General features: G+C 33.6%; 8 protein-coding genes, 3 long non-coding RNA genes and 1 pseudogene across 18 annotated transcripts; 9 read left to right on the top strand and 3 right to left on the bottom strand.

Annotated features, from left to right (window-relative positions):
• Positions 1–575, top strand: part of LOC107930219 (uncharacterized) — a 727-nt pseudogene extending 152 nt beyond the window's left edge.
• Positions 576–1691: 1116 nt separating this feature from the next.
• LOC107930234 (actin-depolymerizing factor 7) lies at positions 1692–2766 on the top strand. The gene is made up of 3 exons (XM_016861823.2): positions 1692–1905; positions 2017–2276; positions 2376–2766. Exons 1-3 carry the CDS (start codon positions 1903–1905, stop codon positions 2524–2526), a joined length of 414 nt encoding a protein of 137 aa, XP_016717312.1. The 5' UTR covers positions 1692–1902; the 3' UTR covers positions 2527–2766.
• A 2613-nt stretch (positions 2767–5379) lies between these two features.
• On the top strand, positions 5380–5991 carry LOC107930235 (late embryogenesis abundant protein At1g64065). Its single transcript, XM_016861824.2, has one exon. The coding sequence runs from the start codon at positions 5380–5382 to the stop codon at positions 5989–5991; it is 612 nt and encodes a 203-aa protein (XP_016717313.2).
• Positions 5992–6307: 316 nt separating this feature from the next.
• On the top strand, positions 6308–8581 carry LOC107930218 (receptor-like protein EIX1). The gene is made up of 3 exons (XM_016861812.2): positions 6308–6365; positions 6702–8061; positions 8260–8581. Exons 1-3 carry the CDS (start codon positions 6308–6310, stop codon positions 8579–8581), a joined length of 1740 nt encoding a protein of 579 aa, XP_016717301.2.
• An 8060-nt stretch (positions 8582–16641) lies between these two features.
• Positions 16642–25094, top strand: LOC107930177 (transmembrane ascorbate ferrireductase 1). Its single transcript, XM_016861760.2, has 4 exons — positions 16642–16915; positions 23669–23717; positions 24284–24483; positions 24679–25094. Exons 1-4 carry the CDS (start codon positions 16772–16774, stop codon positions 24976–24978), a joined length of 693 nt encoding a protein of 230 aa, XP_016717249.2. The 5' UTR covers positions 16642–16771; the 3' UTR covers positions 24979–25094.
• Positions 25095–33935: 8841 nt separating this feature from the next.
• Positions 33936–37026, top strand: LOC107930253 (uncharacterized). Of its 7 annotated transcripts, none has more exons than XR_005901317.1 (5): positions 33995–34475; positions 34548–34678; positions 34766–34875; positions 35624–36489; positions 36728–37026. XR_005901317.1 is itself a non-coding variant. In XM_041076968.1 (5 exons), the coding sequence occupies exons 2-5, from the start codon at positions 34558–34560 to the stop codon at positions 36801–36803; spliced, it is 393 nt and encodes a 130-aa protein (XP_040932902.1). In that variant the 5' UTR covers positions 34008–34475; positions 34548–34557; the 3' UTR covers positions 36804–37026. The 7 variants fall into 7 exon arrangements, 2 of the variants coding, with proteins under 2 accessions (XP_016717337.2, XP_040932902.1); XM_041076968.1 differs by having other exon boundaries at positions 34008–34475; positions 36404–36489; XM_016861848.2 differs by having other exon boundaries at positions 33936–34678; positions 36404–36489.
• Positions 37027–38122: 1096 nt separating this feature from the next.
• Positions 38123–39899, top strand: LOC107930262 (remorin). The gene is made up of 5 exons (XM_016861867.2): positions 38123–38746; positions 38852–38902; positions 38978–39065; positions 39251–39329; positions 39493–39899. The coding sequence occupies exons 1-5, from the start codon at positions 38599–38601 to the stop codon at positions 39688–39690; spliced, it is 564 nt and encodes a 187-aa protein (XP_016717356.1). The 5' UTR covers positions 38123–38598; the 3' UTR covers positions 39691–39899.
• A 1943-nt stretch (positions 39900–41842) lies between these two features.
• LOC107930261 (pre-mRNA cleavage factor Im 25 kDa subunit 2) lies at positions 41843–45460 on the bottom strand. Its single transcript, XM_016861866.2, has 7 exons — positions 45101–45460; positions 44453–44498; positions 43260–43353; positions 43058–43131; positions 42834–42920; positions 42652–42762; positions 41843–42264 (listed from the first exon to the last, which is right to left on the bottom strand). The coding sequence occupies exons 1-7, from the start codon at positions 45217–45219 to the stop codon at positions 42193–42195; spliced, it is 603 nt and encodes a 200-aa protein (XP_016717355.2). The 5' UTR covers positions 45220–45460; the 3' UTR covers positions 41843–42192.
• A 3693-nt stretch (positions 45461–49153) lies between these two features.
• On the bottom strand, positions 49154–51507 carry LOC121206254 (uncharacterized). The gene is made up of 3 exons (XR_005901313.1): positions 51455–51507; positions 50900–50982; positions 49154–49457 (listed from the first exon to the last, which is right to left on the bottom strand). It is a non-coding gene; the product is annotated as an uncharacterized lncRNA (long non-coding RNA).
• A 3922-nt stretch (positions 51508–55429) lies between these two features.
• Positions 55430–57827, bottom strand: LOC107930209 (uncharacterized). The gene is made up of 3 exons (XR_001692991.2): positions 57775–57827; positions 57220–57302; positions 55430–55777 (listed from the first exon to the last, which is right to left on the bottom strand). It is a non-coding gene; the product is annotated as an uncharacterized lncRNA (long non-coding RNA).
• Positions 57828–62702: 4875 nt separating this feature from the next.
• LOC107930233 (uncharacterized) lies at positions 62703–67436 on the top strand. Its single transcript, XR_001692993.2, has 2 exons — positions 62703–63371; positions 67142–67436. It is a non-coding gene; the product is annotated as an uncharacterized lncRNA (long non-coding RNA).
• LOC107921274 (beta-adaptin-like protein C) lies at positions 63465–66011 on the top strand. Of its 2 annotated transcripts, XR_005901312.1 has the most exons (4): positions 63465–63824; positions 63934–64290; positions 64752–64828; positions 65242–66011. XR_005901312.1 is itself a non-coding variant. In XM_016851147.2 (3 exons), the coding sequence occupies exons 2-3, from the start codon at positions 64764–64766 to the stop codon at positions 65462–65464; spliced, it is 288 nt and encodes a 95-aa protein (XP_016706636.2). In that variant the 5' UTR covers positions 63910–64290; positions 64752–64763; the 3' UTR covers positions 65465–66011. The 2 variants fall into 2 exon arrangements, 1 of the variants encoding a protein (XP_016706636.2); XM_016851147.2 differs by lacking the exon at positions 63465–63824 and having other exon boundaries at positions 63910–64290.
• Positions 67437–70641: the final 3205 nt, after the last annotated feature.

Raw genomic sequence — 70641 nt, 5'->3', positions numbered from 1 at the left:
TGTATAATTTTGGTTGCAAGGGAAATAACATGTGAACCACTTGACGAAGACACCTGCACGTACCCGGTATCATCGGCCGGTAAACGCTGCGTGCTAGAGAAGCACGTCAAGAGGAGCGGCAAGGATGAATTCACATGCCAGACATCGGAGATCGAAGACGATAAGATCAGCAACTGGATTGAGATCGACCAGTATGTCAAAGCATGCGGGCTTGGCAGAAAATGCTTCGGCATCTTATCCGATTCCCTCCTTAAGTCTCGCTTCACCCAAATGTTTGCTCCCCTCAGTGCTACAATAGCTGACCCAACGTCGCCGACTTTTACTTCAATCTCGCCGCGGGAGAAGGTAACGTCTTTTAACAGTACTAGAAGAGCATGCAAGAGCAATAATTAAATTAAATTTAAAAACTAATACTTGATATCTTGGCAGGTGTTTTCCTTCCGAAATTATGTGAGGCACCAGGAGCAAATACACAAAGAGGACTGGCTGAGATCCGAAGCTCTGGTATTGTTGCACCAGGACCCGCCAGTGGTGTGAAGTTCTTGGGCGTTGCCCCAACAATGCCGCCACTCTAAATTTTGGTTGACTGGTAAGTTTACAATAATAAAGAAAGTTCCATTGGGTAGGGGCTAGGTTTTAGAAACCGGGCTCAAATGCATGAACCATCTTATTAAAATTTTGGAATGAGCCATGACCCATGAGCTTGGACCTCGGTGTTGGTGTGTGCAATCTATATATGATAAACTGCAACTTCATAGATATATAGATTAGTTTGCTAGAGATATGTATGCTATGAAGATGTGTGGTTGACCATACCCCATTTATTTATATGCTTAATGGGTATGAAAAATGAAACTATGTGAAATACAAATATTTATAGAGTCATTTCAACATGGTTGATTAGAATTTATTTTTAACTATTTCTAAATTTTGATGTTAGGTAAATTAAAATTTAATATTTCATAAAAAATAATCCTACAACAATAAGGTTATTTGATTTTAATGTGGGCGTTGGATTCAATAATTGGATTTGACGGAAAAAATTAATTTCTCTTTTGATCCTTTTCCTTTCTTTTTGTTACACAAACTCTAAAGTTATAAATTTTTTATTATTATTATGTATAACTTTAATAAGTAGAGAGATTTATATATGAAAAACTTTTAATATAATATGTTTATCAAATAATCGAATAAATAAATATAGTTTAATTGCTTTGGAAGTAAATAACGTTAATTACCTTAAATTAACCGCTTGATATTTATGATAAAATCTTAAACTCGTCCTTGATACACCTATGCAATATTAATCCATTTATTATGTAAGAGTTAATCCAATGAGACATCTAAATAAACTATTAATATTTTTTTCAAACCCTTAAAATTTATCTCATTAAACTGGTATTAAATAACCCTTGCATATTGTGAGTGATTAATTCTTACTATAATTTATTAGTGATCTTAATCAAGGCTGAAACATGAAATGCAAGGCCGAAGTATACAAATTTGTGTGATGAAATCTGATAATAAGGGATAAAATGTCAAAAGAAGTTTTACTCAAAATAGGCAACAAAAATCCTGGCCATGCAACCAGAAATGAACGTGCGTTTTCCTGAAAATCAACACGTAAAGAACAACTATTGTTGCGGACATGGTTAGCCTTTAAAGCTTGGAGAGTTGTTTACCATTGTTTTGCCCTCAAATTTCTCTTCACCACCGTATTCCTCTCGCCTCATAATATCTCCCCTCAACTAAGGATCTCTTCCCACTTTATCCCCTACTTCATTTCTCTCTGTCTTCTTCTTCTTCTTCTTCTTCTTCTTCTTCTTCTTCTTCTTTTCCTTCTTCTTCCTCTCCTCCTCCTCCTGCTCCTCCTTACATAACTCAATTCCTTTGGACGAAAAAATGGTGAGTTCTTCTTACATGCCATGTTAGAAATGTTGTTTAATTTAGAATTTAGAGATGCTGGTCGGAAATCTTTCATTGATTCATATATTTCTTGGTCATATGTCGGATTAGGCGAACGCGGCATCTGGAATGGCCGTTGATGATGAATGTAAGCTGAAATTCTTGGAGCTAAAAGCGAAGAGAAACTATAGGTTCATTGTTTTCAAGATTCAAGAGCAGCAGGTGGTGGTTGAGAAAGTTGGAAGCCCTCAAGAAACCTATGAAGATTTCACTGCGGCTCTACCTGCCGATGAATGTCGCTATGCCGTCTTTGATTTCGATTTCACCACTGATGAGAACTGTCAGAAAAGCAAAATTTTCTTCATTGCATGGTATATATGCCAACCCCAAATCAGTCTACCTTTATTTCATTCATTTAACATATATTCCAAGAAAAACTCTCCAAATTCCTTCATTTTTCTTTTTAACAGGTCACCAGATACATCAAGAGTGAGAAGTAAGATGGTGTATGCAAGCTCAAAAGATAGATTCAAGAGAGAATTGGATGGCATTCAAGTTGAGTTGCAGGCAACAGACCCTAGTGAAATGAGCTTTGACATTATAAAAGCCCGGGCAATCTGAACACGCAAAGCTATTCTTGCGTTTTACTTTCTTCTCCAACATTCACCCTCTCTTTATGCATATGACTACCATTTGTAAGCATTGCTTAATTGCATTTATGCTAAATTTATACTTTTTCAATCATTTCTATTTATACTTTTTCTTCTTTTGTCAAACTTTTTTCTTTTTCTTTTTGAAGTGTGGGTTTTACAATGGACTCTTGTAGTTTTAATGTAATATTATCCATACATTTATGCTAAATTTATACTTTTTCGATCATTTCTATTTGGTCTTAGTTAGGCATATTATTATTCTATTAATTTCTTTGAAATATATGATGTTTATATAATTATTATAAAATAATATTAGTTGTTTATAAAAGATAGAATCAAATTTAAATATTATGTATAAAATTAAAGTTAAAATGTATAATATTTAACATAAAATTAAAATTCATTTGTAATTTTAAGATTTATCCTCTTAAAAATATAAAATTTTGTAGTTAGTAGAGAGTAGAGTAATATTCATAGGGATTAATAATAATTTTATTTCTCCAATAAAAACAAATAAAATAAATAGTAAACGGAATAATTTGCAATTAAAATGAAAAATTACCAAACGAAAAATCGCAAAGAAAATATGAAAAATCAATGCAATGAAAATCTAGTCAAAAGTGAAGTTGTAGTTTTGATTCACAATTTAATCGTCAATGTAAAATTTTTTTCATATACTCTTGATAAATTAATTTTAGTTATTAACAAAGCTACTAGCACTTAACCTCTACTTTCTTCTCAATAACTAAGATGAAACTTGTTGGTTATTTTCCTTATTAACAAATAACATTGTAACGAACCAAATAAAATTTAGTCCATCAATAACATTAAAATTAAAGACTCGTTTCTAATTAACAAGACAATATAAATTGTGAATTATGCTATTCGTAAAAAAATATATATATATATATATAATTAAATAATTATGAATACATAAACTCTTATTTACAAGACAAATATTTTAAGCTATCAATACGAATTTCATATCTAGTAAATTTGAAATTTTCATAATTAAAGCAAAAGATATTTAAATATCAAATAATATAATAGATATGACCAAAAATTAATTACAACTCATAAATTAGTAAAATTAAATCCTAAAAATTATTTTGATTAGAAAGAAGGGTTTAGAAATTAGATATGTTCATCGATTAAATTGAATCGGATTTAAGCCGAGTTAATGTATGATATTAGAAAACTTTATGTTTGTCAAGCCTAACACTATATATGGGTCTCAAAATTTTTCTAAACTCATTTATATTTCTAAATGGCCAACTCAAATTAATTTTAGCCCTCCCAATATTATTTCTTAAATTTTTAAAAAATACTATTGATATGTTGTTTGTTTTATTAAATTTTAAACATAAACAAATTGACATATTATTTAAATTTACATTATAATATTATATATTGAATTTAATTCAATATAAATTAAATCATATATAAAATAAAACAGTATATTATAAAGTATAAAATAGACTAGGTTGGAGCCCTAAATGTTGGAGTCCAAATCTAACCCCGAGTTTAACAAACCTAATTTTTTTGGCCAAGTAAAATTTTCAAGCCTTATACTTTTGTCTAAACCCTCTTATACATACAATTTTATTTTTTTTTAAATAAATAATTTTTGTTGATGTATCAAACTTGATATAAGAAATGTAAGGAATGAAGAGGTAATGGCAAGGAAGAGTGAGTTGGGTATCGGGATGGCATTAAGGAATAAGAAATTTATATTATTAACATATTGCCAAATTTCAGATCAAATACCTGGTATGTAGAATTATTTTTTCAGTTAGAAAAGAGTAAAAAAAATCAAATCTGTAATAAAACATTTATGCTATTCTATTTGTTAAAAAGAAAAACATTAATTTTCAAAAATTATAACAATTAAGCATTAGTGATATACAATTAACGATTAAAATAAAATAAAACATATATGTAACAAATAAATTGTTAATGAAAAAAGAAATACAGTCAACTGGCTCAGTACTGTAAACTTAACTGCAGAAATTTGAATATGCCATAAAACCCTAAAAATAAAAAGGCCAACAAGGTTATTTTAGATGGATTGCTGAATGGGAAAGTGTATGATAAAAACGTTATATTAATTAAAAATTGGGAATTAAGAGAATTAATTTTGGAAGCGTTGAAAATTATGTACGGAATTTTAAAGGTAATTGGTAATCGTGTTTATATTTATAATATAAATCAATGTAAAATAAGAAAAAAAAAATTGACCTTATTAGTATTTGGCTAGATGTATAAAGAAGTTAGAATTTACTTTTGCAAAGATTACGCTTAAAAAATCGTCAAAAGGAAAAAAAAATACACATGTCACTTATAGGTTATCACAAATGGCAAACAAAGAACTAAGCCAACAAAGTAAACTTTTCTTTTTTGTTACAAAACTTAGAAATATAAATTTTAACAAAAATACACCGAAGGAACTGTAGTGAGTTTAGAATTTTATTTTTGGAATTTTATGTAAATATATAATCTAGAATATTTGGTGTGACAAAATAGAAGCAATTGCTGTTTGACAATAGATACTACTCTTTTTCCTTATTACAGCAACTGAAGACGGTGAAGGGTTTGATGGTCTGGATTCTGGTTTCTAACTTTTCCACCTGTTTTATACAATGTTATACTAACAACTGGATATTCTACTTGTATATTATATTGGAATTAATTGTTATAAGCCCTGAATATGGACGCCCATGGGAACTTGGCTATTGCATATATACACACCCACACGTACATGGAGTTACCTACCTCTCCTTTAAAATTCCATTATTGAAGCTTTTCCTTTGAGAATACAGCAATGGCGAGGCAAAGTTACGAACAGAGAAAGACAGGAACGGAGTCAGCTGCAGAGGCATCCAAGGAGCTGAAGCGAAAGAAACGCATGAAATTGGTGGTATACGTAGCAGCTTTCGCCATTTTCCAGACTATTGTCATCTTGATTTTTTCACTTACAGTGATGCGTATCAGAAACCCCAAGTTCAGGCTCACCTCTGTCACCGTCGAGGATCTCACGGCAGCCCCTAGCCCTGTTTCCTTCAACATGAAACTCAGCGCCCAAGTTGTCGTCAAGAACTCAAACTTCGGCCACTTCAAATTCGACAACACCACCATTTGGTTCGATTATGGGGGAGTTGGAGTTGGGGAGGCATTTGTTGCAGAAGGAAGAAGCAAGGCAAGATCCACGAAGAAGATGAATGTGACCGTGGAGTTGAACTCAAACAATATACCCAATAATTCAAGCTTGGAAAGTGAGATTAAAGCAGGGTTTGTGGCACTGACAGGCCATTCCAAATTGAGTGGGAAAGTGCAGTTGATGAAATTGATCAAGAAAAAGAAATCTGCAGAAATGAACTGCGCCATGCTAGTCAACTTAGTGACCAGAGCTGTCCAAGATATCAACTGCCAATGAAGTCGAGCTTTGCAACATCTTTAGTTAACTACAGTACTTTTACAGCGTTGAGGCTTATTTATATATCATACTATATAAATAAACTTGTTATTCTTTACTTTTTTTCTTTTATCTGTATCCATTTGTGGATTTATTGAATACTTATATTTATAAGATTGTTTAGTATATGTGGATGTCTATAATGTTGATTAGTGTCATAGCTTGCGTCCTTGACATAGCTGCCTATCCGTTGCACTGGAAATACTCTAATCACATATGGGCAATTTTTAATTTCTAATGCGCAACTACCAAACAATTGCAAGCATCATGGAACACGATGGCGAAGACCCTAGCGTTGATTTCTTGGTGGAAGTCAAACCGACCAATTGGATGCAGTATGCAAGTCAATTGTGGAGTTGGTATTGCTCCCCTATTTCAGTCAACTTCCAAAAGAATGCCTCCTTTTCTCAAGTTAATAGCGGTCTTGGCCTGGCGTACATGCATGGTGCAGTTTCCTGAGTTTCTTTCTCTTTCACTCTGCCTGCAATAATCCATTTGAACCTCTTCTCAAATATGATCCGTAAACTTTTGAATCCTGTTCTCCTTATGCTTAGCTTGTGGTTGTGTTCATGCCCAAATTCAAGCTTCAGTTGCATAGAAAGTGAGAGAAACACTTCTGAAGCTGAAACAAAGTTTTAAAGACCCTTACCATCGCCTATCTTCATGGAAAGGCAACAACTGCTGCATATGGAGGGGAATAAGTTGTGATGAAACCAATGGCCATGTTGTCAAGCTTAATCTCAGAGCACCCTGGGCCTCACTGCTTAGAGAGGAGAGGAAATCCTTAGTTGCTTCTGTTCTAAATTCTTGTTTGCTCCAGTTCACATACTTGGAGCACCTGGACTTGAGTGGAAATAATTTTCAATATAGCCCCATCCCGCAAATTTTTGGTTCCATGAAACAGCTGAGATACCTTAACATCTCCAATTCTCGATTCAATGATCAAGGACCACCATGGGCCTTGACGGTCCACGATGTGCAATGGATTTCTAACCTTTCATCTTTGCAGCACCTTGGCATGGCAGGAATATGCCTCGGTGAGACACCAAGCTTGTTTCAGGTACTCAACAGGTTTCCTTCCTTCTTGTCCTTGCATTTGTCACAATGTGGGCTAAATAATTCTCATTTGTCTTGGCATCCCATAAATTCTTCATTTCATGGCGTTCGGCATCTAGATCTTGGACAAAACGATTTTCCAGGCACAGTTCCTAGTATGATTCAAAACATGACATCTCTAAGATTCCTTGATCTTAGTTTCAACCTTTTTATTACATCTTCAATCCACAACAGCTTTGGCAATTTTAAGAACCTTTTGCATCTCAATATTGTAGCTAATGCATTCAGTGGCATTGAGAAAGCGTTGTTACTGATGTTCGGAAATATGTGTTACTTGAGATCATTAGATATATCATACAACCAATTACCAGGCGAGCAAATTGGAAAGTACCGAAATTTATCTAGATGTTTTGGGCATGATTTAGAGGCTTTAAATTTAGACTATGCTCGGATTAGTGGTTATGTACCTAATTGGCTGGGGATGCTCGGAAACCTCAAACACGTTCATCTTTCTCACAATCAGTTGAATGGAACCGTTCCGGAAAGTCTCGGGCAACTTTCGAACCTTGAGACTTTAGATCTTTCATACGATTCGTTGGAAGCTGCCATTTGCGAAGTCCACTTCGCTTCACTATCGAAGTTGAAAACGTTGTCTATTGGCTCCACTGGTTTAACTATCAAGATTAAATCCGACTGGATACCTCCTTTTCAATTGGAATACATTGAAATGGAGTCTTGCAAATTTGGAACACAAATTCCTCAATGGCTTCAAACGCAATCGAAAGCAACTACACTGCTTCTTTCGAATGCTAGTATCTGGGGTACCTTGCCGAAATGGATGAAGGACATGAACCTCAATGAACTGGACCTCACCCACAGCCAGATCAAAGGGACCCTTCCAAGATTTCCATCCAACTTGAAGTTGATAGATCTCTCCGGTAACTCGATCTCCGGTGTCCCTCCGGGAAAGGATGGGTGATATGCTGCCTCATTTGAGCTCTCTGATTCTTTTAAACAATCTTATCAAGGGTTCAATTCCAAACTCGTTGTGCCATATTAAAACTATGGTAGTTGTTGAACTCTCGAATAATAACTTGGCTGGGAATATTCCTGATTGTTGGAGACACCATCAAGATATAGAAGTTGTAGACCAATCATCTAACAATCTCTCAGGTGTAGCTCCCACGCCATGGGGCATCTCTGTTGGCTAACATGGTTGGACTTGAGCAACAATAAACTCAGCGGACAGCTATCATTGGCCTTAAAGAATTGCACATCTCTTAGATTTTTAGATGTAGGCGAGAATGCATTATCTGGAAATGTACCTAAGTGGATTGGGGACACCTTTGGGTACCTAAGAATTCTCAGACTACGGGGAAACAAGTTCAACGGTAGCATCCCTTGGCAACTCTGCCAACTCTCAACTGATCTGAGATCCTGGATCTTGCTGAAAACAATCTACAAGGAAGGATACCTCGTTGCTTTGACAACTTAACTGCCATGGTCTTTCCGCAGACTGTGTATTTAGAAAGCTATAAAACCATGCTATGGTGGGAAAAGGAGCACTTAAATGAGGTGATCAAATGAAGATACCTGGAATACACAAAAACACTGCAATTTTTGGTTAGTATAGACCTCTCAATGAATAACTTGGAAGGAGTAATCCCAGAAGAGCTTACACACCTCACCAGCTTAACTGCTCTCAACTTGTCTCAAAACCAGTTGTCAGGGAAGATCCCTGGGAAGATAGGGGAACTTGAGTCCCTGGAATCTCTCGACTTGTTTGTCAATCAACTTTCTGGCATGATCCCAGATAGTCTGTCATCTATAACTAAACTAAGCGCCCTCAGCTTGTCCTACAGCAACTTCTCCAGCAAAATTCCCAAAGGCAATCAACTCCAAACTCTTGATGATCCCTCCATTTATGCCGGTAACGCCTTGTTTGCAGAAATGCTCGGATGATGAGCCTCATCAAGACAACAACAAAGACAATAACCGTGCTGAGAAGATGTGGTTTTAAATTGTCATAATGTCGGGCTTTGTTGTGCGGAAGCGTGTGAAAGAGTAAAATTATTGTACTAAAAAATCACACTAAGTTCAATTCCCAGGAAAGAGAGGTGGATCACGAGGATCACTTAAGTACCAAGTCTTTCCTAGCCAGAATATCCCTCTATCGTAATTTAATAGCACAATAAATCACTACAATCAAATTCACAAAATATGAACAATAAATAGTAAAGAACACCAGAATTTTAACGAGGTTCGGCAAATCTTGCCTACGTCCTCGGGCACTACCAAATATATTTCACTCCAAAAATACAAGTGAAACTTTACAAATAGGGAGAGAGAACAATGCCTTAAGTAGAGAATGGCAAATGTGGGATGATGAGAATGAGCAATGGTTGGCCTATTTATAGTTGAGATTCAAGGGCCACCTTGCAAAGTCACTATTCACTTAGGGACCAAAAATTGCTATTTTCCCATGCCCAACACTAAATAAATATTTGGTGCCCATAACTTTGACCTTTCCAAAGTATGGGTAGGTATGGGAAAGGTATGGGCAAAGTATGGGGTATATTCTAATAATCTCCACCTTGAAGATTTGATTAGGATAATCTTATCTTCACACAATTCTTTCTGCTTTTGACAACAATACTTGATAGTGCCTTCTTCGACTGTTAAACTTGCAGGATATTGATCAAGTTCAAACAATGTTCGAACTTGGTTGCTGTTACCACCTTGGTCATCATATCTGCGGGATTATCTGCAGTCTTGATCTTCTGAAGACAAATTTTCCCCTCTTCAATAATTTCTCGCACAAAATGGAATCGTACGTCGATATGTTTTGTACGTGCATGATAGACTTGATTCTTTGCTAAATGAATAGCACTTTGACTATCACAATACACGTTAATATGCTCCTGAACCAACCCCAAGGTTTTAGTCATACCTTGTAACCAAATAGCCTCCTTTACAGCCTCTGTTACAGCCATGTACTCGGCTTCTGTGGTTGACAACGCAACTGTAGACTGTAGTGTAGACTTCCAACTTATTGGTCCTCCAGCAAGTGTAAACACATAACCGGTGGTTGATCTTCGCTTGTCCAAATCACCGGCATAGTCAGAATCAACGTACCCAATAACACCTTTACCAAGTGTATTATCCTGTTTGAACAGTAATCCAACATCCACGGTCTTCTGAATATACCGTAGAATCCATTTCACAGCTTGCCAATGTCCTTTTCCAGGATTATGCATATACCTGCTCACTATACTAACTGCCTGTGAAATGTCGGGTCTTGTACACACCATTGCATACATCAAGCTACCCACTGCATTAGAATACGGAACTTGCAACATGTATTCTCGTTCCGTATTCGTCGAAGGAGATAGTTGTGCAGAAAGCTTGAAATGAGAAGCCAACGGGGTACTTACAGGTTTGGTCTGCTCGTTCATGCCAAACTGCTGTAGTACTTTCTTCAAATACTTCTTCTGAGACAAGCTAACTCTGCCATGAGCTCTATCTCTACATATTTCCATGCCAAGAATCTTCTTAGCTTCACCTAGATCTTTCATCTCAAACTCGAGATTGAGTTGAGTCTTCAATCTCTCAATCTCAACTTTGCTCTTAGATGCTATCAGCATATCATCAACATATAAGAGCAAGTATATGAAAGTTCCTTCTTGTAGCTTCTGAAAATATACGCAATGATCAAATTTACTTCTTGTGTACCTTTGCCCTTTCATGAACTGATCAAATCGCTTGTACCACTGCCTCGGAGATTGTTTCAATCCATAAAGCGACTTTGTCAGTTTGCAAACCCAATTTTCTTTATCAGCAACATTGAATCCATCAGGCTGAGTCATATAGATTTCCTCTTCCAAATCACCGTGTAAAAATGCTGTCTTCACATCAAGCTGAACTAGTTCAAGATCATATTGCGCAACCAAGGCTAGCAAAATCCGAATAGACGAATGCTTCACAACTGGAGAAAACACTTCATTGTAGTCTATTCCTTCTTTCTGAGCGTAACCCTTTGCTACCAATCTAGCCTTGTATCGAATTTCATTTTTACCAGGAAATCCTTCCTTCTTTGCATATACCCATTTGCATCCAATTGCCTTCTTTCCCTTGGGCAGTCTCACCAACTCCCAAGTCCTATTTTTATGAAGAGACTGCATTTCTTCATTCATAGCTTGCTTCCACTTTACACCATCAGAGTTACTTATTGCTTCTGTGTAAGTGGAAGGAACATCATCATCTGCAATTGGAAGTGCATAGGCCACCATATCGTCAAAGCGAGCAGGCTTACGAATCTCTCTTCTTGGCCTCCTATATGCAATTGAATCTTGTTGCTGTAGAAGTTCTTGGGTCGAAACTTCTTCATCATTTGTTCTTTCAATATTAGCTGGATCATCATTAACCTTTTCAAACTCCACCTGCTGCAAAGTACTACTGGTTTTGTCATCCTTTTGTGAATCCTCGTTCTTCATCATGGTTGATTCATCAAAAGTTACATCTCTACTGAAAACAATCTTCCTTGTATCAGGACACCAGAGACGGTATCCTTTTACACCACCAGTATACCCATGAATAATGCTTTCTTTGCTCTTGGGTCTAACTTAGATTCTTTTACATGATAATATGCAGTGGAACCAAAAACATGTAAAGAATCATAATCAGTAGCAGGTTTACCAGTCCACATCTCCATAGGAGTTTTTCCATTTATTGCAGCTGATGGCATTCGGTTAATTAGATGGCACGCATATGTAACTGCCTCAGCCCAAAATTCCTTGCCCAATCCAGCATTGGACAACATACATCGAACTTTCTCCAGTATAGTCCGATTCATGCGTTCTGCCACCCCATTCTACTGTGGTGTATCTCGAACAGTGAAGTGTCGCACAATGCCCTCATCTTGACATACTTGTAGAAATGGATCATTTTTGTACTCAGTACCATTATCTGATCGAAGTCGTTTGACCTTTCGACCAGTCTGAGTCTCCACCATCTTCTTCCATTTCAGAAATGCATCCAAAACTTCACTTTTTCTTTTCATTAGATACACCCATACTTTTCTTGAATAATCATCAAGAAAAGTGACAAAATAGTGCATACCTCCCAAAGAAGCCACTTTGGTAGGTCCCCACACATCACTGTGAACGTAGTCCAGAATTCCTTTCGTATTGTGAATTGCTGGACCAAATTTTACTCTCTTCTGCTTGCCCAGAACACAATGTTCACAGAATTCCATTTTGCAAGAATTTGCACCTTTCAATAAGCCTTGCTTCACCAATGTCTGCAAAGCTTTTTCACCAGCATGTCCCAATCGCATATGCCATAACCTGGTAGCCTCTGAATCTGCATCTTTCGCAGAAGCTGTTGATGTTGATCCAATAACTGTACTTCCATTTAAATAGTACAAGTTATTTCTTCTAGTGCCTTTCATCACCGTCAATACCCCAGCTACTACCTTTAGTAATCCATCTCTCAAAGTGATTGTGAGCCCTTTAGATTCTAGGGCCCTTAATGAGATGAGATTTTTTTTCAAGCTGGGTACATAGCGAACATCTGTCAGAACTTGGATTGAGCCGTCATGGTTCTTCAATTTGATTGTACCTACACCCATTGTCTTACAGGCACTATCATTGCCCATAAAAACAACTCCACCTTCTAGTTCTTCAAGACTAGAAAACCAGTCCTTATTAGGACACATATGGTAAGTACATCCCGAATCCAATATCCACTCATCCGTTTGACATGCCATTGCCATGCCAACCAAGCTAAAGTCTGACTCCTCATCATGCTCCGCTACACATGCATTAGAAATAGACTTGCCCTTTTGTAACTTAGGACAATTCTTTTTCCAATGCCCTTTCTCACGACAAAAGGCACATTCATCTTTGGCGGGTCTCCCTTTGGACTTTCCCCTTCTACCAGGTTTGCTGCTGTGTGAACGACCTCTTACTGTTAAGACTTCTGCGGTTGTATCTCTGTGATCTCTTTTATCTTTCTTTCGAGTCTCAGATCTATACAACGCACTACAGACTGCATCAAATGTGATCGTGTCCTTCCCATGAAGCAATGTGGTGGTAAGATGATCATATTCATCAGGAAGGGAATTCAACAATAATAATGCCTTGTCTTCATCTTCAAATTTCTCATCCAAATTTAGCAAGTCTGCTAAAATTTTATTGAATGAGTTCACATGGTCATTCATCGACATACCGGGTGCATACGTGAATCGATAAAGTTTCTTTTTCATATAAAGCCTATTTTCAAGACTTTTCGTTAGAAACTTTTCTTCCAGTGTATCCCATAACTTCTTCGCTGATGTCTCCCTCATGACAGAGTACTTCTGCTCTTTGGCCAAACATAGGCGGATTGTACCACACGCCTGTCTATTGATCTTGGCCCACTCCTTGTCATCCATCTTGTCAGGTTTTTCTTCAAGGGCTATATCTAGCTCTTGCTGACATAAGACATCCAGGATCTCACATTGCCACATACCAAAATTATTGGTACCGTCAAATTTCTCTACTTCAAATTTTGCATTTGTCACAGTAGTCCTTGCTGATGACGATGCTGCTGCCATTTTTCTTCTCAATCCCAACTACTGTATACGGGAACAGTACCGTATACGTGAATAGTGCCGTATACGTGAATAGTACCGTAAACGGTCGTATTCTCCAAGTACGAACCTTGCTCTGATACCAATTGTTGTGCGGAAGCGTGTGAAAGAGTAAAATTATTGTACTAAAAAATCACACTAAGTTCAATTCCCAGGAAAGAGAGGTGGATCACGAGGATCACTTAAGTACCAAGTCTTTCCTAGCCAGAATATCCCTCTATCGTAATTTAATAGCACAATAAATCACTACAATCAAATTCACAAAATATGAACAATAAATAGTAAAGAACACCAGAATTTTAACGAGGTTCGGCAAATCTTGCCTACGTCCTCGGGCACTACCAAATATATTTCACTCCAAAAATACAAGTGAAACTTTACAAATAGGGAGAGAGAACAATGCCTTAAGTAGAGAATGGCAAATGTGGGATGATGAGAATGAGCAATGGTTGGCCTATTTATAGTTGAGATTCAAGGGCCACCTTGCAAAGTCACTATTCACTTAGGGACCAAAAATTGCTATTTTCCCATGCCCAACACTAAATAAATATTTGGTGCCCATAACTTTGACCTTTCCAAAGTATGGGTAGGTATGGGAAAGGTATGGGCAAAGTATGGGGTATATTCTAATAGGCTTTGCAACTGGCTTCTGGGGAGTTGTTGGAGTTTTAATATTCAACCAGAGTTGGCGACATGCTTATTTGAGGTTGGTAGACAGGTGTAAAGATGGGCAACTTTTGCTTGTTGTAATAAAGATGGCAAGTTTCAGAAACAAGATGTGCATACTTGATTGAAAATGGAGACCCTTGTCAGGAATCGTATATCTATAAAAGTAGTAATTACATTTATTCAAGTTTCAATACTTTCACTTTGTTATTTTTAATCATTTTGGTACTCTATTCCGTTTGATGTTATGTTATGATAAATGAGTGCACTTAGTTTTCAAATACATGATATTAATATTTTCCCATTTGTCATAATGAAATTGTTTTTTAAACTCCAAATATATAGACTAAAAAATTAAGTGAAAAGAAATGTAACTGAAATTTGAATAAAGTCAATAGATATAGATATAAATTATAATAATATTAAAATTTTATAAGTAAATTAATTATTTTTTTTATAAAATATATAAATTCCCCTTTTTAATACCTAAAATATCCCTGCTACCTAAAATACTCCTATTGATTTTCTATAAATTGACTTCACCTTTAATTGGATGCAATTCTGGACTATGTAAGCCTATCCACCAGTTAGGCTTGCCTTTTGACCCAACTAATCCAACTCACATGATTGGGCTTTGGAAAGAGATCCAGTTTAAATTAAAATTAAGTCATACAATTTAATTTACATTTAACTATAAAAATATTTGGTAAGTGGATGAATAATCATCAGCTTCCGGAAGAAATCAAAGAATTTTTTGAAAATTCTACGAGATCCATTTGTTCTTTTTTTCTTTAATAGATGGTCAAAACTTCATCTGGTTCGAATCCTACTAAAAGGTCCATTAGAGATCAGAAATTGTTAAAGAAAGAGTAAGATGATTCTTTTGTCCCTTCCAGGCGATCGGAAAATAAAGAAATAGTTAGTATATTTAAAATAATTATGTATTTACAAAATACCGTCTCAATTTATCCTATTTCATCAGATTCGGGATGTGATAAGTGGATGATCTGAGTTTTGAGTACTAAATTCGAGATCCATCTTACACAATTATATATGTGGGTCTTTGAGTTTCACCATACGTGGTTGTCATTTGTGAGTTTTAGTCTAATCCAGTTAGTTCAGTTTGTTGACTTTAGTCTCGATTGTGCAAGTTCTTAATCCATTTGTAATTGTTTGATTTACTTTGTGATTACTCAAATCGTCCATTTTATAATAGTTTGATACTTGTGACCACTCGAATATGTATTTTTATTATACTTGTAACACTTTTAAAAAGAAATTATAAAAGTATTGTACTTTTTTACTTATTTGAATAGGGAAATTAACCGATGAGCCCAATCCAATTCAAACGTAAATAATAAAATTTTATTTAATTATCAAAATAATTTTAATATTTTGATTAAAAATAATCATTTTTAAAATTTTTATAAAATAAATTGCGAATCAATCCAATCACCAACTTTACATACACCTTTAAATGCATATCTTAATAATTATAATTATAATTTAAATAAGTTATAATTAAAATTAAAATTAAATATGAGAAAAATCAATCAAATTAAGCTAAATCAGAATAGTTTATAAAAAATGTACACATAATAAAATAAAAAATAATCCAGGTATAACTTAAAAAGATATAAAAAAAATTGCATCTTTACAGGCAAGGGAAATGTAATATTGTAATAAGTTAATGGGCAGTGCAACAAAATGAAAAGGCCGCATCAAGTCATAAATTTCTAGTATCCTAAGGTATATGTTTTCACATTTTTAAAGTTGCAAATTCAACTTTTTATCCTTATTGAATTACATATTCTAATAAGAGAGATAATAATTAATTAATTAATCCGGTCACGTGATATGTTTTTTAAGAGTTTAGAAATGGAAGTTACGTTTTTGTCTTCTTTTTTTTTTTTTAAAGAATAATAATTCTATAGTGTCAATGATAAAGAAAATTTAACTTAAAATTATATTTGAATTTAAACACCATATAATAATATAATAATTTGAGTGTTCATTATTTTAAATATAATTTATGTTTAAATCGCATTAATATTAAAATTATGTTTGAACATGAATATTCAAATAAAATGAGTGAAGCATTTTTTTCTATTTTATCATAAACGACGATGATAACTAGTCAAATCTTAATTTTTTTAATCATAAGTTCATAATAAATTGGGAGGCTTGAAATTCGAGAAGCAAGCAGCCGAGCCGAAGAAGCGACGCCAATGCCATAGAGCAAATAAAAGGCCACCAATGATTGAGACCAACGTGTACATCTACTGATCACCATCCAACGGTCCTTATCTACCCGGAACAAATGGGGAAGAGTCTTAAAATTTCCGTCTTTAAAACATAAACAGGAGAGGAGACAGAGAGTGAGGGAAGATGGGGATAGAAGTCAAATCATGGGAATTGGCGTTTGTTCCACACGCGCTCGCCAGTGCGGGTGCTGTTATGGTGTTGGTTTGGTGCATATACTTGAGAGGTGGGTTAGCTTGGGAGTCTTCCAACAAAAGTCTCATCTTCAATGTAAGTCTTTTTAAAAACAATGGTTTACTTTGTTATGAACTCCATCATGGGTTCCAGTGGAATCTTGTTTGGTGTTTTGAGATTCAAATCATTTTGTTCTCGAAATGAATTGAGACTAGATTTCTGTGCCATTAAAAGTCTCCTCATCCTCTTCTCGTACAGGATTTTCTGAACCTCACCCTATTTCTTGTAATTAAATATATAATATAATACAGAAATATTAGTAAAAAGACAAGGCGCTCCATTCATTTCATTATATATATATATTTCAAAAGTTGTAATAAAGTTTAAAGCAGTGATTGAAAAGAGGGAAGCTGCTCCTTTAACCATCACCAAACAAGAGAAGATGGAAGCTTTTGTTAAATTTGGATTTTGTGGAGGTGCAATGTGCAAATGCCAAACTCTATGGGAATTTAATTTGTTTTGAATTCAACATCTATTTCTCATGAATATCACCTGCCTACCTACCCACGTTTTTCACCAACATTAAGAAACATCACTTGCCATGTGCCTCCCCAAAATGGATACTGTTTATAGGAGGTGTAGTTCCAATAGGGTCGGAAGTGTGTAAATTATTGTACTAAAAAATCACACAAAGTTCAATTCCCAGGGAAGAGAGGTGGATCACAAGGATCTCTTAAATACCAAGTCTTTCCTTAGTCAGAATATTCCTTCTAACGTAATTTAATAGCACAATTAAATACTACTATTATACCCTCAAATATTGAAAGAAAAATAGGACAAAAAGAACACAAGAGTTTTAACGAGGTTCGGTAAATTATACCTACGTCCTCGGGCTACTAAAACCAGATGATAACTTTACTATCTCCAAAATATTACAAACAAATAGAATTCCTTAAGAATTCTCAAATGGGAGAAGAGAGAAAACTAAGAGAGAAAGATTGGTTGGGATGAATTGAAATGAGAAATGAGAAGACCTATTTATAGTTGAGGTTCAAGGACCAAACAATAAATAGCCCATTATCTCAAGGACCAAAAAAAAATTATCCCATGCCACTTTTCCAAAGTTGGTGGTTGTCATTATTGATTGTCTTCCATTAATGTTAATGGCAACCATTATTAATTGTCTTCCATTAATGTTAACAATCTCCACCTTGAAGATTTGATTAGGATAATCACATCTTCACACACTTCCTTCAACTCCCCAAATTCGATAAAGCTATCTTTTGTAGTGCCTACAAATGCGCTCTCGAGCGCCATACACCTGAAGGTGCTCAAATTCTCAGGATGTTAATCAAGTTCAAACAATGATTAAACTTGATTGTTGTTACCACATTGATCATCATATCTGCGGGATTATCTGCTGTCGGAATCTTCTGAAGTAGAATTTTTCCTTTTTCAAAGACTTCCCGCACAAAGTGATATCTTACGTCGATATGCTTGGTTCTTGAATGATAGACTTGATTTTTCGCTAAATGAATAGCGCTCTGACTGTCACAATATAAACTTATGTGACTTTGAACAACTCCTAAGTCTTTCAACAATCCATTAAGCCAAATAGCCTCCTTAACAGCTTCTGTAACTGCATATATTCTGCCTCTGTAGTAGACACAGCTACTGTAGACTGTAAGGTAGACTTCCAACTCACTGGGGCTTTCGCAAGAGTAAACAAATACCCCGTAGTTGAACGACGTTTATCTAAATCACCAGCAAAGTCGGAATCAACATATCCAACTACAAACTGACCAAGTGCTTCATCTTGTTCAAAAATTAAACCAACATCTACGGTTTTTCGAAGATACCGTATAATCCATTTCACAGTTTGCCAATGTCCTTTCCCAGGATCATGCATATACCTGCTCACAACTCCAACAACTTGTGAAATGTCAGGCCGCGTACACACCATCGCATACATCAAACTCCCAACTGCATTAGCATATGGGACTTTTGCCATATATTCTCTTTCTTCTTCAGTTTTCGGAGATAATTGAGCACTAAGTTTCAAATGAGAAGCAAGTGGGGTACTTACATGTTTTGTGTTTTCATTTACACCAAAACATTGTAATACCTTTTTCAGATATTGCTTCTGATTCAAACAAAGCTTGCCTCTCTGTATATCTCTACTTATCTCCATGCCGAGAATCTTCTTGGCCTCACCTAGATCTTTCATCTCGAACTCTTGATTCAACTGAGCCTTCAGCTTGTCTATCTCTTTTTGGCTCTTCGAAGCGATTAACATATCATCAACATACAAGAGTAGATAAATGAAAGATCCGTCATGCAGCTTCTGCAAATACACACAATTGTCATATTTGCTTCTTGTGTACTTCTGCCTTCTCATAAAGCTATCAAATCGCTTGTACCACTGCCTCGGGGATTGCTTCAATCCATATAGCGATTTGTTCAGCTTACAAACCCAATTTCTACCACCAGCATCTGTGTATCCTTCGGGCTGAGTCATATAGATCTCCTCTTCTAACTCACCATGCAAGAAAGCCGTCTTAACATCAAGTTGAGCTAGCTCCAAATTCAACTGTGCTACCAAGGCCAACAAAATTCTAATGGAGGAATGCTTCACAACAGGGGAAAATACATCATTGTAGTCAATTCCCTCCTTCTGAGCGTAGCCTTTAGCTACCAATCTTGCCTTGTAGCGAATATCCTTCTTGTTAGGAGATCCATCTTTCTTTGCGAATACCTACTTGCATCCGATTGCCCTTTTACCTTTCGGTAATTGCGCCAATTCCCAAGTATTGTTCTTCAGGAGAGACTGCATTTCTTCATCCATGGCGCTTTTCCATTTATCACTTTCTAAGCTTTGCATTGCTTCTTGATAAGTGATAGGAATATCATCAACAACGGGAAGGGCGTAGGCCACCATATCAGTAAATCGAGCAGGTTTACGAATTTCTCTCCGTGGCCTTGCAATTGCAACTGGTTCTGGTGTACTTAGTGGTTCTTGGGTCAGAACCTCTTCAACCTCTAATTCCTCCATTGTGGCTGGAGAATTAGACTTATTAACTGGGCAAATCCCCATCTGCTCAAACTCCACCTGTTTTGGAGTACACTCCACCTGCTGTGGAGTATTGCTCGTCTGAATATCTTTATCTGCTACCTTTTTCAATGTGGCAGATTCATCAAAGGTAACATCTCTGCTACAGATCATTTTCTTTGTGCTTAAGCACCAAAGACGAAATCCCTTCACTCCAGAAGTGATTCCCATAAAGAGAGCTTTCTTTGCCCTCGGATCTAACTTTGACTCCTTCACATGGTAATATGCAGTGGATCCAAACACATGTAAGGAATCATAATCTGTAGCCGGTTTTCCAGACCATACCTCCATAGGAGTTTTTCTTTCTAATGCAGATGATGGCAAACGATTAACAAGATGGCCAGCGTATGTCACAGCCTCAGCCCAAAATTGCTTGTCTAACCCAGCATTGGACAACATACATCGAACTTTCTCCAGCAATGTTCGATTCATACGCTCTGCCAATCCATTCTGCTGTGGTGTATCCCTAACTGTGAAGTGTCGAACAATACCATACTCTTGGCACACATCGAAGAACGGATCACTTTTATATTCCCCTCCATTGTCCGTCCTAAGCCGCTTGATTTTCTTGCCAGTCTGGTTTTCGATCATAGTTTTCCATTTAAGAAAAACTCTAAGCACTTCATCCTTAGTTCTCATGGTATACACCCAAACTCTTCTGGAAAAGTTATCAACAAAAGTAACAAAGTAGTGTTTTCCTCCCAATGAAGGTGTCTTGGAAGGCCCCTACACATCTGAGTGAACATATTCCAAAATACCTTTTGTATTATGGATAGCAGTACCGAATTTCACTCTCTTTTGCTTTCCCAGAACACAATACTCGCAAAATTTTAATTTGTAAGCCTTTGCACCTTTCAACAATCCTTGCTTTGCCAGAATTTGCAAGGATTTTTCGCTGGCATGTCCCAACTTCATATGCCACAACTGTATTGAGTCCAATTCTTTGTTGCCGGAAGCTGCAGCGACTGCTCCAATAACTGTACTACCTTGGTAGTAATACAAGTTATTTTTCCTGATGCCCTTCAATATCACAAGTGCGCCAGATGTCACTTTCAAAACCCCATCTCTCATAGTAACAACTGAACCATTGGATTCCAGGGCTCCCAATGAGATGAGATTTTTCTTCAAACTGGGCACGTACCGAACATCAGTCAGAACTCTGGTTGATCCATCTTTATTCTTTAATTGGATTGAACCTATCCCAACAGTTTTACAGGCATTGTCATTGCCCATATAAACAACTCCTCCATTTAGTTCTACTAAATCAGAGAACCACTCCCGGTTAGGGGACATATGATAAGTACAACCCGAATCCAATATCCACTCATCTGAATGGAACGACGATGATGATGCAACCAGTGATAGTTCAGAGTCACTGGTATCATGCTTTGCAACACAAGCATCTACAGCAGCTTTTCCCTTATTCTTCAGCTTTGGACAATTTTTCTTCCAGTGGCCTTTCTCATGACAAAAAGCACATTCATCTTTCTCGAGTCTGGACTTTGACTTTGATCTCCCCTTTTGAGTTTTCTTCCGAGTGTATGAACGACCTCGGACTACTAAAGCTTCTGTATCTCTGATTGAGTTTTTCTGTTTGTCCTTCTTTCTCTGTTCATAACTGTATAAGGCCGCACAGACTTCGCTCAGAGATATATCACTCCTGCCATGAAGTAGAGTAGTTTCTAGGAATTCAAACTCCTCAGGAAGTGACCCCAACAGCATCAAAGCCAAATCTTCATCTTTGAATGTCTCATCCATATTCAGCAAATCAGTGACTAACTGATTAAATTTGGTGATGTGATCATTCATTGTGGTACTTGGGACGTATGTGAAGCGAAACAGTCTTTTCTTCAAGTGGAGCTTATTTTGACTGTTTTTCTTCAAAAAATTTTCTTCAAGTGCCACCCACAACTTATTTGCAGAAGTCTCCTTTGAAAAAGCATACCTCTGCTCTCGAGAAAGACATGATCGAATTGTGCCACATGCCAACTGATTGATCGCCTTCCAATCTTTCTCCTGTACATCATCTGGTTTCTCTTCATCAATGGCAATGTCTAGACCCTGCTAAAAAAGGGCATCTAGAACCTCACTTTGCCACATACCAAAATGGCCCGTGCCATCAAATATCTCCACGGCCAGTCTTGCATTTGCAATTGTCGGTATTGTCCACATGGACGATGTTGAAGCTCCTACACCGACCATTTTCTCCATAATCTTTCAATATACCTAAGGAAATCTTTTCTGATGTGGAAGATCAGTTCAAACTGCAACCACAGAGCATACTACGATTAACCTTCGGCTCTGATACCACTTGTAGTTCCAATAGGGTCGGAAGCGTGTAAATTATTGTACTAAAAAATCACACAAAGTTCAATTCCCAGGGAAGAGAGGTGGATCACAAGGATCTCTTAAATACCAAGTCTTTCCTTAGTCAGAATATTCCTTCTAACGTAATTTAATAGCACAATTAAATACTACTATTATACCTTCAAATATTGAAAGAAAAATAGGACAAAAAGAACACAAGAGTTTTAACGAGGTTCGGTAAATTATACCTACGTCCTCGGGCTACTAAAACCAGATGATAACTTTACTATCTCCAAAATATTACAAACAAATAGAATTCCTTAAGAATTCTCAAATGAGAGAAGAGAGAAAACTAAGAGAGAAAGATTGGTTGGGATGAATTGAAATGAGAAATGAGAAGGCCTATTTATAGTTGAGGTTCAAGGACCAAACAATAAATAGCCCATTATTTCAAGGACCAAAAAAAAATTATCCCATGCCACTTTTCCAAAGTTGGTGGTTGTCATTATTGATTGTCTCCCATTAATGTTAATGGCAACCATTATTAATTGTCTTCCATTAATGTTAACAGGAGGAACAAGGGCGACTTCTTCAGATTATTTTTTAAATAATCAAAAAATTATTTAATGAAGACTTTGGCATATTTACAATTATCACCAATATATAATAATTATTGTGAGATTTAGTATTTTGAATTAAATGGTATTTATAGTTTAAAGTTTCATATTTAATGTTTGTATTTTTTGGTTAAAATTCATATTTGCATTTATATATGGTTATCAATGAAAAATAAAATTATTGGGCTGTCAGTCAGGCTAGTGACTGACTTTGGTTTTTTAGGGCAAAAAAAGAAAAAAAAATCAATTTTAGTTTTTTTATTTAAATTTTATTATTAATAAAATTGAAAAAAGTTATTATATTACTATATTTTTTGTATGAAAGTAGTTTTTAAATATATATTTATACAATTTAAATTTTAAAAATGAACCCAAAAATAACCGGAAAAAAATTTTCAACTTGAACGTTTCAATTGAAAATGTGTTGGAATTGATTGGCATTCCAAATTTCCTCTCTGTCTGAAGATTTAAAACCGGCTTCCTAACAATGTTTCATGGGACTTCTCAAAGTTTTTTTTTTTTGTAATATATATATCTAACACATATTTAAACATGAATACTATCATCCTTCAAATATATAAATAAAAATAAAAACAAAAACAGTATCAATATATGAACATCCCAAATTCTGAGAACAAAGGTTTCATGTCAAATGCTCCAGCAAAATCAACATTTAGATTTTTTTTTCTTTTATAAAATTATATATGTCAAATGCTGTAGCAAATTCGACATCTAGATGCGTTTGGTTTTAGGAAAAAACGTAATAATTCGGAGGGTTATGTGGTTAAATTCACTAACTATTTAATCTTTGTGCAGATCCATCCTGTATTGATGTTGATTGGCTTCATTATCTTGGGAGGTGAAGGTATGTAATCCAACACACCTACATTTATTTATAGGAAAAAGAAAATCTTGAAACCCATCCCATTTTCCTTTCAAAGTATTAAAGTATTAAATGAAAGGTTAAAATATGTTTAAGTTTTTGGACGCTTCATAAATTAGAAATTTAATTTTTGTGTTTTTATTTTTAAAAAATTAATCTCTTTATTTTTTCAGATTTTAAAATTGAGGTCTAACTATTAACATTGTTTTATTAATTTTAGATTCATTACAACCGTATTTTTTTTAGTCACATGACCACTGAATATTTTTTTATTTTAAAATGTCACACCAATAAATTTAACAAAAAAATAATATTATTAATAATTAAATCTAAATTTTAAAATTTGAAAAGTACATGGATTAAATCCAAATTTTTTGAAAAAGTATAGAATTATGGGCTATTTTAACCTAAATAAAATTAGGGGGTGAGACAGTTGGGATATACATACACGGGGCAATCTATATTCCATAATTCAGATAGCTTGTTTCCCAATTTTGTTTTCTGTGAGATACAATGATGTGAAGAACATTAAAATTTGAGAAATGCAGCCATTATGAGCTACAAGTCATTGCCTCTGAGGAAAGAAGTCAAGAAAGTAGTACATCTTGTGCTTCATGCCATTGCACTGATTCTGGGTATTATTGGGATCTATGCGGCATTCAAGTATCATAATGAGAGTTCAATAGCTAATCTCTACAGCTTGCATTCTTGGCTTGGGATTGGAATCATTGTCCTCTATGGCATTCAGGTATTATACAAACTTTCTTTAATTATCTCCATTTTGTCGGACATAAAACAGGGGATGGTAATCAATACTAACTTGCTTAACCAAGTTCCCCACGCTTAATATTTACCAGCAGCAATCTTTATAGTTGAAATTTAAAGTGATTGATCCTTTTAAGCCTAGTATCCTTTAAGCATGCTTACCGTCATTTTTTGACAGTGGATATATGGTTTTGTGGTATTCTTCTACCCTGGAGGAGCGGCCGGATTAAGAAGAGAATCGCTTCCTTGGCACGTCGTGGTGGGGCTTTTTGTATACATCTTGGCTGTCGCCAACGCCGCCATTGGGTTCCTGGAAAAGCTTACGTTCCTTGAGAGCTCTGGCCTTGCTAAATATGGTGCCGAAGCCTACCTTGTTAACTTCACTGCTATCGTCACAATTTTATATGGAGCCTTAGTTATAATTACTGTTTTCTCCAAGGCTCCTCAAGATGATGACTTTAGCTATTCAGCTATATAGTTTTATGTTATATCTTTGTATTTGATGAATATTGGATATATTTATTAATATGTATTTCTAGACATAATATTGTATTCTGCCACTTTATTCGACAGATGCTATGATTTTTATCTTAATTGGTTATCGCATAAAAAAATAAAAATCTTAAGTTAGTGTTACGAGTATGATAATTGATACTGTATTGATATTAGTCATATCGGTGGATAGGTATCGTTCCATTCTTCAATCAGTATTAAGTAGTTCATAGATTTTAGTACATTTCAACCATCTACTGTGTTTCGGCCTATTTTGATTAATATTGACTTGTATCGATACATACCAACATGTACCAATTGTATAAAAAAATGATATTTTAAAGTTATCTTTTATTTATTTATTATCTTAAAACATTTTATTTTTTAATAATTATATTTAAAATTAAAATGTAATTATTAAATTAAGCTATTTAACCTAATCAATAATTTTATAACACATATATGCACATAAACATATTTAAATAGATGTAATTGAAATATATTTTCATGTATATATAATATATAATTTATTAAGAAACTAAAAGTTAACCTACAGATACATTAATGTGTAAAATATTTAATAGTATGAAAAATAGTATGCTCATTAGTACATAATTGACTACCTTGGTCACACAATATCTAATATCAACTTAATTAGGTAATGACTAAAATATCATTATTTTACAAAGTAAATTATATAATTTTAGGAGTATTTTTGTCATTTTATATATTTATATAAAAAATAGAAAATTATTTGCACATAATTAGATTTGAACTTGACACTTTTTAACATCTCTACTTAGTGGTGATATCAGTACAATTTGATCGGATTTTTTTGTAGTTTTCAAACTGTCCTTCATAATTTGGTTCAATTTAGTTTTCGATTTTTTCATATTAATTTTTGGCTTTGAAATTTTACACTTATTTTGACAAATTATAGTGTTCGAAATTATTTGGTAAAACTTTAAAATCTTGTTCATAAATATTTCTTAAAGAACAATATTAATTCAAGTAAAAAATATTTTTATACAAAAGAGTTTAAGTTTTTTTCACTATTTTAAATATAAAATATTTATTTTTACATCATAAAAAATTAAAATTAATTATAAATTAAATAAAAAAAGAATTTAATTTGATTAAGATAACTATAGCTTTTAACTTCTATTTCATAAACCATCCAACATATCGGCTCAAGTCAATTTTTGGTTTTCAATTTTTCTTGCCTAGCTCTATCTCTATTTTACTATTTTAACTAAAATTTTCCATCTCACCACCACGAAGAGAAGAGCTGCCAATAGAATCTATGGAATCTTTGATCCCATTTCTAAATGCTAGGTTGATAACCCTCTAGCTATCAAGCATGTTTTCATAAATTTCTTTGTTAACCTCTTTGGGGCTTTACCCCTTTCAATAGAGACTCAACCATCTCTTTTCTCAATAACTTCTATCTCTCTCAGAATGACTTAACCTCATTCTTTAAATCCTTTGTTGCTTTTAAGCTAAAAAAAAGTTGTTTTTCAAATTGGAGCACTTAAAGCCCCTAGCATTAATGGCAAGACTTTTTTTTTTTATCAATGGTATTGGAATATAATTGGTGAAGATATCACAACCATCATCTTTTTTTTAACCATCATCTTTTTTTTTTCTCAAAAGGAACTCAACAAAACCCTTATAACTCTCATTCCGAAAGGTATTTCTGAATTTAAACCCTCTGTTTGCTGCCCAGTCAGACTCTATAATGTGGCTTACAAGATCATTTAAAAAGTTGTTGTTAACCAACTCAAAAAGGCAGTTCCATCGCTCATCTCACCTTACCAAAATGCTTTCATTCCTGGGCGAATTGTAACACCCGCTAACCCTAAACTGTCGTCGAAACAGGGTTATGAGGCATTACCGGACAATCAGATAATTTACGATTAATTTTCAAATAATTATCGAATATATTATAATATAATATTAAATTCATATAAAACTTTTGCTAATTGACTCTTTTTTAAAAGAAAAAAACCTCAATATAATCCCTTTTATAAATACTAACCTTTCCTGCAATTTCAAACCAGAAGCAATCCAAAACCAATATTTCAACCAATGCAATTTCATGTTTAATCGTATTAAAATCATACCTATGACAATAATTTGATAATTTACTCTATGAACATTTATGTTACCATCAAAAATTAAATTAGAATTTCATTCATCCATTCTAAATTTAGCACCAATTCTACCATGCACATCATGTAAATTTTCATACCATTTCATTAGTTTAAACACCAAAATACCAAATACCATTCTTTACAAAAAAATTATATAGCATTTTAAAGTGACCAAATTAACACCTATGTACATGCCACTTTTGCTAAAAGAAGAATACATCACCGAGTTTTGCGCTGGAGTTGGGATTGCCTAGATGCTGAACCGAGACTTTGAATACCTATTAACTTGCGCACGGAAACAACCGTACGTTGAGTATTTTATACTTAGTGGTATTACTATAATTCAAATTATAAACATAATCATATAAATTAAATCATATAATTTTAATATTTACTAAACCAATTCAAACATAAATTTGCCCTTCTCAATATATTCATACAATTTAATTTAGCTATTCGTCAATTGAAATCATATACATTCATGTTGAGCCATTATCTAATTCATGAACCATTGGTTCATGCTTTCCATTCTCATACTCACATTCAAATCACATTTTCAATTCATGTTCCATTTTCACATTTCTTTCAATGGTTCAACCAATTTCTTTTATTCAACTTAACTTTTCTTTTAATTACCCCTATTAACAGACTCGGACTTTGGCGGATACACGGATCCAACCAAACACACCAGTTTGACATCCAGTGCCTCATCGGATAGTTCGAAGCAAAGTTGACACCCAGTGTCTCATCGGCCTAGCCGAAGTAAAGTGGTACCTAGTACCTCATCGAATCTATCCGAAGTAAAATAGTGACACCCAGTGTCTCATCGACTTGAGGTCGAAGTATCCCTGAACACTTCCAATCCTATAGCATGCCAACTATATCCGACTCAGCCCGACTAGTTAATAGGGTTTCCAGATCACATATAAATCTCAATTCAATTTAGTCGCAATTTCTCATATTTTCAATTCAATCATTTTCCACTTTTTAATCAATTTTCAATTCACATAATCATAATTCAATACACTTTCCCAATTCAATATGCATTTCAATTATTCACATATAACCAGAATTCAATTTAATTTCATAAAATTCAATACTAATACTTACCATGCATATTAACTTAAAATTCAACAATTAATAATAATTAAATTCGAATTATAGTAATACTAACATGTATTTCTCATTCAATTCAATTTTCTAAATTCAATTCAATAAAATTACTTACCTCAATATTTACTTTTATAAAATAAATAAATTTAAAATTAATACTTAATAATAAATAACTTGAATTATAGTAATACAAACCCGAATTTTGTAGTTACTCCTCGACGACCTTTCTCCTTCCCTTTTTGTGTCGATACCTCGAATTCTTTATTAGCTACGAAAATTAAATAATTATACTATTAATTACAGCACTAATTTTACAATAATAATTGAATTTCTATCCAATTTATATCCTAATTCCAATTTAATCCTAATTAACTCATTTACTTTTCTAACTCAATTTATACTTTATTTCTATTCAATTTCCTTCCATATTCTACTTAACTATCTAATGTTCATAATAAGATCCTAATTTAAAACTTCTTTCAATTTAATCCCTACAACACAAAACTTATAGCCTAATTTACAATTTAATCCTTTAATCAATTCTAACTTAAAATTCATTTAATTAAATCCCTAATTCATTATTTTGTTCAACATAAATTATGTTCAAAAACCTAAAAAATTCCAAAATCTTATAAATAATTATTTCATTTACTTTTCTACATTTATACATGATCAATACCATACATTTGTAATGATTTTATCTAATTATTTCATAAAAATCTTATAAATAATTATTTAATTAATAACTATCTTTAAAAATAATAAATATCTATTTACTTTGATATTAAGTAAATACATATATAAATTAAAAATGTATATATTTTATTTAGTACACTTAGATTCATCATCACCTTACACTTGTCACCATTTTATTTATTTGTCATATAAAAATATTATAATATCATATAATTATAATAAATATCTATTTAAATAATTATAAATAATAATAAATATCTATTTACTTTAATAAAAAGTAATTAAATAAATATGTTACAATTGTACACATATTATTATTATTACATTTGTATATTTTTATCACCGTCCATTTGTCAAAATCATATTTTATTTATCATATAAAAATCTTATAATATAATTGTTTTAAATTAATTTAACATAATTTATATCTAAATAATTAATTATATAATTTAAAAATCATAGATTTTTATTACATATGTGCCGCCTCATTTCTTATTAATGGCTTAATTTCCATTTTAATCCTTTTTATTTTTTATTAACCTATAATTTAACTTTTACCTCTTATTTAATTTAGTCCTTTTTACTATTTTCTCTAAATTGAGCTAATTTCACTTAATTAAAGCCTAATTAAACACACTACTAGACTCACAAATATTCCTAATAATTATTTACGAACTCGGTTTACTAAGACGGAGGCCCGATATTATATTTTTTTGATGCCCGTGAATTTTGGGTCATTACACGAATCATCACTAATAATATTATCTTGGCTTCTGAATTGCTCCACACAATCAAAAGGAAAACTGAGGGTAGAGCCTCCCTTGCTGCTTTCGAAATCGATATGAGTAAAGCTTTTGAAAAAATTACTTGGGATTTCCTCCTCACGGTTTTGGAAGCAATTGGTTTTAATCAGCACTGGATTAATATACTAAGACAATGTATTTCCACTGTGTATTATCAAGTGCTAGTTAATGGTTCACCTTCCAAAAGCTTCTCACCCAATAGAGGTCAGCGACAAGGTGAACCCCTTTCTCCTTATTTATTTGTCATGTGCATGAATTTCCTCTATCATCTCCTCAAAGAAGCTGAAACTGATGGATATATCAGACATATCGAAATCTCTAGAAATGCTCCTCCCATAAATCATCTCCTTTTTGCTGATGATTGTTGCATTTTCTTCGATGTCAATGTGCATTCACGTAAAAAGCTAAAATCTTTTCTTATAAATTTTTGCTCTCTTTCTGGATTACAAATAAACTTTGAGAAGTCAAAACTTTTTCTCAGGCCCACCACAAAAGTCCATGCAAGAAAATGGTTCCGCGACATTCTGAATGCTAAAAAAGTGGACAGTCCAAGAAAATATTTGGGTCTAAAAATAGGGAAAATCCTCAAGAAAAGGCAATTCTTTGGCAACCTACTTGAAAAACTCAACTCGAAACTTGCCTTTTGGAAATCTAAATTCCTCTGATTCGGTGGAAGAATGACTTTAATCAAATCCATTCTATCCTATATCCCTCTTTATCCTCACTCCGTGTTTAAATCGCCCCTTTCTATTTGTGATGATATGGACAAAAGAATTAGTTCTTTTTGGTGGGGCCATGACACGGGAGAGAGAAAACTTCATACTTGTAATTAGGACACTCTATGTGCTTCCATTTGTAAAAAGAATCTCTTCAATGAAGCACTCTTAGAAAAAGTTGCTTGGTGTATCCTTACTGACAAGCATTGCCTTCTAACCAGAGTCCTCACTGCAAAATATTGTAGCAAATACCCTTTTGAACTAGTGAAACCTAAACCATCTGATTCCTACGTGTGGAAAAGCATTCTCACCAGTAAGGACATTTGTAACAAGGGTAAATATATTCAACTATAGAGTGGTCAAAATAGTTAGATCTTAGCAAACCCATTCAAACCGCTGATTAACATAGTTGCGCACCAAGAATCTGACCCACAGGCAAACTGCTTTATTAACCCCTGCAAATTCAGTGTCGATCAATCTAAAGCTTTACAACTTCCCGACCCTAATAAAGTTGTTGATCTAATCACTAGAACTTCTTCTATCCAAGGTGGGCAAGACAAAATCGTTTGGAAAAATGACTTCAAAAGCCTCTTTTTAGTCAAAAGCCATTATTCTCAAATTTACAAGGAACACTACGGTGCTACTCCTGAAAGTGAACATCAATTTGCATGGAAAAATCTCTGGCGTTTTAAAAAATCCCCTTTTAAGATCATCATTTTCGTGTGAAAAATTTGCAAGAACAACCTTCCTACAAAAAACATTCTTAACAAAAGATTCTTGATTAATGATCCTACTTGCTCTCTTTGCAAAGCTGACATGGAAACTATGGATCATCTCTTCCACTTTTGCCTCTTTGCAAGAGTCGTTTGGTTTGGATCCCCCTTGGCCATCCAAACGAACTCCTTTAATGGCATTCCCATCTCTTGATGGATTCTGAATTGGCTACAAGTAAATGATATATTAGCAGAATCCTCAAGGAAATTTTACACAGCAATGGAAAACACCCTTTGGACCATTTGGGGAACAAAAAATAATCTTATTTTTAAGAACTCCAACCCATCACCTATGGTGACAATCAAAATTATCTCTGCGATGACTTAACCAATCCTTAGCTCGTTCTCAAGCAGTAGTACATCTATTCAAAATAAAAGAATATTACCTTCAACTCAAGCGATCCCTTCCACTACCACACAATGGCTTTTCTCATTATGCGTCATCCAGAACAAATAGAAAAACGTAATTGGAGGAGCTGCCATGGCCTAGGAGTCTAACGGTTTTCAACTGACGACAGTTCATAGCTTTAGAATTAATAACAAAGCCCTTGTGCGAATTCTCACCCTAAGAACTGCTCTCCTACTCCTTAGACCCTTCGGTGTTAATCATTGCAGGTTTCTTAATGTAAGCAAGAAATGGAGGAATATTATGATAGGACATTTCAATTTTGGATAGAAACTTCATTCGACACTTGATGATATCAAATTCCTCCTCTAGGAAATCAACATTGGATGACAACATTCAGATTTAGACCACTTGACGTGAGAAACCTCTCGTTGGGATAAAGTGACTTCAAAAGTCTATTAATTTCACATTGCTATAAATTATTCTATGTGCTTTGTGCTTTGTGCTAAAAAAAAGCCTTATTTATTTTTTTTATATAAATATATTTATTACATAATTTTATTTTTCACTTGTATCATAGATATATTATAATCTAATAATAATGAAAGTTTTATTGTGCTTGAGAGATAATAAAATTTCTTAAACATTGCAACAAATAAGTTCTAATATGTAATTTATAGTCAAATAAAAATATATTTCCGATTTTAGACTACATCATCTGGTGGTATCAACTTTCATGTGAACACAATCTAGCTTGTGTATTGATTTTTTTTTGTACAAAATGATAGAATATTATAAGCTAAATTCACACGGTCTCATGACTACTCATGCCCGCCTAAAAAAACGAAGTTAGGCCCCCTTTTGGATGGGCGATGATTGTAGTGTGATGGAATCTTTTATCTTAAAATTACGGTAACTAATCTCACGCCACTACTATTTTTAACCTTACCAGAAGTAAACACACTTCCATCTAGACACACCTTTCAACTTTTAGGAGCACGCCGACCAACATTTCTTAAGCAAAATTTATCATATGATTAGCACAACTATTCATTATAAAGATATAAATTCATTTAGAATAATGATTTGATTGAAATCAAACCAGAAGCTAATAAATTTGTTTTGGATAGGATAAGAATCTTAAATCAAGATATTTTATATGGTTTATTATATCATTTTCCATTTCTATAAAAACCAAAAAGGCATATAAAAAAATAGATTTTCTGAATCATTTTATTCTCAGATATTCCCTTTCCAACCAAATAATAATAATAATAATAATAATTAGAAAATATATCTCATTCTTATGTCATTTTGTGGAAGATGTATATTTTATTTCGTGAAGACATGCTTTTTATAGCAATGGGACTACTACAAATTGTTTATTCACCTTAGGGGATTATTGGTTGAGGGATTGGCGGCATTCCTTGTATCGAGGAGCCTGCATTTTAGAAAAGATTTATGCATTGCGGGTTAAGATTCTCATACGTTGAATACTTAGGCTCACTAAAAGTTCGTCTCAATCACGAAATGTAATCATATGAATGTTGGCCCATTATAAACCTTAATTTTGAATCTTAATTTTTATATTTCTGTTTTAACTCACCAAACTTACATTGAAGAAGAAAGTAACAAGCAGCAATGGGTGGTAATTTAAATTTTTAGTTTGTGATCCTATGAGTTTCATTCTAAGCTATCTTTATTAAAACTACTTTTTATATTCACTTTTTCACCAAAAATATAATTTATTTTTTCTTCAAAATATACCCCATTTTAATTAATACCTCTATGGGCATTTAACAAATTAAACTCAGGCCACTGCTACGAGAGGGCAAGGCTTACCTACCACAATGCAAAAATTAAATGTGAGCTAACTAGATAATTAGTTATTAAATCTAATTAAAAAAATTTCAATCTCCACCTTTATATATATATTTTTTTTAATTTAGTATTTTTTAAATAAATTTAATTTTTAATATTTATATATTTTATTAATCTGATCATTTTTTAAATGAAAATACTAACTAAAATATTAATTTTTTAATGATGTTGACATGTCAATTTACATGTACTTTATATACTACGCAAATAAATAATTTAAAATTTATAAAAATAATCAGAAAAATTATAAAACTATACTTTTTTTTAAAAGAAAAAAAGAGAGTATAAAATATACATGAATCTATACAAGTTGTCATGTTAAAAATGTTAATGTTTTAGTCCGTTTTTTTATTAAGAAAAATTAATTTGATTCCTTTTAATAGTTTAACGATTATGACAGTAAAAGCGAAAATGGAAAGAATATATAAATATGAAATAGCTAAAAGAAAAAAAGGTCATGAATGTAGAAACGATTCCTCTAAAATAAATCACCGTAAGTGCACATTAAGACAGCAAGGGAAATCAAAGGACATCGAGGTAAACCTAAAGTTGGCATCACTGGGTGGGGGTTCTTAGACCTAAATCATATATTAATAAATGTTAATGCTTTGTCATTTAAAGCAAAACCATCCTTCAAACCATCAAATCTAAGGAATATACACTATGTTTGGTTCAATGGAATTGCTATTCCATTACGACACGGTTCAAAACTTTAAAGGAAAACAGCCGTTTGGTTGGCTGAATGCTCAAAACGTCGAATGGAGATTACAGGTTCATTCTAAAAATCGCCGAATAGCCGTTCCAAGGAGGAGGTGCCGAATGGCTATTCCAACCTCCCCATCGAATGACCCTTTTTTTCTCCTCCAAAAATACCCTTTCTTAGATTAAATTTTCTCTAACGGTTTCAACTTTTGTTTTCTTTTGGTCATTCGACAATCTCAAGCTCAAATCAATCTAAAAGGAAGCAGATCAACTTGAAGGCCAAATCAACTGGATTTTGTTGTAAGTTCAATTCAACTAGGGTTTGTTTTGCATTTTGATTGATTTTTTTTTGTTTCTGATGATTTGTCCAAGGGGAATTGAAATGGATTCTGCAACTGTTCACGAGGAGATCGATTTATTATTCGAGTCAACTCCTCCTCTCAAAGATTTGGCTAAAATCATAGACAAATTGAATCAAGTCATCCAATTTGATTCTCCTTCAGGTACAGTACCTGAAGCTAATCGATTCTGCACATATTTTCCCCTACCGGATATTTGTTTGTATATGTATACCTTTTCGTATTTTTTAGGAGAAGGAAAAGGGAGGAGGATAGAGGAGCTGCTAAAACGATGCCCAAATCTTAAGAAAATTATTATTTTTAGGGTTATTTCAAAAGCCAAGCCACACAAGGAATGCCAGGTATTTGCCAAATTCACCTCATCTATTATTCGACTCATGAGGAAATACAGGCATGTAGAGGTGCAATTTGAATGAGTAAAGTTCTCTCAATTGAATTTCTAAACTCAAGTCTTGTATCAGTTGTGAATTATATGAGCAGATATGCAGTAGATTTTACAGTTGTGAATTAACACACTACTCATTTAGCTTGAATTCTTGTGGAGCCTTTACACTGGTGAATATGCATGTTCTGTTTGCTTTTGGTTATGGATTTTAGATTTATTATTACCAGTTAGTGCTTATGCAATTTTATCATGGATTATCTGCGGTTCAACCCCCCCATGATGATTTACTAAATCATAATAAATTCTAATGATATTTACATTTAGGTGTATTCATCTGGCAGCAGTCAATCTGCTCAATTTGTTAATTTGTGGAAAAGAATTGGTATGCTCTTTTGCTGAAAGTTTGGGATCTAGTAAGAATATTTATTTGCTCATTACAATGTAGATGTGACAGTTCTTAGTTATCTATGACATGGTGAGGTTCAAGTTCCGGCCTACCTTTCTGAGAGAAAACCAGTGGGCCGGTTCTTCTTCAGGAATGGTTAGTGGTACTCTTATAACCTGCTAAAACATAACTTCGCTTGATTTTCTTCGATGAAGACTGAACTTATTTATATTAAAGTTGTCAGTTGCATTAATATCAGCAGTGTGTATGCCTTATACCTAGCAATCTGGAATGACAAAGTCATGGTTTTGTGATGAAGATGATATAATCCCCACTATTGTGCTTCCAATTATGCCAATTATTGAGCGAAATGTTGGTGCCATGAAGCAGCCAAATGATGGAGGAATTCAGATTGTATTCTCTAAATGGAAGCAATTTATGTTTCTTTCTGTATGAACTAGCTAAGTTCTCTTCGGCATACTTTCTTCTCCCCCCAAGTAGATGCTATACCACTCACAACTGGAAACTGCTGTTTTTTCATTTATCCTTTTGAAACTTTAACTTCAGCATGACCAAGCACTTCTACCTTCAGTTTAACTTAATAATAATGTATATAAGTCTTCCTTCAGTGGTTGTAAAACTTCAGACTGTCTTATCTGGTAAGATACATTTGAGGTTTGAATTCAAAAGAGAAAAATGATAAATACTAATAAAGGATAAGTAAAATACATGAAGCACTGGTTTTTTTATATAGTGAAAAGCAATATCTTTGTTTTTATGTTTACATTATACATTTTTCTATATCTCCAATTACTGTAATTAAATGTCTTCTGTACTTGTTACAATTTTTTTTCTGTACTGCTGATATATTAAATTGACACTATTGTATGGGTTTGAGGGAGAGCTCTCTGTTGATGCAGTAACAGATTGGTTTGCAATGGCCGTACTTAACTTGTCTCGCATCTTTTACTATTTGGACACTCTTTTAGCCAACTTGTATCTATATCTTATGTTACGGTTTGGGGGGAAGATGCCGAAATGAATACCGCTCTGCCATGATTGAATTCTAATGCCTTTGTTTATCTAATGAACAATGCAGATGTATTTCACCATTGATTCAACATTCTATGTTTCATTCACATTTATGTTATATCTTACATTACGGATTGGGGGAAAGATGCCAAGGTGAATACTGTTCTGCCATGATTGAATTCAAACACTTTTTGGTTTCTCATTATATATGTTCTTTTCTTTTTTTTTCTTTTCTTTCTTTTTTTTTGATTTGTATCTTATCTCATTTTAGAGGCTACTTGAAAGATATTCAAGTGACTACTTTTCTGCCTTGATTCACTATTGTATGTTATTATGTTGGCTTGTATTGACCCTGACCTTGAGTTGTTATTATTACTATTTTCTTTTACAGGGAAGTGTATGCAGTAGCCATCGTTGGTCCTTTTCCAATTGCTGTAACTAATTTATTGGATTTAACAAATGGGTAGCTTAGGATACTGAGTTTCCATTGATTGCAACTGCAAAAGCTTTACAAATTTTCAAGAAGAGGAGCCAATGGTTGCATGTTATTCAAGTATATTCAGTCTATTGGTATTCTTGCTTTGTATTTTCCAGCTTCTAAAATACATTCAGTCATTGATGCAGGGAAGCTTTATATGTTTAATAATTTTCTATTAATATATATTAGATTAAAATAGTCTTGTATTATCATATTTGATTCTATAGAATACTCTCGGTCAATATTTTAAAGGAACCTTAATGCTATTCTTTCTGAATAGATACTTTCAATCAATGCTCTTTGTGAAGTTTGGCACATGTAAAAATGAAGTTGCATGAGAGTTTGTGATTACAAATTTAAATCTATATTGTTCATTTTTACTTTTACATGAAATTTTTATATTATACACGTCTAGCAACATAAATAAATTAACGAAAATATGTTAAAAATATATATACACAATATAACAATTTCATTAGTTCTTTTGCTGTATATCAATATCTTTCTATGAGTAAAAATATTTGAGACAATATATTCTTGAAATTATTCTTTTAAATTATTCTTCAAGTAACACAGAGATTATGATATATATGCTAAATTATTTGTTTTGCTAATAATATTCTAACACATTAAATATGCATTATATTTTAAAAATAATAGAGTAGGTTGTATATTATTTTTTGTAATATTATATATTATTTTTATTAATTTATATTTTAATAATTGCTATATTAAGAATATTATTAAATTATATATTATTATTGTTAAATTATAATTAATAATAAATTTATTAAAATAGGGTTAAATTATGTATTATTATTTTTATTAAATTATATCTAATAATAATCCTATTAAATTTAATAACAATAATCATCCTTTTAACAAAATTTCTGCTAAAAGTACTCTGGTCATTTCAGCTTATTTTCTTATGCTATTACAACTTTATTCTATTCAACCAAACACAAAAATATTATTCCAGTTCTATTCCATTCCATTCAACCAAACAATTGAATTACTATTACAGTTCTCTTCTATTACAACTCTATTCCATTACAGTTCTATTCCATTACAACCCTATTCCATTAGACTTAACCAAAGGTGGCCATAGAGTTTTACCTAACCCCTGTATTACGCCTAATCCTAACTTATTTCAAACAAGAGGGAAAGAGAGAGATCTCTCATCCATGCTTTGCTCCATAAAAATAATAAAGTATTAGCAAATGATGATTGCATGATTGAACCTAATCTCCTTTGAATTCAATTATTTTAGCTCCAATCGATTGATTATGACACTTCCCACTGCACCTTAAATCAGGATGAGAATTTGCACTCTTATTGGCATGATGTTGGTTCATTCTGCACTAATTCAAAACTTACGGCTCAAGTCACGAGCTTTTAACCCCACCCATCTTTGAAAAATAAACCCAACAACGAAAGGATTGTCAAAAAAATTTAACCTTTCAATCATTTATTCATTCAAATGAACAGACAAAACCACAGAAATCAAAAAGATTTTCGTTTTTTAATTGTATTTGTTGATGATAACTTGGGTGTTTAGAAAAGGTTAGGCAGGTTGAATATCAAGTTCTCACTCAAAGCTTTTGCCCGACTGAGTCACTCTCAGCCAACGCACTATAAACCACTTGTACCTACCATTGCAGATCAGCTCTGTCAATCAAACCAGCAAATATAACATCCTTTCCCTTCTCTTTTAATCTTTCTTGTCTTCTCTTTCACCTCGCTTTGTTGTCCATCAGTTGAGGATTCTTGTCAGCAAATAACGCATGGCAGAGGAAGAACCCAAGAAGGTTGAAACCGTAACCCCCTCGGAGCAACCACCTCCCGAAGCCCCCAAAGACGTTGCGGAGGAAAAATCCGTAATCCCGCCTCCTCCCTCTGAAGAAAAACCTGCTGAGTCCGCCGCACTCCAAAGTATATACCTTTTTTGTTTTTTTCCTTGTTTAGTTTAATATTAGGATAGGATTACTATTGTTGTTATCTTTTTCCTTTTAAATTTAATTTTGGTGTTTATGGCAGAGGCCGCGGAACCGACTGAGGAAAAGAGCACGGAGAGTACTGTGGACCGAGGTAATTTCTCCGTATCTTAAGGTTTATTAATACTTGATTCATTATGAAGGTTTAAATGTAATTACTATGATCCAGATACTGTGCTTGCTAGAGTTGCGACAGAGAAGCGAATATCACTGATCAAAGCTTGGGAAGAGAGTGAAAGAAGCAAAGCTGAAAACAAGTATGAACTGTTCTTCACTTTGGTTTTTTTTTCTTTGAAATCATTGAGGAAACTTGGTGGTGTGAATTTTTGCATAACATAATATACCAAGTGCCAACAAAATTATACTTTTTAACTGCTTTTGGTTTAGATTTTCTGGCTTTTATGTTACTCAAACTCTTGAGTTTATTGAAAATGTTGGGCAGAGCTCATAAAAAGCTTTCCTCTATCGAGGCATGGGAAAACAGCAAGAAAGCTGCTCTGGAAGCTGAGCTGAAAAAGATTTGAGGTACTAATTCCATTCCTAATCTTTCCTTAACCCCAACCCAAACAACACTCGGTGCTTAAATCCACTGAAATACCTCCGCCAACCCTGAATTATATAACTGTTCAGCCTTAATCCACAAGGAAGCAGAAGAGAAGAAAGCTAATACTCTTAAATGTTATGCAGGAAAAACTAGAGAAGCAGAAAGCTGAGTATGTGGAGAAAATGAAAAACAAAATAGCCTTAATCCACAAGGAAGCAGAAGAGAAGAAAGCTATGGTTGAAGCCAAGCGTGGGGAAGATCTTCTCAAGGCTGAGGAGATAGCTGCCAAGTACCGTGCCACCGGAACTACTCCGAACAAGGTCCTTGGTTGTTTTTGAGGGTCAAATTCCTCTGGTTTAGGAAATGGGATCTTTTGTATATTTGCTTTTAGGATGTCTTTGGTTTGGTTTTATGTAGTGAAGCATTGGCCATTGTTCATTATTCTGTGTGTGTATATAGATATAGTATTATACCATTTGGAACAAATTACTTATTGATTTGTAAGTAACAAGTTTGATGCAATAATGTTTGAATCATGTAGATTATAGATCGAAGTACATTATTTATGTTTTAATATTTACAATCCAGCTTTTCAGTATGGTTTTAGCTTAGTTGCTCTATCTATAAGGCAACTCCTAGTTTGTGACATGAATGCTGCAATCGATTAGGTTCATGCAATCTTCAAATGAAGGTTTTATTGACTAATTTAATGATGATTGAAAAGCACAATCTCCTTGATTTTCATCTTCATCCATTCCTATCCCTTGCAATAGTTGTTTAGTTTCCAGAGCTTGACACCCATAATCCTTCATGCTGCTCCATTATCCTTCAAACCATCAATAGTTCTCTGTAGTTGACTCTACAACATAATGTTTGTCTGTCGAATCTGATACTGTAAGGGGCAATAACATTGGATAGATGGGTCATCAATGAGGTTAAAAGAATAGACATTCCCTCTCCAATCAACTGCATAAAACACATCTTCAAAGTCTTTGGGTAATGCCTATGATTGGTCTAAAAAACGTTAGTCTACCAGACTCACCAAGTATAGCCATTACCATGTAATCATCAGGGCTTGATTCTGGGTTAGCAGAAAATACAAGCTTTTTTCTTAGGCTAAATTCAAATACTGCAACGTTGTAATAATGCAATGATCAATCATTGGAGCCTAGCCCTAATGCCTAAACGAGAATGGAGGTATTACAAGAGTAAAAGTAATGCAAACTGATACGTTGTCCAGCGGATTGAATAAAATGAAGAGCGATAGATTCCAAATACCTTGGACATCTCTAGGGACAAGAAGCATTGGAAGACATGGGTAGGGAGAAGGAGCATTGAAAGTTGTGGAGGCAGAAGTTGTTGATTCTGTCCATTGCAACACTGTGCCACGTTTTGCATACCGCTCCAAATCGCAAATAATCAGACACGGAAACCAGTCGTGCTAATATCAAATCAACCAGGTCCCTGGATAACCCTGCCCAATCTGTAAAAACACAAGACCAAGATCATACAAGTTATACAACACTAAACATACATTTAAGACACAAATTACTGCAACTCACCTGAATCCATGTTCTAGGTAAACAGAATTTGGTTTTATGTTGGCAGCTCAGATTGTTATTTTATATCAGTCGAAACACTAGTGTTATGAGATCCAATACGTTTAGAACTCGGAAACCCTCTTGTATATATATACATATATAAAGATTGAGACACTAGTTCTGAGATCCTTCGAAACTCTACTGGGTTAAGGCCTCCCGGAAACCCCAATACGTTAGCATTTGAGATGGGAAAGATGAAATGTTGTAAACTACTACTGCCTTGTAAAGTGATTAAAAAAAAGAGAGACGCTATTAAAACAAGCAGGGCAGGTGTTTTTCTGAGGGATTTCTTAGCAAATACATGTCGAATAATGGTTAGAGCAAACCAGGGAAAAGCCTAATAAATGTAAATTAATAAGCCAGCTTTTGTTCAAAATCAAGAATTAATAGCTAAGAGACCTTGGTACTATTAATAAAGGCTGATGTTTTAGACCTCGATGGCCCAAATTTAAATTTAATTGCAACATGTGAATTTTGTTAAATTCTTTTCAAAGTAATCTAGTTTATGTCCGGTTCTTTATTCACTATACATTATGTTGATTCATCCAGCTTTTGTCCAATTTTTCATTCACTATGCGTTATGTTGATTGAATTCTATATTGTAATTAGTCAGAATTGTAAATGATCTATTTATTAGTGAAACTTCAAAATATATATATATTAGTAAGGTGGTTTATATCTCAATCGGGTACAATTTCAATCACATGATTTCACTTAGCACCCACAGGTCCAATTAATATATATATTTTTTAAAGTTTGGATTAGAGCGTTTTGAAAAACCTAAAATGAAAGTTCTGCTCACATTTAGCATCATGCTTGCAGGACATACATAACTAATTACTATGGAAGCAAAGCCAAGCAGTTCTGTATGAAAACATTCACACATCCATGACCAAGATACATGACATTAAACCTCAAAACAATGGCATCTTAACAGGTCTGATAGCGTATAAAACCGTTAATATAAACCATCCAAGTAGGGAGACTAGGGTGGTTACGGACGCAGACATGATGGGCTGTGACTAGTAATGCCAAATGGTTCGTAACCAAATTAAAGTACTAGAGTTTGCCATACATCAAATTTTCGGTCAAGCAAATTAGGAAAAGTAAATAACACACGTCTCTCATTATATACCGTTGCGTACAGGCAACAGCTCTTGGAACCAAAGCGATACTCTCATGATGTAGCTGTCAGAAAGCGAGCAGAAAGATTCACAATCTTGGCATCCCATGCCAAAGTCATATACTGATCATGTTGAACTGGAATCTAGAAAGCTGCTGAGGAATGGTTGATATGACTGGCCCATATCTCTGTTCAACGTTTAAATGTTGTTTGTTACAAAGAACCAGAAGAGCAATAAAGCAATCATTTTATCCTTTAAAGAAAAAAGAAACAGTAAGGCATATCTAAGCAGCGAACCTACTATTTACCATTTCATTAAAACAGTAGAAATACAGAGGAAAGGCAAAAGAGACCTAAAAAAAGACTTTGTGGTAATAACGTGATATAGCAGACATAAGATAAGAAACATATGATTTGATAACAGTAATTTGCCACAAACACACAGTTCATTCTCCATTTACGCTTTCCCAAGCTTTTAAAATCTTCTACAACTCAAATAAGAAACAGAAGAGAGGTGCAAACTCAAATTATAAATCAAGTTGAAAAATGGATTGGGAAGTAGGTATACTCCTAACCTGCACATTATCGTAGAGCTCAAACAATGGTACAGCAAGAAGTTTCAGATTCTTCGGTACTGCAAAGTACTCTTTCTCAGACAAGTGGACGAGGAAAAGCTTCTTGCACTCCTGCAATATTAATGACAGAGGAAGTTGAGAAAAGATAGCATAGTTCATAAGTAACATGAAGCTGCTAATACCTTGGGTTTTGTAATGTGGGGAGGGCAATATGGATACATCATTGTCTCAAAATTGGGCCTCCACCAGATGGCCACAGACTCACCAATCTACAATAATGTAACAAGGAACAGAATTTAGCATTGAAAGAAATTGTTTGCATATTACATCACTGCAAAGTTCAAAGGACACAGAAAGGGAAACCTGCTCTCCTCACCCTAGTGAGATAAATACTACAAATCTATACCTGCCAGTCTGGCACAAGAGCAGGTGAATTAGCTCCAAGCTTGCTGGTCAGCTTCCTCTTCAGACCCTCAATCTCTGAAGCCAAAAGAAAGATCATAAGTATTACAACCAACATATAGTTTCCAAAATAGCACAGCTGAAAAGATGTATGGAGAGAAGGTGACAGAAAGTAGCAGAAGTAAAAGGATAGTATAAGATGATACCATTTTCTCCAGGCTTCAGGCGTCCACCAGGAAGTTTGCAGAATGTGTTCCCAATTTGCAGAAGAAGAATGTGAGGATGATTATGTTCTTGGACCTGCATGAGAAAATAGAATAAGCAATCAAAGAACAAACATTAAAATGGTCATCTTAGAACCCTAATTGCTAAGCCACAGAATGATAATAGTATTGTTAAGTTACAGGTAAAGAAGGATGTAGCAAAAGTATAACACAAACTCATAATGGCAAAAAGGAATGCTAATTCTTTTATAGATATTACCATAGTCAATTTAAAACATACAAATGTTTAGTGCCTCTAGAAAGGAATACATTATGTATTAGGATGTCATTCCTCTTTTCTTGAGGCATAATCTTCTCTTTACATATGCAAGACATAGTTGAAAATTTCTGCCAGGTTGACTATTGTGATCATACATATACACTTTTACAAGCTATAGATCTCTGAGATGCAAAAACCTCCCATTCTATGACAAAAAATGAGACAGCATATGCTTAAGCATGAACCAACTGAAATATCAGAGCAGCAGAATTGATAAAAACGAAAAGCTGATATACAATTACAAACCTTTTCCTCCTTCGCTAAATGACTAATATACAACCTTAATGACAAATAAAATAATGGCCTTGAAATGTAAGAATAAGAGACTTTATAACACTCTTGAATCATCTTTTTCTTTCTGAATGGAATCATTTAACCAAATATTGAACATGTCAACTTTAAAAAGCCGACATCTCCAAATACAGTAGTTCCAAATCTCTAATGTTAGTGTTACTATCTCACAATAACTTCAAAATTTACGGTGTATTCTAATTTTTCCACTTCATTAAAATGATGAAGCACCCAATCCCCAATAAAATGCATTTATCATCTCACAATAAAGATAACTATTGTTATGACAAAGTTAAATACAACAAAGAGCATAGTGTTTCAAAAGTTTCAGTGCAATGAATATAACTAGTCAAATCTACATAAAATAGGCAACAGAGGATAATCATTTTAATAATTCAAAATAAAAGCAATAAAACATGATTGCATGACTACCATGTGGAGAAATCAAGGAGTGAAAAATATTACCATAAATTTTCACAAAAGATAATGAATCATAAACATTACAAGGTAAATTCTAACAGAGCATATTATGACATTATGGCAAACCAGAAGCACATTAACATACCAGTAAAATCGCTTCAACACTTGTTCTCATGCCCTCTTTCATATAACTGCAATTCACAATCCAAAGAAGCAATTACAAACTTGAGCTTGTATAAACTAAAGTTTCAACATGCCAGTCTTAACAGTAAACTTGTCGAACCATAACTATTCCTTCAATGGGACATTTTAGTTTAGAGCCTGAATTTGCTTGGGTTTTGCTTAGGGATTTTGGAAATGAGCGATATGAAGGTGCATTCTTTTTCCACTTTCTTTATAGGAAGCGGTTTTTTTTTTTAAATGAGGCACCATTTTCCTTTAAGAGAGAGAGAGAGAGAAACCCTTCCCACAAACAGGGAAAAAGAAAAGTAGACAACTTTCCCAAACCCCAGTTCAAATTTAATTTTTATCAGTAATTTCGTTTTTGATTCATAAATTCCTCCGTTCCAAACGAATCTCCTTTTGATTAAATGTGATAGATCAAAACACAAACGCGTCTTAATCGCAAATTAAAAAATAAAAATAAAACATCATTATAAAAAAATAGAACATTAGCTTAGCAATCAGGGAAACGGAAAGGATCATTGGGGGTTTATCTAGGGTTTTTGAAAAATCCAGCAAAAAATGTAATTGAAAAACGAAAATAAAAAAGGAGAAAGTGGTAAAAAATTACTTGACTTTCATGCGAGCAAGGCGATCGGCAACGGACGTGTCCTTCTCCATCTTCGGCTCTTTGGTGCCGAAGGTGTAGCTGGACAGTGGATACGTGTTCACGACAGGTGACGATACCATCTTTCTCCTCTCCCAGGATTTTCCTAAATCGTAACTCTATAAAATTATCGAAACCTTTCTCTTTCCGGCGGTAAAACTAAAACGGTTTCTTAATAATTATATTTGGTACAGAAAAAAGGAAGAGGAAATACGGAGCGAGGCAAAACGAGAGACAAATAGGCTATTGTCGTACTTATATTTTGGTTAAGTCCACCATGATTCATTATACACTTTTTGCAAATTTAGAATTTAATTTTTATATTTTTATTTTTAAGAATTTAGTCTATTTATCTTTTAGATTTTAAAATTTGGTCCTATTGTTGGCACAGTTAAAAAATATTTCTTTGGGTTAAATTTGTTGATGTGGTATTAATTTCAACAAGTTAACAAAGAAGAATCGTTCATACAATTATTATCGATATGTAGCCCTTTCAACATTATCAATATAAAAGAAGCGAATAAAACCAAGTCTCTTATTGCTTCTGCTTCTCTTTTGTGAGATGAAAACATCCACAACCTTTCCCTTTCCATAGGTTATGAAAATCCTTCCCAATTCCCGCCAATGCAATCTAGTCAAAATGTTATTAACAAAAACTGTAACACCACACTCCTAACCCGATCGTCGGGTCTAAGATATGAGGCACCACATTCTTTGCCAAAGTAACTACACTTTCATTTCAAAATCTAGGAAGACAATTCATACAAGATAGTCAATATTTAATATTTCTAAAAACATTATTTATTCAAATCCAAGTTATAAGTAGGCTTACAAAGCTCTCATGATACCCCGATAACAATTGAGGGACTAAAATGTAAAAAATAATTAAATAGGTGGGTGTTGTTGCAACATCAATGAGTACTGTCACAACAATGTGGGCAATAACTTTATTTCATTACTTTAAAAGGGTTGAGTCACGACATGAAGACAGTAATCTGATGTCGTGACTTCGACAAGAGAATGTCGTAACATTGATGGTAGAGGGTTTCGTGTTATGGCTTCAGCAAAAGCAAGTCGTGACATTAAAGGCAATAGGCTAAGGGTTGTGACTTCAATAGGGGAATGTCGCAACAATGGAAATATAGGTTTAATGTCACGACACTAATAAGGAAAAATTCCCTAAATTTTGCATATTTTTCCCTGAACCTGCTAAATACCAATCTCAAATGGTCTAAATGACCCAAAAACTCAACACATTGCATTGTAGACATAATTTCAAATGCCAAATTACCATCCAATCAACTTGTTACCACATAACAACTTCACACCATATCAAATAAACCTATGCACAAAAGAATAATAAAGCTTATGATAACAAAAATGATTTGATAAACGATATATAACAAATAACTAGGCATTTTCTAACTTCATCATAACAAGATCAAACTTAACACTTATTTGCATGAGTTTAACCATTACTTATAAAAGACAACCTTAACCATTACTTATAAAAGACACCCTATGTACATGTCACGACATTATAAAAAAAATAAGCATACTCTTATAGATATGTGGTATATATACCAAGTACGCTTTGAGAATTCCAATAGCTGAAGATCTAAAGGTAAAAAACCAATGGCAAGTAAGCATTCAATGCTCAATAAGTTCAAAATGCGAAGTGAACTAAGCACAAATTTAGCTAAACAAGGCACATAGCATTACAATGCAAGGTAAAGCATATATATACACACATTCAAGTGTCAAATATCATAATTACAAACAAAACTGTGTCATTTCTTATATGATTATATAACTCCCAATTCCTTTTAATGAGTTACTCATCCATACCATGCCAATTATATCTAGAGTGATTCATAACATGTTATATCATGTTCATTTTTCATTACTCAAAATCATATTTAATTTAACGTTTTGTCTAATGCAACTGTAGTAAAAATGAATGTGGATACACGAGTGAACTACACCACACCGAGATAGCTCAAAAGAGAAATAACTATACCATACTAAAACACGTAAGTGCTAGGCTCAAAGGCATTAAAGATACTGTAACACCTCTAACCCGTATCCGTTGCCGGAACAGGGTTGTAGAGTATTATCGAGGATAACTAAGTATGTATAATCAATTCAAGTCAAATTTACCATTCATAAATGAAAATATTCAAACCATCCCTTAAATAGACCATCGAGGCCCAATATGAACATTAGAATCGAGTCAGGACTTATTCTGAGTCTCAGAGAAATTTTCACGAAACTATTAAATTTTTCGCACGTGCATAGCTCACACGTCTGTGTGGCTTAGGGACACGCCCGTGTGGGCAGGCCGTGTGATTATACACGCCCATGTCCTGACCCTGTGTAAATCTCTGACTTACATCCTATGAATAAATTGAAGTTACACGGCCAAGTCACACGGCCAAGTCACACGCCTCTGTGCTAGGCCGTATGGTTATTTTAAATTTTACAATTTAAGTGCAGGTTCACACGGCCAAATCACATGGCCTTGTCTATGACCATGTTACCCATATGACTGAGACACACGCCCGTGTCTCTGTCTGTGTGCTTAATTCAGAGCATTCTGCTTTTAAATTTTAATGTGCAGGGGACACACGGCTACAACACGTGTCCGTAGGGCATACCATGTGTCACACACGGCATAGACACACGCCTATATGTCAACCCGTGTGGACGAAAATAGGCCATTTTAAGACCACATTTCTCACCTTTTTTGTAATCTACCTGCACACAACCTTCAAATACACAAATATGTCCAAACCAATCAACCAAATCAACCAAAACATAAGTTTTTCATCTACCAACATACTATAATACTACTTTATCCTAATTTTGTCAAAATGTTTTCATTCATTACCTTACCAAAATAACTTCAGAGCATAGATATTCAAACATACAAATTTTAATATTTCAAAACTACATCTTTCAACCCTGTCCTATACATGCCATATAAATCAAAAGTTGTATTCAAAATCTACCGATGTAACTCTGGAGCTTCCCGTTATGTTGATCCAACCACCTATATCACGCAAATCTACAGAAACCATTAACACACAAAGTAAGCTTTGGGAGCTTAGTAAGTTCATAGGTTCATAATAACAATCTTACCAAGCATTCACAACCAATTCAATAAATAATATTAAACATTCAATTCCTGCCAAATATAATTTCAAACGATGAGTTCACTTAATTGAGCTCAATACCCAAATATCAATTCATAGTTCAACATTTATCCTCAATTATCACTTACTCACACATGTCAAATTAAGGGACGACTTACGAATTTGAGTACGTCGTTTGCTCAGTGCCACGATTCACAACTCAGTATGTTTAATACCATACCTACGTTTCACAACTCGGTATGGGAAATACCATACCTAAGTATTATAGCTCCGTATGAATAATACCATACCTACGTGCCATAACTCAGTATGGATAATACCATATGTAACACCCCTCGCCCGCATCCGACGCCAGGACGGGGTTCGAGGTGCTACCTGACTTTTACTAACACTTTTATACTAAACAGGGCCATGAAATCTCAAATAGTTAAAAAATTTTCTTTTCACATACAATATGTCCCATATACGGGCTTACGAGGCCCAAAACATACATCTGGAGTGGTTCGGGACCCAATCGAGAACTCATGAAAAACTTAAAAAAATCTCTTGCGTTAAGGCTTCACACGCCCATGTGCTCAGGCCGTGTGGCCAGAAATAGGCTAATTATTAAGCCTTTTATCACTCTCACACCATATGCATAGATACATACTTATCCAATAACATACAACGTGACATAAATGAGCTCTTAAACATCTACAAACATGTTATGCTCAAGTTATTTTCTTATGCAATAAATATTATAGAATTTGCCCATATCATTACCACATACTAGACATAACTATCATTACATCACAAACCATTCATGAAGCACTATTAACTATTTACCAATCACTTAATCCTGCATTAGTTACTAGCTCATCAATGAATCTCAATTCAATCTCTAGGCATACATGTTGTAAGCCACATCACAAGAAATAATAACATAAATGCAGAAGAATAATCATATGGGCCCATAACGATATCAGCCGACATAGGCCAATTTACATAACTAATACTACCTTAATAACAAGCCAATGCCTTTGGCTAAATCATAATATTACATACTCACATTAAAACCCTATACATGCCATAGACTCGAATCACTTGAGTTTACTTACTCCGATAACGTTAACTCGATAGGGTGATAATATCTCTTATGGCCTCCAACCCGAGCTAACCTGGAAACTCTAAAAAACATGGGAAAGAAGGGGGGTAAGCTTTCGCTTAGTAAGTTCATATGAAAACAATAAGCAACTCATTAACTTGTTTTATCAATGTTTACAACATATTCTCAAGTTCACTACAAGCTGTCTTCCTGAGCAACAGTCACTAAATTATTTATATCTGGAGCTACGAAACTCCAAATTAAGTTCCGTTAATTTTCCCTGAAACTAGACTTATTTTCCTTTCTTCCATAAAATTTCCAAAATTTTTGGTTAATCAAAATAGTACATTTTATTAGTTAAAGTCTCCCCTATTTCAGGGTATGACCACTCTAACACCTGTGCACTACAAACCAAATTTCTCCCTGTACAAAATTCCAACGACCATGCCGTTTATTTCCCATAACAATAGACTCAATAAGGAATCTATGCATGTAAGGTATAACTCTTAATAATTTTTGTACAATTTTTGGTGAATTTCTAAAGTTAGAACAGTTGATCTCTAATTCATTCAGACCCTGTTTCACAAGAATTCAAATATCACACAATATGAAATTCTCTTTCTTCCCCTGTTTCTTTCATGTGAAAATAGACTCATTGAGATTTAATCCCATATTTTATTCTACCTCTAACTCAATTTTCACTATTTTTAGTGTATTTTCAAAGTTACACTACTGCAGTAACTCAAATCTGTCAAGGCTAAATTACTCATTCATGATCATTGTTCACAAAATTAATACAACATCGTTTGTATAATCATCACCGAGACATTCATATCACATTTTCATTTATCATCTTACCATATTGTTGTTATGTCGAGTTTTCAACCCAAGGGTTAAGTACATACCTGTTCAAAGTATCCATTTCACAACATTTACCAATACGTCCCTTTCATCTCGAGTATTCCTCCGTTTGAGTAGAATTTTACCCGTTGAACACATCGGAATATAATTCGGATACATGGAAAGTTTGCACATAAGTGCCACATTTGCAGCCAAGCTACCATGTAACCCGCCCATAAGTGAACTCGGACTCAACTCAACGAGCTCGGGCGTTCGCATCCATAAGTGAACTCGGACTCAACTCAACGAGCTCGGATGCCTAGTTACATCTCACGAACTCAGACTCAACTCAACGACTTCGAACATTCGCATCCATAAGTGAACTCGGACTCAACTCAACGAGTTCGGATGCTCAACCATCCTAGTGACATGTCACTTGTATCCTAATCTATTCCTAAGGTTCAAACGGGATTTTCCACGAACACATATCCTTGCCATCTTCCGTAAAATACCGAAACCAATACTCGGTAGCACTTTATATTTAACAGATAATACACATAACTTGCATTTTATTCGAAAATAACCACAAAGCATATATTTCGTGATAAAAATCAGCATATCATATATTTAACATCAATAACTTAAAAATAACAATTATGCTACATTATTTACACATGAACTTACCTCGATACCACAAAGGTGAAAAGACATACTCGTCCATAAATCGATTTCTTTCTGTTCTAGGTCCAAATCTCAATTTTCATCATCTATAACATCACATTTAGCCTACCAATCAGTCACAATATTCATATGGGTCTAAAAATCATATTTTTACAAATTTTCATTTTGACCCCTAAACTTTTGCATATTTGCACTTTTTCCCCAATGCTCGTAAATTAATTTTTATCACATTTCTTTACTCCTTGAGTCTAGATGAACCATTTTCATAACTATAGCAACTCATAATTTCAACTATTTTACACATTTACAACTCATTTTACAACTTAGCAATTTACCCATTTTTAAGGTATTTTCATGCAATTTCTTTCACAAAAGTTGTTTATTAGACAACTAGGACTCATAATCTTCCATAAAAACACAGCAAACAACACATTTACTCTCATGGTAAAACCCTAGACTCTTCATCATTTTGCAAAATAATCCCCACTTATGAAAGCTTATGCTTTAGGGGTTCCAAAAATACAAAAATCATCAAGCAATGACATTAAAATCACTTACAAGCAAGGGAAATATGTTGCTGAAATTTTCCAGCTTCAAAACCCTTTCTTTGCTGCATATTTCGGTGAAGGGGAAGAGAAAATGATAGCTTTTTTCTTTTTCTTTTTTTTTTGTTAATAATAAAACTATTTTGTCTAATTTTGACTTTTCAACTATTTTGTCTCCCATGGCCGGCCATCACACTTTCAATGGCCTAATTTCACTTTAAATACCCCCAATTTAAGATACAAGGCAATTTAACACCTTTAGGTATTAAAACACAACTTTTACTTTTTACGCGATTTAGTCATTTTTCGAAATTGGACTAGAAATCGCTAAAATTAATATACTAAAATTAACATGCACTTATAAAATCATATTATAACACATAAAATAATACTAAAATAATTTTCTCTGGTCTCGGAATAGTGGTCCCGAAACCACTGTTCCGACTAGGCCCAAAATCGGGCTGTTACATTTCTTCCCCCTTTAGGGATTTTCGTCCCCGAAAATCTTACCAGAAAAAGTTGTTCTCTACTTTCACGAGTCACGTATATTGTTTTCTCACAACTTACAAAACAACTCTGCACAAGCTCATACTCAAGATTTCCTATAGCTTTTCCATAGTTGAGGTATAAACCTCGGAGCTCAATTTGAAACACTGGAGACTGACATTCTTGGAACTATAAACTCAGAAACATACAACTCAGTCACATCTGTTGAATAATATATCTGTACATACTAAAATAATCATGCAGACTTCCATCATCAATCTTTCACAATTCAACTTGCATCTCTCCTTTTTCCTGGAAATGAGAGACATCCTGATACGAAATTCATAACAGTCCTTTCTCATTTTCTTCCCACTGTCATCACTGACAATAATAATCTCGAATACATTTGATATTCGGCTTTACCCTATAGACAATTCGACATCCTTTGAACGAATAAACAAGATACTGCTGTGAACTCTGTACTCAATTCTCTGTATACCCAGAGTTTCTCAGTACTGAAATCTTACTCTGAATTAATAGTAATAGAAACCAGAAATCAAATCCTTCCTGCAATTCCAAATTAAAAGTCGAATCATGTTGTACTTGTTTAATTTACCACTTATAGCCACATTTCTATATTCTGATCATCAACTGTTTAGAAACTTTACTAACATGAATCAAATGATTCCAACTTCATAGATGTGGTCTTTTTATTAATCAGGATAACTATACTTATAACATCTCTCGAACAAGAGAAATCTAACTAATATGTTTCCATAACATACTTTCAAGAATAAAACCCCATCATTTCTGACTGTACGACTACTTACCAAAGAACACGTAACGGTATTCTCGAACCAGAGAATAAACTTAAATGCACATAACTCAGATTTACTTTTGCAGAATAACCATTCTTTACCCCAGAAGTTTTAAAGAAATCTCGACACTGAAATCCCCACACTTCTATGGTCGAGCCAGAAGCTTAATCATAACAGATTCTAATATCGCAAGTCAAAGATTACTCGTAAAGATAAGCCAAGCTTGATAATTCTCGAAACAAGAACAAGAGAAAAGCCAATATAAGAAATTCCAAGATATAAAGACTACACCAGAAATTTGAGAATATAATCTAGAAGAAAATAATAAATATGATCCGAAAAATCCCTCAGAGAAAACCAGAAGGAAACTATTGTCTGTACGCTTTAGAATTTCTCATAATAGAGATAATATAATTCTCGCATATATAAACCATAATCAATAGAACATCAGAATAATCTCACATAGATTTTTTTTTACTATCAACTTCATTCCAATATATCAGAATAGAAATCTGAAGAGATGGGGAAAATGTCAATTATAACTAACTGGACCAATAGAGCTTTTCATCTAATATCACAGTCACTAGCATCCTCGTATGATAGAATTTCCATTCGAAAGGGATAACCATACGTATTCCCCAGAATTGAGGAAAACATAGAATACTCAAAAGAGAAAAATAGCCATCACTTTTATTTGATTGAATCCGACATACTCAAACATCAGTACAAGTCTAACATTATTCCTCTAACTAATTCTGTCTTCACTAATCCCATACTATTCCATTATTATACTTTTTAGTTTCACTTTTGCAAGCTTATGCAACATATCTCTCAAGAATCTCATCGTATAACTCTATTCTGGTAAGGGGGCGAAGATTGTAAAGCCTCTAAACTTTTGACTCTCAAGAAAATACATATTCAACAACAATATAGCTTTACGCATATTGATTCAAACATTTCAAATTTCCAACTTGTTATGAACACATTTTCACATATCTCAGTAATACATGCAACTTTATTTCGTGCGAATATTAGCTAAACATAAGTGAATTTATCGTAACTCAAACTTTCATTTCTTTTTTTCAAATTACCCTTAATGTTTTATCAAATTCCCATATTTAGTCTTAATCACTTGCCAATATTTATCAAATTGGAGAACGTCTTATGGTTTTGAGTACATCGTTTACTTGATGCCATAGTTCAACTATGGTCTTGTACTAGCTCTCATCTATCTGTATCGATGCCGTGTCCCAGACAGGTCTTACACTGACACATGTAACCGTGCTGACGCATGTCCCAGACATGTCTTACATTAGCACATCTCGTAGCCGACGCATGTCCCAGACATGTCTGACATTGGCTAACATCTCGAGGCCGATGCATGTCCCAGACATGTCTTACACTGGCTCTCATACTGTGGCTGATGCATGTCCCAGACATGTCTTACACTAGCCCTCGTCTCAATAACGATGCCATGTCCCATACATGGTCTTACACTTGCACACAAATCTCATGTATTGCCATGGTCCAACCATGGTCTTTTCCGTCAATTCATTAGTGAACGATCGTACTCATTCCCTGCGTTCCACCCAATTTGATCTTTCATTACAACTTTCATGCTATTGTGACATTTATGATTCAGTAACTTAGATTATAAAGCATAACATTACTGCATCTTGACTTCATCAATCTAGACATAAATGTCAACCTCATGTATATACTGATTATTAATCATGCAATAAAAGCATTCATACATACATTCTATCATTTCAAGCAAAATTCTTTATTTTCCTAAATACTTGGCCAAATCAAGTTGGACATTTAACATCGTATGAATACTAACATGCATAAAAGCGTTTTTTTCACAACTTAACTGTGTTTTACTCCACTATTTCACATTCTTTAACTCAAGAGTATCACATAGTGAATACTAGTTCATATGAAAATCATGAATATCTTTTCATACCTTTCCCATTTTCAGCATGTCACAAGCATGATTCAATAATCTCAACTTTACTCTTATCTTTATCAAGATTTGCTTGGTTCTAATTCATTCCTGTCTTAACCAACAGTTTTGTTAGGGCCGAGAGATATCACACTATCACGAGTAATACTATGGCATGTATAGCTAGACTCTCTTACGCTAGGTTAGTTTGAGAACCGACTAAACCATGCTCTGATACCACTAAATGTAACACCCCTCGCTCGCATCCGACGCCGGGACGGGGTTCGAGGTGCTACCTGACTTTTACTAACACTTTCATACTAAACAGGGCCATGAAATCTCAAATAGTTAAAAACTTTTCTTTTCACATACAATCTGTCCCATATACGGGCTTACGAGGCCCAAAACATACATCTGGAGTGGTTCGGGACCCAATCGAGAACTCATGAAAAACTTAAAAAAATCTCTTGCGTTAAAGCTTCACACGCCCATGTGCTCAGGCCGTGTGGCCAGAAATAGGCTAATTATTAAGCCTTTTATCACTCTCACACCATATGCATAGATACATACTTATCCAATAACATACAACGTGACATAAATGAGCTCTTAAACATCTACAAACATGTTATGCTCAAGTTATTTTCTTATGCAATAAATATTATAGAATTTGCCCATATCATTACCACATACTAGATATAACTATCATTACATCACAAACCATTCATGAAGCATTATTAACTATTTACCAATCACTTAATCCTGCATTAGTTACTAGCTCATTAATGAATCTCAATTCAATCTCTAGGCATACATGTTGTAAGCCACATCACAAGAAATAATAACATAAATGCAGAAGAATAATCATATGGGCCCATAACGATATTAGCCGACATAGGCCAATTTACATAACTAATACTACCTTAATAACAAGCCAATGCTTTTGGCTAAATCATAATATTACATACTCATATTAAAACCCTATACATGCCATAGACTCGAATCACTTGAGTTTACTTACTCCGATAACGTTAACTCGATAGAGTGATAATATCTCTGACGGCCTCCAACCCGAGCTAACCTGGAAACTCTAAAAAACATGGGAAAGAAGTGGGGGTAAGCTTTCGCTTAGTAAGTTCATATGAAAACAATAAGCAACTCATTAACTTGTTTTATCAATGTTTACAACATATTCTCAAGTTCACTACAAGTTGTCTTCCTGAGCAACAGTCACTAAATTATTTATATCTGGAGCTACGAAACTCTGAATTAAGTTCCGTTATTTTTCCCTGAAACTAGACTTATTTTCCTTTCTTCCATAAAATTTCCAGAATTTTGGTTAAGCCAAATAGTACAGTTTCTTAGTTAAAGTCTCCCCTATTTTAGGGTATGACCATTCTGACACCTGTGCACTACAAACCAAATTTCTCCCTGTACAAAATTCCAACGACCATGCCATTTATTTCCCATAAAAATAGACTCAATAAAGAATCTATGCATGTAAGGTATAACTCTTAATAATTTTTGTACAATTTTTGGTGAATTTCTAAAGTTAGAACAGTTGATCTCGAATTCATTCAGACCCTGTTTCACAAGAATTCAAATATCACACAATATGGAATTCTTTTTCTTCCCCTGTTTCTTTCATGTGAAAATAGACTCATAGAGATTTAATCCCATATTTTATTCTACCTCTAACTCAATTTTCACTATTTTTAGTGTATTTTCAAAGTTACACTACTGCAGTAACTCAAATCTGTCAAGGCTAAATTCCTCATTCATGATCATTGTTCACAAAATTAATACAACATCGTTTGTATAATCATCACCGAGACATTCATATCACATTTTCATTTACCATATTACCATATTGTTGTTATGTCGAGTTTTCAACACGAGGGTTAAGTACATACCTGTTCAAAGTATCCATTTTACAACATTTACCAATACGTCCCTTTCATCTCGAGTATTCCTCCTTTTGAGTAGAATTTTACCCGTTGAACACATCGGAATATAATTCGGATACATGGAAAGTTTGCACATAAGTGCCACATATGCAGCCAAGCTACCATGTAACCCGCCCATAAATGAACTCGAACTCAACTCAACGAGCTCGGGCGTTCGCATCCATAAGTGAACTCGGACTCAACTCAACGAGCTCAGATGCCTAGTTACATCTCACGAACTCAGACTCAACTCAACGAGTTCGAACATTCGCATCCATAAGTGAACTCGGACTCAACTCAACGAGTTCGGATGCTCAACCATCCTAGTGACATGTCCCTTGTATCCTAATCTATTCCTAAGGTTCAAACGGGATTTTCCTCGAACACATATCCTTACCATCTTCCGTAAAATACCGAAACCAATACTCGGTAGCACTTTATATTTAACAGATAATACACATAACTTGCATTTTATTCGAAAATAACCACAAAGCATATATTTCATGATAAAAATCAGCATATCATATATTTAACATCAATAACTTAAAAATAACAATTATGCTACATTATTTACACATGAACTTACCTCGATACCACAAAGGTGAAAAGACATACTCGTCCATAAATCGATTTCTTTCTGTTCTAGGTCCAAATCTCAATTTTCATCATCTATAACATCACATTTAGCCTACCAATCAGTCACAATATTCATATGGGTCTAAAAATCATATTTTTAAAAATTTTCATTTTGACCCCTAAACTTTTGCATATTTGCACTTTTGCCCCAATGCTCGTAAATTAATTTTTATCACATTTCTTTACTCCTTGAGTCTAGATGAACCATTTTCATAACTATAGCAACTCATAATTTCAACTATTTTACACATTTACAACTTATTTTACAACTTAGCAATTTACCCATTTTTAAGGTATTTTCATGCAATTTCTTTCACAAAAGTTGTTTATTAGACAACTAGGACTCATAATCTTACATAAAAACACAGCAAACAACACATTTACTCTCATGGTAAAACCCTAGACTCTTCATCATTTTGCAAAATAATCCCCTCTTATGAAAGCTTATGCTTTAGGGGTTCCAAAAATACAAAAATCATCAAGCAAATACATTAAAATCACTTACAAGCAAGGGAAATATGTTGCTGAAATTTTCCAGCTTCAAAACCCTTTCTTTGCTGCATATTTCGGTGAAGGGGAAGAGAAAATGATAGCTTTTTTCTTTTTCTTTTTTTTTTATTTGTTAATAATAAAACTATTTTGTCTAATTTTGACTTTTCAACTATTTTTTTCTCCCATGGCCGGCCATCACACTTTCAATGGCCTAATTTCACTTTAAATACCCCCAATTTAAGATACAAGGCAATTTAACACCTTTAGGTATTAAAACACAACTTTTACTTTTTACGCGATTTAGTCATTTTTCGAAATTGGACTAGAAATCGCTAAAATTAATATACCAAAATTAACATGCACTTATAAAATCATATTATAACACATAAAATAATACTAAAATAATTTTCTCTGGCCTCGGAATAGTGGTCCCGAAACCACTGTTCCGACTAGGCCCAAAATCGGGCTGTTACACCATACCTACGTGTCATAACTCAGTATGGATAATACCATACCTACATGTCATAATTTTGCCATGGATTAACCATGGTCTTATCCATCAATTCATCACTTGACACAACACGAACGTACTCAATCTTGCGTTTTCCTCAATTTGAACTTTCAATCTGATCTTTACAATGTTTCACATTATTAACAATACAATAGCAACATGTAGATAACATCACATCATTTATAATTTAAAAAATAATCACACAATCCAACCATATGAACTTACTTGGGCCAATTTGTAAAAGTTGTTATATTTCAGGAACTGTTTGACAACTTTTCGTTTTCCTCATTTATCTTCTGATTCTTGATCTAGAATATAAAATTATTTAATCATCAGCATCTACTTCAATTTCAATTCAATTCATGCTTTATAACCTTTAATTTTTGAAATTACACATTTACCCCAAACTTTATAATTTTTACAATTTAGTCCTTTCTTAATTAACCTCTCAATTGAGCTAAATTTTCTCAATTAACACTTTATTATATCATTTTAAACTACTTCATAACCTTTTTAAATCAAAATTTTAACACCAAACCCTAATTTCAACATTTTCACAATGAGGTCCTAAACATCAATTTCTATTGAAATTACTTAAATAAATCATCTCACAACCAAATTAAAGCTTCAAATTCATGCTAATTCATCATAAAATTTCAGCACTCATCCATGGAAACTTCCATAATAATCCATATAATAAAAAAACTAATGAATTAGATAGTAGGACCTAGTTGTAAAAGTCTTAAAACCACAAAAATTACAAGAAAAAACAATATTTTACTCACTTTATGTAAAAATTATGAAAAAAAAGCTTATAAAACCCTCATATGGCGTTTTTGGCTGATGAGAATGAAGAAAATAAAGAAAAATCTAGATATTTCCACTTTAGTCCTATCTTTATTTAGTTAATTTTGTAATTTTCCAATTTTTCCCTTATTTCCTCAATTTTTCTGATTTTTCTCTGCATGTGCCGCTGAAAATATCTCCCTTGGGCTTATTTACACTTTATGTCCTTCCTTATTTGACAACTGAGCTATTTAATCATTCTAGCAACCTTTACACCTTTTTCAATTTAGTCCTTTTCATTCAATTGACCACCCAAACATTAAAATTTTCTAATGAAATTTTAATACCATGTTACTAACACTCCATAAATACTTATAAAATTATTTTTGACTCGGTTTTATGAAATTGGGGTCTCAGCACCCCATTTTCGACTTAATTTATTTAATAACTTCTCCTTAAATTTTAATTTCACCTATTTAAAAATATTTCTAATATCTCACTCACTTCTAAATATTATTTTTATTTAATTTTCTAATCTTATTTTTCGGATTTAGTGATCTCGAATCACTGTTCCGACACCACTGAAATTTTAGGTTGTTACACACACATACACACACACACATACACACACACACACACACACACACACACACACACACACACACTCACACGCAAACACACAAATACATCCCTCTATCACACCAAGGTCTCCTTAGAGACAATTCATATCCAATGATCCGCAACAAATGCTAAATCATCCAATGACATAAATAGTCTTCATATCACTACCGAAACCTGTACAAAAATGTACATATGACACTATTGGCATGCCAGCTGTATCATATCCTTTCTACTGGGTTTACATAGGCATATATCATTAATGATCATACATTTACTTTGAACAATTACATTTCAATTTTCATAATTTATAAGTCGTAGCTTTATAAGAAACATATACTTATCATATAACATAATAAAGTTCATTAGCCCTTCTTTTGGCCATGTCTTATCAAGCATATTACTATGTATATAGACATACTTACATTCCATATTTAACATAGTATCCATTTCATCTCATTCATAATTCATTAATGCTTTTTTGCCAAGCATGTCTAGTTTATCCATTTTTAGCATGTTACATACTAGTAATACTATTAACTAAAGGATTCACATAAACTTACAAAAAAATAAGGAAAGATAGTAAGTTACATGAGAATTTACCTTTCAACAAACAAAATGAGTAAGTTTTTCTCAAGGTTTAATCAACAATTTTAATTTTTCCTTTTATTGCTTCAATTCTTTCCAATTCTTTCTCTATATAAGTATATAGACACACCATCAATGGCATGGTTAGCCATTCAGTGGCTTACTAACAATAATGTCATGAGATGTTTGACCCTATTTAACCTTTTTGAATCCTAATGTCTGAAATACCCGTATCTCACAATCTACCTGATCAAATTTAAATCTGGTCTTGTAAAAATACTACAGGGACCTTATTCTAACATTATTCACTAACAAACCTCAAAATTCTTATCCTTTACATTTAGGCCCTTAATAATAATTAATTAATCATAAAATCAAAAACTTAGTTGAAGCTTGAATTTATTGTATCTGCTTCAAATCTAACATGTGTTACAAGAATTCCTAATTCAACACTTAATATTATGTGTCATTTAACTCAATTTCTCAAAGTTTCCTCTGATGGTAAATTGAACTAAATCTTTTAATCTTAATAACTAATTAATGGGTTAGTTGAATTAAGCTTAAATCTAGTAAAATTCACTTTAAAAAAACTTAATGATTAAAGTGTTGTTGATGTTTAAGTAACGAAAGTATTGATGTGAGTGTCGAAACCATTTTTTTATTTCGTTTTAAAAATGATGGATCGACTTTTTGGAAAGCGAAAATGGAGTCGCCACCAATCTTTTTTTGTTTAGGTGTGATCGGATCACCTAGAAATTTGGGTTGTTTTAATAAAACATTTTGGTTTATTAAAACAATGATTTTGGTCTACGAAAATATGAGAAAATAGGCTCGGGAGTCGGTTACGTATGAGGAAGGATTAGCATCCTCATTACGCCCAAAATTGGTACCAAATTGATTAAATACTGTCCTTTTGTCTAAAATTAAAAATGTTTTTGAAATGTGGTTCTTGTTAATAACATTTGAATAACCCGAGTCCATTGCCAAAAATCTTCTTGTTTCGACGTTCGAAAATTTGTAATTCGAAAATAACAAAAGGATGCCCAACTATTTGGTCTAACAAAAAATCGATACCCAGCACAGTAGGGCACGATTCCTCGAATTTCCAAACATTGACCATTGCCTCACCTTGGAAGATACGAGTGAAATTCCGGAGAGATATTCGATTATTTTGAGCAAATAGGAAATTGCAACCCAGCACGATAGGGTACTATTCCCCGAACTGCTAAATACCGAACATTTCCTTTATAAGTTTTTTTTTTAGAAAACATGAATGAAATTCTAAAGAGACATTCGATTATTTTGAGCAAACGAGAAATTGCAACCAAATACGTTAGGGCACGATTCCATGAATTGCTAAATATCGAACATCTCTTTCGTTTTAATGAAATTTTTTAAAAGACATGAGTGGAACACCGAAGGAATATTCGATTGTTTCGAACAAACAGGAAATTGCAACCCAGCACGATAGGGCACGATTCCCTGAATTGCCAAACATCTAATATTGCCTTTACTTGCGAAAAATCTTATTTCGAGGTAACAAAATGTCATATCCAGTGAGTTAGGACACAACTATTTCCCGAATTTCCAAACACGAAACATTTCCTTGATTTGTGAAGTTTCAAATACAATTGCAAAAAAATGAGTCAATATACTTGTTTGATTATTTAGAGATAAAAACAATTGACGTTGAGAAAGAAGTTGGAATTAAAAAAACATGATGCAATAAAGAGCATGCAAGCTTAGTATTGAGCCAGAAATAAAAATTTGGGACAATAACATTACATGAATAATCAAGAACGATACAAAAACATGAAGGAACAAATATATAAATACAAATGTTAATAATTATAAGCTAATGAATTAAAAGCCAACTTAAAAGAAGTTTTAAGCAAATTACTCAAATAAAATATCAAGTTTTAAAATAAAATGAACAATAGGGAAGAAAGGAAATTTTAAAAGAACACTACTATAAAAGTAATACAAAGACTTTAAAACAAATAATGGATATAATACTTTTAAAATAAATAGAAAATATAAATAAGTAATAAATTAAATAATATCATACGAATGAATTTTAAAATAAATGCCATAAAATAATTTACATGGAAATTTGAGATGCATCAAATATATCTATAATACATAAATGAAGTTTCAAAAAGATTTAGCAATATGCAAAGTGATATATGTACAACATTTAAGTAAATAATATAAGAAATTAATAAACCTAATATAATATATATATATATAAAAGAGATAATGATAATATACGAAAGTATTTGAAAAAAGAAAAGAAAAACAAAATATGCACATAAAAAAAAACAACGAAATCATCAAAACAATATAAGATTATATGCTAAAATAATATGCTCTTATTTCTTAAGGAAAAAAAACTTCATTGTAAGCACAACAAAACCAAAGGGATAATTTATAAACAAAACTAATCATTTAAACAAAATTGTAGGCCGAAATAAAACGCACACAAATGCTCGGGGATCAAAATTGAAAATGACCCAAATCACCAAAAACACTGCCTAGGCACGGACCAAACTGAAACAGCGTGCAAACTTTTGGAGAAAAATGAAAGAAACATAATAGGGACAAATTAAAGGTAACGCAAAATAGAAAGGACTGGCCGCGCAAATTACCCATTTAAGGGGAACATGCGTAGGCCATCTTTTTCCTTTCCCCAAAAGCAATTAAAATTAAAGAACAGTGGCCCCCTTTTTAAAAAAAAACTTTTAGAACACTCAAATTCCTTTTTAAAAAAAATCTTTTTTTTTTCTTAAAACATTCACCCCCCTTTTAATCATTCAGCAGAAATAAAGAGAGCAGCCCCTTCTCCTCAACTTCTTTTCTCTGCTAGGTTTTCTACCTTCCCCCTTTTGAACTGTCACCAAACCATCGTGAACCCGCCGTGGCTTCCATCGTAAACGGTGGTTCAAAGCCTCATGGAACCGGGTTTTTGGCACTTTTAAAGGGAGATTCAATGGAGAGGCCTCTCTATACTGAGGAAAACAAAGGAGAAAGAACCCCCCACATTCTCCTTGCGTCGATTCTGACGACGGAAAAGAAAACTCCGGCGACGCAACCCCGGGGTGGATCCGGTAAGACTCTCTTCTCCTCTTTTTTTTTTATTTTTTATGCCCACTTTCGTTTAATAGATTTGTAAACAAAAATAAAAAAGAAACTAAGGCTTCCTTTGGATGCAACTGCATCTCAGTACGTTGGTTTTTTAAGGCTAAAAAAAATTGTAACTGAAATGTTAGCAAACGCAAGGGTGTTTGGAAAGCTTTCTTCAGTGCGTTGAAAATGCATTTCATCTCACTGGAGTCTCAATTCCAGACTGGAGCCTTTTGTTCCAATAAAAATTTAGCAACTTCAGTTGCTTTTTGTTTTCCTCTTTTACCCATATGTTCTTCAATTGCATTCTTCAGGCTTTTCTGATGTCTGTTACCTTCTTCTCCCCTTTCCCCTTCCCCTTCCCCTTCCCTTTCCCCTTCCCCTTGGGTTGCAAATCAGTTTGGTCAAGGACTTCTTCCGATTCCTCCTTCATCCAGGTAAGGCTCCTTCTCCTTCTTCCGTTCTTCATTCCTTTTTCTTCTTCCGTTCTTCATCTTCTCTTCTCAGCATATTCTATTTTGTTTCCTCTCTTTCTCTCTTTCTCAGGCAAATCTACCATGAATGCTTCCATTAGTACATCAAGAGATCACAAAGTCTTCTCAATTTCCCCCTTGAAATTAATTTTTCAAATTCAATTTTTATGAATTCTTAATTTGTGTAAAGAAGAAATAGGAAAAACTAATCGAAAATGTTTCCACAGTTCGGAGCGATGGCAGAGATGTTGAGCAAGGCGTCGACGATGGTGTTCCGGATTGAACCGATGCTCACCCCTACAACGATCCAAATGATGTCAGCATAGCTCCGCTTTTAGATAGTAAATTCGATTCGGAGAAGTGTGAGGCTCTCAAGCGACTCCTCGCTCTCATCGCTCAAAGCTTCGACGTCTCTAATTACTTCCCTCAGGTAATTTCGTTTTTCATTTTTGATTTCTTTTTATTGAATGAACTCTGAAAAATTTACTTAAAATTTAATATTGAAGTGATCTGGATTTTGTAATTTCATTCAAAGCACCGTTTTGACTGCTGATAAGGTTTCTGGAAAGTGTAAATAAATTTAAGTGTCTAAAAGTTTAAATATCATTGTTTAATAGGTGTAGTGAACTTATCACAGGATAATTGAGAAAGAAAATTAAGCTATCGAGTGTTGTAGTTATAATTCATTGGATCTTTATTGATAGTTGTACTCTGATTAGTGAAGAAATGGTTGAATCGGGTCTAAGACTGTGGATAAAATACAGATAGTTGTTCATAATTGCATTCATGATATGAAATCAGGGTTTGGTAATGGATACTTTTAAATCTTATATTTGTTTGTTAATTGAGGTGTATATATGTTTTTCATTTCTCTGGTTGCTTGAATTACAGGTTGTTTAAAACATGGCATTTCAATCTTTGGAAGTAAAGAAACTTGTTTATTTGTATCTACTGCATTATGCTGAAAAGTATGTTTCGCAAACTTCTCTTACAATATTCTTTTTATTTTCCTATGGTTGCTTCCATATGTTAAGAAGCAATATTAGTAAATGAGGGAATTATTAGTATGAACAAAGAACATGCTTGCTTGAAATCTATCTCTAATTGCACCGGATAGAAACGGTATCAAGTTTAACTAGTTATTAGATAAGAGTAGTTATTAGAACATGGTTTTTAAGCACTTTTCAAGTTTAATTAATTACAATTCATTTTGAATAACTGTTCTTTTTCTTAATAAAAGCAGTGCTTGAGATGGTAGAAACTCATTAGTTTAAAATAATAGTGGTTCAAAGGAGAGGTGATGAGTGACCTGGATTGTATTTCTTGTATTTAAGCAGGTAGATTGAACTTATTGTTAATGTTTCTGTGTTTAATTTTGTAGGCGTCCCAACGAAGCATTGTTGTCAATTAATTGTTTCCAGAAGGATTTGGGGGATCCTAATCCCTTGGTGAGAGCATGGGCACTTCGCACCATGGTTGGAATTCGTCTTCATGTTATTGCACCTCTTGTTCTGGTGGCTATGGGCAAGTGTGCTAGAGATCCATCTGTTTATGTTAGAAAATGTGCAGTTGTGCTCTTCCAAAAGTACATGATTTGCGCCTAGAGGAACATACCTCGGCAATTGAAGAGGTTCACTTGATAGATTTATTTCTTCATGGTTATTTTTGCTTTCGTGTTATCCACCATTTATTATGACCTTACTTTGCTACGACTCGATTTCCATTGTTAAGATCAGTTGAAAACTGCTTCCTTAAAAGGTTTGGTATTTTTGGATAGAAGGTTTTAGACTAGTTTGGCATGCAATATGCAAAGATAATATCTTTTCATCTTTTGTGCCTGCATTTTTCAGGAATTTTTTTGTACCTAAATAAACATTCATAGATTTTTGCTTCTTTACTTGGGCGTCCAATTTTAGATGTCTTTAGTAGCATGACACCTTAGACATCTATCTCTTGTTATAATACATTTCGATAGGGTTGGATTTATGTTTGATGTTATAGCTGGTATGTCAGCTACATTTTGTTTGTAATTCTATTTAGGCTTTAGTCATGTATTAGTGGGAGCAGCTATACATTAGTTAACTGCCATATTTCATTGTAACATAAATGCTTCTCAAGTCAATGAAAAAGATCTGAATTTTGGAAATCAAATTCAGTTTTCTTATTGTTCAAACTTCTTTGCATTCGTTTTTCTTTTTCTCCTTAGTTTTCTGCTAAAAAAACCAACACATGTAATCCGGACTACTTATGTATATGGCATATTGCTTATTCAAGTAATGAAGTTAATCTTTACATCATCCGGGTTACTTGCTTCTGTTTTCTTCCTCTGCTGTCAAAACCCCAACAGATGTGATTTTTAATTCTTCCCTTTAGCATTGATGACCAGCTCAAGGCTCGACATTGCACGTTCTACATGGTGGCCATAGGCTATTTCAGTTACTAGCCAACGGTTGATTTTAGTTTTAAAGTTATTTGATGCTAGCAATGTTGAGTTACTAATAACAAACATTTGAAATAACATGCATTAAGACCCTTATTCTAGTGTTGCTTTATTATTTTATCTTTCAATAATGTTTTATTTTTCTAAAGGCTCAATAATTACAATAGTTTTTCAATAATGTATTGAGTCCCTACAATTAAATATATGATTAATTTTGAAATATTAAATAAAATAAATTTTTGAATTTTTCTTTAGTTTTAATTCATTTTTAATTATTTATTATTAAAAATAAATATAATTGTAATAATTTTTAATCATTTATTAATTTTGTAATTGTTAAATAATTTTTAAAACTTCTATTATATATCATTTTTAATCAAATGTCCTTAAAAGTCATTTTCTATTTTCACCTCACCGCTACAGCTGCGTTTGAATCCAAACACACACTCCACCGCTGTTTCTAATCTCACTGCTACAGTATCTAATCTCACCGCTACAGTAACTAATCTCACCGCCACCGCTGTTTTTAATCTCACCGGAGCTAAACACACCGCCCATCCAAACTAAGCCTAAATAACAAAATGAAAACCAAGAGAATACGATCAGAAATCCACCTTTTCTTTGTGTTTTTTTCTTTTTTTTTTCTGAAATCTTGCGTACAAGAATGGGGATCCCCCTTTTACGATTTCTTTCGGCTTCTATTTTTAGCCGAAAAAAATGAGATAGAATCCAAAATCCCCCCTCCTCTTCCTGATTTTCGGATGGCTTTCTTATAGCCATCCCTTTTTTACAAATTTTATTATTATTTGTTGTTGTCTTTTCCCCTTTTTCTATTTTGCAGGTGCAAGTGGAGCAGGTGGAGGTGTGGGTGGTGACAGACTTTGGTGGCTAGTTTTTTTTAGTTTTTTTTTTATGTTTGGGTTGGGCTATTGTATTGGGATTAGGTTGGGCCAAAATTGAGTTTGGGCTTGTAACTGGGTAATGGGCTAGGTTTAATTTGGGTTTGGTTTTATTGGGCCCCGAGTAAAATTTGGGCCTTACAGTGAGGATTGAACATGACTTGTTGAGCTTGTCTGACATATTTCTAGCATGTTTTGAATCAAATGAAATTAATGCTTGATGCATATTTTGAATGATTGTTTGGAGCAATTGAAATAGGTATCAAAATGATTCATTTTTATCAAAAACAGGGTTCATGCCCCGACAACCTATCTACCTCGTCACAACATCGACCGATAGTATGTAACGTCGCGATGTCGAGTGGCTTGATGTTGTGGCAGGGTCCATGTCCCAATGACCTACCTACCTTATCACAATGTTGGCCAACAGCATGTGACATCGTGATATGACATACTATTTTGGTGACATCATGACGTGGAAGAGATGACATCACAACGTTGGTCCTGAACTTTTACAACTTTACAATTTGGTTTTGTTTCATGCTCAGGTTGATAATAGAGCTTCCGTAAGCTCGATTAAGACTCAAAAATAATTGTTTAGCATAAATTAAATGTGGTTGACCCTTGATTTGCATGTGTGAATAATCATTATTACGTATTTAACTGTAGTTGCTCCGGCAACGGATACAACATTTCGTAGCTCAGACCCGATGATCGGGTCAGGTAAGGGGTGTTACATATAAACTGTCGATTCTGGATTAATAAATTGCGGCATTGCTGCAACATTGCTACCAATAATTGCATGTTAGGGGACAATAATTATTCTGGCTCTTCAATTCATCGTTATTAATTTTTGTTACTATTTGTAATTTGCTTTGCATATTTATTTGAATCCAATCAGATTTTTATTTACTTTCAAAATTGTCATCTGTCCATTTTTACAATTTTTGTTTTAAAATAAATTACTGAAGAGATGATAACTCTAATATTTATTACTATATTACTTAAGAGCGACTATATACATTTTCCCATCATAAAAAAATTTGCAACAATTATTTACCCTTCACTTACATCTATTACATATTATTATTAGCTCAAACACCACAAACATGATTGATCTCATGATTTGAACCAGATTTTTGAAATTAGCATCCAATATCGCTTAATCAAAAGTTGAAATTGGACCTAATATTAATTATCAAACTGATAATTATTTATTACTTGCATGTTACGTATAAACTAATCATCTTACAAGGCTTAAATTTATTGATTTGGACTTAGGATATATTCATTCAATACCAGATCATATTTTCTTAGGTTGGTACGATACTTATAATTTCTGTTTGTTGTGATGAAATGGGTTAAAAGGGAATTCTCCAATCTCATCATCAAGCTTATTCAATTTTGGATTTTCCTTCATTTTCATTTTGGCTTTTTAAATCCAGAAACATTGCAAATGAATTAGAACAAGATTTCTTGGGGTTGGTTTTAGATTATTACTTGGATTTCGTTTATAGAATTTCTTTTTGGGTTTTCGTTTACACTGGAGTTAGGACGATTTCTTTGGTTGATGCCCATTAAATTCTTTATTTTGCTTCTCATCTTTTACCCAAATTATAACTAATGAAATGCAGAAACTTTAGAAGTTAAATTATTGGAGTGGGATGCCAACTTATATGGGTCCCATTTATAGAATCCTTTTTTAGTGTTGTGATTATTTGTCATTCTATTTAACTTTATATAACATAAAAAAAAAGTAAGGTTATAATTTAATTTTTATATTTTTTAAGTTTTATAATTTCAATCTTGACTAAATTATAATTGTTAAATTAATTTATCTAAGTTTTGTATTTTCAAAATCTAATGGGGACTAATAACAAAAATTTAGCCAAAACAAATAAACTGTCCTAGTTGTAAGGTATTTTGTCTAGTAAGTGGCGAAGTTTAGTTTTCTAACTGATGGTTACAGCTGAAACACTTATAATGGTTGTAGGATTTGCCTGAGGCATGATCAATCATATAAGTGCAAGTATTACGCATTAAATGAATCAGAAAGTTCTGAGCTGTCAACCTGAATTTCGTCTTTTTTTATACTATGTTTTATGGACCTTATGCTTTTTTTTTTTTAGAGTAAACTAAAGGAAGCTAGCAGAGCCCATGCAAAGATAATTTTTGAAGAAAACAAAAGAATTAATATAGTGGCATCTCAGACCTTGGTCTATTCCAATTGGAGGCGGAGTATATGGCCAAGACCAAGTATGTTAAAGGTTGGAAGCATCAAGAATAAAGTTCCAGATTTCCAGCAACTTAAGGGGATGGAAATGGTGAAAACCTTAGGAGCTACCGAAGGTGATGCATTGCCCGTTGAAGATTGTCATCGTATAGACAAATATTGTTGGAACATTTTTAAATATTTATAGTGTTCTAACAACTATAAATGAATGGTTATAATTAATCAAAAGATTATATTATTTTATTTTTTTAAAAAAAATTATAACTATTTAAATAATATTATTTGAATAGTTATAATTAAATAAATAATTATGTGTTTATTTCAAAGATATTATTATTCAGAAAGACACCTATTGATGATGAAAGATGTGTCTATGAAGAGACATGAAAATTCTTATAAATAGGAATGAGATTTCATTTAGAAATCATACCAACAAATTCTAATATTCTTTCTTTTCTTTCTTCATTTTCTAATATTATTAGATTATTCTAAAAAGTATTACTGCAAAAATCTTTTATAGAAATTGAGTTTTTTTGTCATAAATTGCTCAGTGTATAGTGGGCTATTCTCGTCCGTGCAAAATGCAAACAGTCATTGGCTTCATTGTATCCTCGAGGTTAATTTGCTTGGAACTAGTTTGCACACCGAAGATAGGTAGGGGCGAATATAACCTTAAAGATAGTGGCTTGATACATTGGAGCCTTGTTCTATTTCTTCTTCTGTTTGAGTTCCGTTCGTGTATTCGAGATTTTACTCGCCGGAAATTTATACTAACAAATATGTAAAAATAGGAGTGCAGACACAATGAGAAAATAAGTGCTCCTACTCATCGGGATCCGACTTGACTCAATTAGATATAATTTGTTTTAGACACCAAAAAGAGGAGGGGGAAAACTGGTGCTATAAAAGCTCCTGTTAATGAGGTCCCTGAAGCCAAGGAAGGAACAGGTTAGGTACAATGGAAGGGTAAAGGTGAAAGGATTGGTGATTTAAGTTAAAACAATTTCACTTTGTGAGGCTGGCAGTTGAGATGAATATTGAGAGCCATTGACATATCCAATCAAACGTACAATTTATTCAATGCTTTGGTCCCTTAAAACACGACTAACCTCTGCTTGAAAATGACAGGAGACACGTTTAATCATTCTTTGCTAAGAAAGAACCTTATTTGCCTTCCAGCATATTACAACAAAATTATCACAGAAAACT

Source organism: Gossypium hirsutum, chromosome A09 (genome assembly GCF_007990345.1).
Source record: "Gossypium hirsutum isolate 1008001.06 chromosome A09, Gossypium_hirsutum_v2.1, whole genome shotgun sequence".
NCBI classification, from domain to species: Eukaryota; Viridiplantae; Streptophyta; class Magnoliopsida; order Malvales; family Malvaceae; genus Gossypium; species Gossypium hirsutum.
Note: the sequence above shows the minus strand (reverse complement) of the source record. Positions and strands in the feature narration are given on the sequence as shown.

What these genes read in the sequence shown, in the direction of transcription:
- LOC107930218 (XM_016861812.2), top strand. Translation starts at nt 6,308, where the DNA reads ATGGCGAAGACCCTAGCGTTGATTTCTTGGTGGAAGTCAAACCGACCA. An exon ending in AAACCGACCAATTGGATGCA is followed by an intron (nt 6,366 to 6,701) that starts GTATGCAAGTCA and finishes CTTCATGGAAAG; the next exon opens with GCAACAACTGCTGCATATGG. An exon ending in GTCCCTCCGGGAAAGGATGG is followed by an intron (nt 8,062 to 8,259) that starts GTGATATGCTGC and finishes ACAATCTCTCAG; the next exon opens with GTGTAGCTCCCACGCCATGG.
- LOC107930261 (XM_016861866.2), bottom strand. Translation starts at nt 45,219, where the DNA reads ATGGTATCGTCACCTGTCGTGAACACGTATCCACTGTCCAGCTACACC. An exon ending in CTCTTGTGCCAGACTGGCAG is followed by an intron (nt 42,921 to 43,057) that starts GTATAGATTTGT and finishes ACATTATTGTAG; the next exon opens with ATTGGTGAGTCTGTGGCCAT. An exon ending in CCCACATTACAAAACCCAAG is followed by an intron (nt 42,763 to 42,833) that starts GTATTAGCAGCT and finishes TTAATATTGCAG; the next exon opens with GAGTGCAAGAAGCTTTTCCT.
- LOC107921274 (XM_016851147.2), top strand. Translation starts at nt 64,764, where the DNA reads ATGGCATTTCAATCTTTGGAAGTAAAGAAACTTGTTTATTTGTATCTA. An exon ending in CTACTGCATTATGCTGAAAA is followed by an intron (nt 64,829 to 65,241) that starts GTATGTTTCGCA and finishes TTAATTTTGTAG; the next exon opens with GCGTCCCAACGAAGCATTGT.
- LOC107930177 (XM_016861760.2), top strand. Translation starts at nt 16,772, where the DNA reads ATGGGGATAGAAGTCAAATCATGGGAATTGGCGTTTGTTCCACACGCG. An exon ending in CATTATCTTGGGAGGTGAAG is followed by an intron (nt 23,718 to 24,283) that starts GTATGTAATCCA and finishes TGAGAAATGCAG; the next exon opens with CCATTATGAGCTACAAGTCA. An exon ending in TTGTCCTCTATGGCATTCAG is followed by an intron (nt 24,484 to 24,678) that starts GTATTATACAAA and finishes ATTTTTTGACAG; the next exon opens with TGGATATATGGTTTTGTGGT.
- LOC107930262 (XM_016861867.2), top strand. Translation starts at nt 38,599, where the DNA reads ATGGCAGAGGAAGAACCCAAGAAGGTTGAAACCGTAACCCCCTCGGAG. An exon ending in GGAGAGTACTGTGGACCGAG is followed by an intron (nt 38,903 to 38,977) that starts GTAATTTCTCCG and finishes ACTATGATCCAG; the next exon opens with ATACTGTGCTTGCTAGAGTT. An exon ending in AAGCTGAGCTGAAAAAGATT is followed by an intron (nt 39,330 to 39,492) that starts TGAGGTACTAAT and finishes TTAAATGTTATG; the next exon opens with CAGGAAAAACTAGAGAAGCA.
- LOC107930234 (XM_016861823.2), top strand. An exon ending in AAAATTTTCTTCATTGCATG is followed by an intron (nt 2,277 to 2,375) that starts GTATATATGCCA and finishes TCTTTTTAACAG; the next exon opens with GTCACCAGATACATCAAGAG.
- LOC107930253 (XM_016861848.2), top strand. Translation starts at nt 34,534, where the DNA reads ATGATTTGTCCAAGGGGAATTGAAATGGATTCTGCAACTGTTCACGAG. An exon ending in CCAATTTGATTCTCCTTCAG is followed by an intron (nt 34,679 to 34,765) that starts GTACAGTACCTG and finishes CGTATTTTTTAG; the next exon opens with GAGAAGGAAAAGGGAGGAGG. An exon ending in AGCCACACAAGGAATGCCAG is followed by an intron (nt 34,876 to 36,403) that starts GTATTTGCCAAA and finishes TGAACAATGCAG; the next exon opens with ATGTATTTCACCATTGATTC.
- LOC107930235 (XM_016861824.2), top strand. Translation starts at nt 5,380, where the DNA reads ATGGCGAGGCAAAGTTACGAACAGAGAAAGACAGGAACGGAGTCAGCT.